The sequence below is a fragment of the Erigeron canadensis genome, chromosome 4, assembly GCF_010389155.1.
Source record: "Erigeron canadensis isolate Cc75 chromosome 4, C_canadensis_v1, whole genome shotgun sequence".
Taxonomy (NCBI): domain Eukaryota; kingdom Viridiplantae; phylum Streptophyta; class Magnoliopsida; order Asterales; family Asteraceae; genus Erigeron; species Erigeron canadensis.
The window spans coordinates 28531222-28603310 of NC_057764.1; the positions used below are offsets into that span (position 1 = coordinate 28531222).

The 72089-nt window shown below is 33.0% G+C and overlaps 4 protein-coding genes, 2 non-coding genes and 1 pseudogene across 8 annotated transcripts in view; 1 reads left to right on the forward strand and 6 right to left on the reverse strand.

The window, feature by feature from the left end:
• The first annotated feature begins 9782 nt into the window (after positions 1-9782).
• Positions 9783-11061, forward strand: LOC122597308 (annotated as a pseudogene).
• A 3421-nt stretch (positions 11062-14482) lies between these two features.
• On the reverse strand, positions 14483-18846 carry LOC122595728 (alpha,alpha-trehalose-phosphate synthase [UDP-forming] 6-like). 2 transcript variants are annotated; one of them, XM_043768157.1, is made up of 4 exons: positions 18701-18846; positions 16079-18093; positions 15141-15414; positions 14483-15027 (listed from the first exon to the last, which is right to left on the reverse strand). In XM_043768157.1, exons 2-4 carry the CDS (start codon positions 18085-18087, stop codon positions 14725-14727), a joined length of 2586 nt encoding a protein of 861 aa, XP_043624092.1. In that variant the 5' UTR covers positions 18088-18093; positions 18701-18846; the 3' UTR covers positions 14483-14724. The 2 variants fall into 2 exon arrangements, with proteins under 2 accessions (XP_043624092.1, XP_043624093.1); XM_043768158.1 differs by lacking the exon at positions 18701-18846 and having other exon boundaries at positions 16079-18105.
• A 5763-nt stretch (positions 18847-24609) lies between these two features.
• Positions 24610-26569, reverse strand: LOC122596615 (SNF1-related protein kinase regulatory subunit beta-3). Of its 2 annotated transcripts, none has more exons than XM_043769226.1 (3): positions 26396-26569; positions 25265-25299; positions 24610-25170 (listed from the first exon to the last, which is right to left on the reverse strand). In XM_043769226.1, the coding sequence occupies exon 3, from the start codon at positions 25121-25123 to the stop codon at positions 24791-24793; it is 333 nt and encodes a 110-aa protein (XP_043625161.1). In that variant the 5' UTR covers positions 25124-25170; positions 25265-25299; positions 26396-26569; the 3' UTR covers positions 24610-24790. The 2 variants fall into 2 exon arrangements, with proteins under 2 accessions (XP_043625161.1, XP_043625160.1); XM_043769225.1 differs by having other exon boundaries at positions 24610-25117; positions 25205-25299; positions 26396-26565.
• Positions 26570-48922: 22353 nt separating this feature from the next.
• Positions 48923-49010, reverse strand: LOC122598721. Its single transcript, XR_006323710.1, has one exon. It is a non-coding gene; the product is annotated as a small nucleolar RNA Z159/U59 (small nucleolar RNA).
• An 88-nt stretch (positions 49011-49098) lies between these two features.
• LOC122598722 lies at positions 49099-49189 on the reverse strand. The gene has a single exon (XR_006323711.1). It is a non-coding gene; the product is annotated as a small nucleolar RNA Z159/U59 (small nucleolar RNA).
• A 9629-nt stretch (positions 49190-58818) lies between these two features.
• Positions 58819-61903, reverse strand: LOC122596340 (vacuolar iron transporter 1). The gene is made up of 4 exons (XM_043768903.1): positions 61596-61903; positions 60769-60854; positions 60558-60672; positions 58819-59230 (listed from the first exon to the last, which is right to left on the reverse strand). The coding sequence occupies exons 1-4, from the start codon at positions 61823-61825 to the stop codon at positions 58930-58932; spliced, it is 732 nt and encodes a 243-aa protein (XP_043624838.1). The 5' UTR covers positions 61826-61903; the 3' UTR covers positions 58819-58929.
• Positions 61904-65439: 3536 nt separating this feature from the next.
• The window catches only part of LOC122595378 (vacuolar fusion protein CCZ1 homolog B-like), a 7045-nt gene continuing 395 nt past the window's right edge, over positions 65440-72089 (reverse strand). Inside the window, exons 2-10 of the mRNA XM_043767729.1 lie at positions 71512-71731; positions 71244-71337; positions 70208-70391; positions 69841-69950; positions 69622-69717; positions 68427-68861; positions 67786-67941; positions 66301-66530; positions 65440-65916 (exon numbers count right to left, since the gene is read on the reverse strand). Coding sequence (XP_043623664.1) covers positions 65886-65916; positions 66301-66530; positions 67786-67941; positions 68427-68861; positions 69622-69717; positions 69841-69950; positions 70208-70391; positions 71244-71337; positions 71512-71708 — 1533 coding nt within the window. The 5' untranslated portion in view covers positions 71709-71731 and the 3' untranslated portion in view covers positions 65440-65885. The remainder of the gene's footprint in view (positions 65917-66300; positions 66531-67785; positions 67942-68426; positions 68862-69621; positions 69718-69840; positions 69951-70207; positions 70392-71243; positions 71338-71511; positions 71732-72089) is intronic.

Below are 72089 nucleotides of genomic sequence, written 5' to 3' on the forward strand. Positions count from 1 at the left end.
GAAATACAAAACCGAAGATGCCGGAACTAAAAAGTTCATAGTTGCAAGGTTTTTAGAGTTTAAAATGGTTGACTCTAAAACTGTTATGGCACAGGTTGAAGAATTGCAAATTATAATCAGTGAAATCTTATCAGAAGGAATGGTTCTTGGTGAAACATTTCAAGTTGCTTCCATGATTGAAAAGTTGCCCCCAAGTTGGTTGGATTTTAAAAATTACCTTAAGCATAAGCGAAAGCAAATGACCGTTGAAGAGCTTGTTGTTCGTCTTCGAATTGAGGAAGACAATAGAGGTGCTCAAAATGGTGGTCATATTGAAGGTCTTGCTAAGGCCAACTTTGTTGAACATGGACAAAGTTCCAAAGGAAAAGGTAATTTCAAAGGTAAAGGGAAAGGTCCTATTAAGAAGAACAAGGGAAAAAGGATGGATTTGAGTCCAAAGAATGGTGGTGTGAAGAAGAAGGTTAGTTTGTTCAAAGGGAAGTGTTACAATTGTGGTGAATCTGGTCACCGAACTGATCAATACAAGAATCCAAGGAAGGAAAGGGCAAATATGATCGTAGATGACATGGCTCTTGTTGCTATGATTTCTGACCTCACGGCTAAGTTGGAAAAGGTCAATCTTACCACCGATGGAATCAAAGGATGGTGGGTTGATACGGGTGCAACCCGTCATGTGTGTCCGGATAAGACTATGTTCCATAACTTGAAAGAAATATCCGGTGAAGAAAAGTTGTATATGGGAAATGCCGCCACCGCCGATATCAAGGGTGAAGGCGATGTGATCCTCAAGTGGACTTCGGGGAGAGAGCTCAAGTTAACCAATGTGTTGTATGTTCCCGAATTGCGCAAGAGTCTTGTGTCGGGTTGGTTGCTTAACAAGAATGGGTTTCGTTTAGTGTTTGAAAGTGATAAGTTTGTGTTAACTAAACGTGGTTTGTATTTTGGTCAAGGTTATGCCCTTAATGGGATGTTTAAGCTCAATGTTGTACCTATTAAGCAAGTGAATGAAAATGCTTCTACTTCCGCTTATTTGATTGAGTCTTCTAATATTTGGCATAATCGTCTTGGACATGTGAATTTTAATTCAATGCGTCGTTTAATTAAGTTAAATTGTATACCATCTTTTAACATTGATTCTAATTCTAAATGTCCAACTTGTGTTGAAGCTAAACAAACCACGAAATCTTTCAAATCTATTGAACGAAACACCGAGCCACTTGATTTAATCCATACCGATGTATGTGATTTTAGATCGATTCCCACTCGAGGTGGTAACAAATATTTCATTACATTTATTGATGATTGTACAAGATATTGCTATGTATACTTACTAAAGAGCAAGAATGAAGCAATAGATAAGTTTATCTTGTACAAAAATGAAGTTGAGAATCAACTCAACAAAAAGATTAAAAGATTAAGGAGCGATAGAGGAGGTGAATATGTTTCTCCATTTGCTGAAATTTGTGCTCAAAATGGTATTATCCATGAGCAAACAGCTCCTTATACCCCACAACAAAATGGCATTGCTGAAAGGAAAAATCGAACTCTTAAAGAAATGATGAATGCCATGTTAATAAGCTCGGGCTTAGGACAAGATATGTGGGGAGATGCAATTTTATCGGCAAACTATCTTTTGAACAAGATACCTTTCAAGAAAAAGGATGTTACACCTTATGAGTTATGGTTTAATAGAAAACCATCCTATAAGTTCTTGAAAGTGTGGGGGTGTTTAGCAAAGGTAGTGGTTCCACCACCTAAAGTTCAAAAGATAGGACCAAAAACTGTTGATTGTGTATTCATAGGATATGCTAAGCATGGTAGCGATTGTAAATCCTCAAATCTTGCTGAACATAGTAGTGCATATCGGTTTCTAGTACATGAGTCTAAGAACCCGGAAATACACAAAAACAGTATACTTGAGTCAAGAAATGCTTCATTTTTTGAAAATGTGTTTCCTCGTTTGGATCGAGGAAAAGCTTCTACATCAACTCCGGTTGATAAGATTGTTCCAGATGATCATCAAGAACAATCAGAGGAAGAAGAAGTAGAACCGCGAAGAAGCAAAAGGCAAAAGATTGAAAAATCTTTCGGGCCTGATTTTGTTTCTTATATGGTTATGAGTGAACCTCAAACATATCATGAAGCGGTTACTTCACAAGAAGCGCCTCAATGGAAAGAAGCCATTAAGAGTGAAATTGATTCTATTTTGCAGAATCATACTTGGGAATTAGTTCGTCTTCCACCTGGTTGTAAACCACTTGAACATCGTTGGATATTCAAGAAAAAGATGAAATCTGATGGCTCTATTGATAAGTACAAGGCAAGACTTGTGGTCAAAGGATATAGACAAAAGAAAGATCTTGATTACTTTGACACATATGTGCCTGTAACTCGAGTAACTTCGATCAGATTGGTGCTTGCAATTGCAGCATTGAGAAATTTGGAAATACATCAAATGGATGTAAAAACCGCATTTCTCAATGGAGAGCTTGATGAAGAAATATATATGGAACAACCTGAGGGTTTTTCCGCTCCTGGCCAGGAGGACAAAGTTTGTAAACTTGTCAAGTCTTTGTACGGATTGAAACAAGCTCCAAAGCAATGGCACCAAAAGTTTGATCAAGTCATGCTCGACAATGGTTTCAGGATTAATGAGTGTGATAAATGTGTTTATGTCAAAGATATATCTAAGGGATATGTTATACTTTGTCTATATGTCGATGACATACTCATTGTGGGTAGTGATGATAGTATGATCAAATCTACCAAAGACATGTTGAAGGCGAGATTTGACATGAAGGATATGGGTTTAGCAGATGTCATTCTTGGAATGAAAATTACTCGAACCCAAGATGGTCTAGTGTTAAGTCAATCTCACTATGTGGACAAGATCCTTGAGAAATTCAGTCCCGAGGACTCAAGAGTCGCTCGATCTCCAATAGATACCACGCAACATCTATCGAAAAATAGAGGTGAAGGTGTTGCTCAATTGGAGTACTCAAGGGTAATTGGCAGCTTAATGTATCTCATGACAAGTACTAGGCCTGACTTAGCCTATGCTGTTAGTAGGCTAAGTAGATATACTAGTAATCCTAGTTTGGAACATTGGAAGGCTATGACTAGGTTACTAAGATACTTGAGATATACAAAGAATTATGGGCTGCATTTTGGTCGAGATCCAGCTGTATTGGAAGGATATAGTGATGCTAATTGGATATCCGATATAAAAGATTCCAAATCCACAAGTGGATATGTATTTACTCTTGGAGGAGCAGCTATAACTTGGAAATCGTCCAAGCAAACGCTAATTGCTAGATCCACAATGGAATCTGAATTTATAGCATTGGATAAAGCTGGAGAAGAAGCAGAATGGCTACGACATTTCTTGGAATATGTTCCAAGATGGCCAAAGCCATTAACGGCTATTTGTATACATTGTGATTGCCAATCGGCTATTGGTAGAGCTCAAAATACAATGTATAATGGCAAGTCAAGACATATTCGTCGTAGGCATAATAGTATACGACAACTGCTCACAACAGGGGTTATCACTGTTGACTATGTTAGGTCAAAGGATAACATTGCGGATCCGCTAACTAAAGGTTTAAGTAGTGAGGCAGTTTATAAGTCATCAAGAGGAATGGGACTAAAGCCCATTGAGTAAATTTGTACGAAGGAAAACCTAACCTAGATGTAAATGGAGATCCCATGATCTAGGTTCAATAGGACAACCTAATTGTACGAATAGAGGAGGTCATTGTGGGGAGTACCCCAAACATCAAAGGGAGTTTACAGTCACTGTGGGGGGAGAACCCACCACAATAAAGTGAGTTGCAAATTTTCCTAGTCCATTCCTATATCAAATCAATGATATCATAGAGGTTAAGCTTATAGCTTTTAATGATTGTGAGCAATCACCTATGTTAGAAAGAAGTGTGGTCGCTTCGAATGGAATTGTAGGGGCGCAATTCCTAGAGCTCTCGCAGAACCAGGATAGTGTTCCATGACCATAACGGACACGAAAGTGAGGGGTTAACCAGACTAGGGAAAGTATTGTGTGATGTGCAATAACGTCTACGTAAAAAGGAGTTAGTTCAAAGACATCAAGTTCTACTAACTGCTAGGAGACTAAGTGCACTCACAAAGGAAAGTTCAAAGGGTAACACCTACTTATTCTGCAATACTTGACTGTCGGAATTTATCTTTAATAACCATATCTATTAATGTGGGGGATTGTTGGAAATTTTATAGAATATCCAAGTTAATAGATATGTTAAAAGGAGTTGAAAGAATATTTAACTAATGTGAGTGTGTCCCACATTGGTAGAAGAATAAACATTAAGTATGTTTATAAGGAGGAGTGTTGGAGGAATTATAATTCCTTATAAGGGGCTACACCCCAAGTGAGCTAGGAGGGTGCGAAGCACCCGACGCGCCCGCGCCCGTGCCCGATCCCGAGACCGGGGGCGTGGGAGATGAGGCGTAATGTGGCGTTTTAGTGGCGCACTTTGCACTTAGCACGCTCGCATCGCCGCTATTGAGCCGTCTTTATTTTTGGCTAGTTCAGTGTGGCTCGGTTATGGCTTACATGGATCGATTATGGCTAAGTGTGATGGCTCAAGTGTTAGTGGTTGTGGCTTAAGTGGGATCCTTTGTTCCTGGTTTAACACCTGGAACAACACTTGCATTAGTTCAGCAAGTGACATCTGTTTTAATGTGTTGTTAACCTTCTTATGTTAACAGGTGTTTCCCACTTAACAAAATCTGATTTATATATGTTTTGTAACTGATCAGAATGATAATAACAAGAACACTAACACTTTCTCCATCCTGGATCATCTTCAATACTCTTTCTCTTTCACTCCACTTCAAGAAGTTCTTGAAGGTAAATTCTGGGTTGTGGTTGACTCCGGCAGTACTAACTGCTTTGGTTGTTGTACCCTGGGAAACTGTCGGGTTCACTTGGGTGGCCCGAAATCAGTTTTAAGGGACCTTGGTTTAACCATATCCTCAGCCCGTTTTTGCCTTTCTTTCTCTTTCTGTTTTATTCTTTATTTTGCTTTCTTGTAATGTTTTGTACTACTTCCTTTACTTGTAATTTTGTTGTTGTAATTCGAATGTATCTTCAATAAAATTGTTGTTTTCTTGAATGGTGTTCTAACAGGAACAAACATCATTATCATCCTCCAAGCATCATATCTCAATTTTAGCCACTCAAGTTCAAGAAATCTTCACACCTTAGGTCAAAATCGGGTTTGACTTTCTTGTGGAACTTTGGGTAAGCAAAACTAGCTCCATTTCATTATTTAACGTTATTGTTTGTGTATTTTAGTTAAACTAGACAAGTCTTGGTCGAATTTAAATTCAAGAACTCAAATTAGGTCAAGAACTAGGGTATTGGGTTTGTTAGTGAATTTTAGGGGTGTTTTGGGTGTGTTTGGCTTATGGATCTGCTGCTGTCGTTCTGTGGCCAGCTTGTGAAGGGTTGTTTCTGGATTGTTTTCGGCTTTTAAATGAACCTTTTCTCGACTCCTAAATTGTCACTGGGTTGTCCTTCAAGGTGGAGTGTCATTTTATAAACCATAAACTAAGCTCGACTATATAGCATACCAAGTTTATTGTTAGAGCTTGGACGTATAGCGATTACTTGGAGAATGTAACAACTGTAACTGAATCTTACCTTGATTCTTATAAAGTCGTAAACGAGATATAAAAGTTATCCAAGTCGTGGTTCACGTTTGAAAACACAAATTAAGTATTGACACGTAAATTAAGTTATATATATATATATATACAAAATTAATTAATGGCATGGGACAATTTCCAGATGACTTAAACTCGACCTAAACTATATCTTGACATTCTAATAACTATGTCGAGTCTCGAGAGACTTTTAAAGTCATAAATCACACTTTAACCCTAAGTAATTAATATTATTAATACATATATTATATGCAAGGATAGGTTGTGGACACGTGGCGGACGTTGAACGTTTATAACATCATTTTAACTCGATCTCAACTTCCTTTGCCGATCAAGGTGAGTTCCGTAGCTCCCTACTCGTTTGAGATTCGGGCCGGAAGGTGTACAACTACTTGTTTAGTCTTTTGATTGCTAATTGACTTATTTGACGGTTTACCCCTTTACTTGGTTGGTTTTGCGCATGTTTGTTATATTATGATTATTTAGGATAGTTGTGCCTACATGGAAGTAGGTTATGCTTTTCAAAGAGTTTTAGATATGGTGGAAAGGCTGTAGGTGACCTTATATATAAGCATCTAGAATTTGATGAAAGTAAAATCCTCTGAAGTGTAGGTAGGTACGTGTTGTGTAGTGGAATAGATGGATATTATATTGTGTTTGGAATGGACATAGACACATTGTTGTACATGATTTGAGCGCCTTATACAATGGTTTAAAAAAACGGTTTCGAGGCGCGCCTCGAGGCACTTTTTGAGGCGAAACGGACATGAATCGCTTATGAGGCGGCGCCTCAGGGTGGTCTTTTGGTACGTACACCGCTGGTAGATGAGGCGGTCCAGAAGCGCATGAGGCGGAGAAACGGTCCGAGGCGTTTTTTGTTGTTGTTTGTGATAGAGGTGAGCGAGAGAGATGATAAAGATAAGAGAAAAATACCTTTACTTCCGGTGTTTGTCGTTGTGATTGCCGGCCATGGTCTCCGGTGATGGTGGCACTGGATTGTATGTGTTTGGAGATTTGTAAATTATGTTTCAATTTTTAACTTGTGAAAGATGTCTGATATAACTTTAACTTTTTGCATTAATATAATATGGGTTTGATATATAAGGTAAATAAATGAGCCACGTGTAAGTTAATGTCAATGCCTATGTGCTGGATTCCAAAGTAGTGTTCAAACTGTCAATGTCTATCCTTTTACTGTATTATACAGTGATATTTTTTTTTACAACAATCAATATAAAGTAGGGGTATATTATATTAAAGTTTTTAGTTTTTTTTATGAATATTGAGTCATTTTGTTAGGATATTGTTACTATATATATTTTAAAAATAAATTTTTTTATAATTTAAGGTATCCGATATATTTTAAAAATAAATTTCTTGATTGGTTATAAACTTTATTTGATGTTTAGTATTTTCTTTTTTAATATAAGATATTAGATATATAATTTCTATATTTTTTTATTATCGTCTCGACCTTACGTCTCGGTTCGCCTCGAGGCTTACGCCTCTTGAAGCGAAGGGAAAACGCCTCGAGGCTCGTTTCCGTACATTTAAACCTTGCTTTACACGCAAGCATACTTATTTATGCGCTTTACGCGCAAGCATACTTATTTATGCACTTTACACACAATCTTACTTATTTACGCGCTTTACACGCAAACATACTTATCTACGCGCTTTACGCGCAAGCATACTTATTTACGCGCTTTACACGCAAACATACTTATTTATGCGCTTTACATGCCAACATACTTATAAATGCGAATTACACACATACAAACCCTTAATGTGACATGGTTAGCCTACATTTGATAATTCATCATGGCACTTGGATACATTCGATACGTGACTTGGATATTTACACCACTTGTGCTCATTTACTACACGTGCTTACTATTCATCTTATATTTTGTTGTGATTGATATGTGACGCTTAAAGGCTACTTGCAAGTTGAGATTCTCCTTTACTCTATACTTATCGTGATTATTAACGATGGTTCCTTGTGAACTATTACTACGAACTCACCAACCTAGTGTTGACTTTGTTTAGTACACTTTTCAGGTATTCGTGTGAAATTGGAGACTTGATGGCTAACTTATTGCTTCCGCTAGAGCTTGGACTGGGACTCTCATGGATCCGTGATCCGTTTGTCCATTTAGGGTTATGTTAGAACCTTATAAATTTAGTTGTATTGCCTTGTCTTGAATCTCTTTTATGACTTCTTGGTTACTTGCATTTTGTATCTTAAATGTTGGTTTGGTTCACCGAATCCTTTTATTTCATGTAGTTTATGTTCTACGATAATTTCACTGTGTGCTATATAATTTCAGTGACATTCCGAGCTCTAGTTCGGGGTGTTACAAGTTTTTTTTAGGTCTGTTTTTCTTACTTCGTTGTTTTTAAGTAGTCTAGTAAGTTTTAAAAAAAAAATGGCCCTTCCTGGCACAAAACTATGGCTTCGCTACTGTTTGAATCCTCACAGATTTCCTCAAGGTTTAAGACCTTACCAATGGACCACCAACCCATTGACAAAGTTGAATAAGTTCTATAAGCATAGTTTCGTTTCTTTCCTTTTGATTTTGGCTCATACAAGTTCGTCTATGTTTAAATTAGCAATAGTGCAATGGGTGTTTATAATCTACAAGTTTTATGTGAAATATTTCATTTTGCAACATGTTAATTAACAGATGTAGGGTCTTAAACCCCAAAATTAAAAGTTTGAGTGTTGCAATATTTCTTAGATAAAATCAAATAGATTACTATCTATAGGGGTGTAAACGAGTTGAGTCGAGCCCATACAGTATCAGGCTCGACCTCGATTTGACTTGGAAACTCGAAGTTCGAAACTCGACTCGAGCTCGATCAAGGTTTTATTTCCAAGCTCAAATTCGAGCTCGATCAAGTAAACGACACTATCGAGCTTGCTTGACTCGATTCAATGTCTACACCCATATATATATTATAGGGTAACACTCCGGTGAGAACACTTTTAAAATAAGAACGGTGAGAACACTTAAAAACATCATTTTGATGTTTTAAAAGTCCATAAAACTAACATAGTGCTTAACTAATTATCATTATTTAAGTGTTTAACAACACATTGATCCGTCAAAATCGAAAAAATCACGGTTTTTTTTGTGCATCCATCTTGGATGCATATTCATCAATATGATGCATCCAACAAAAAACGAGATTTTTTTGATTTTGACGGATCAATGTGTTGTTAAACACTTAAATAATGATAATTAGTTAAGCACTATGTTAGTTTTATAGACTTTTAATGCATCAAAATGTAATTTTTAAGTGTTCTCATTTTAATTTCATTCTCATTTGATTGTCACCATATATATATATATATAGGGGTTAGCTATTGTAAACAAATGTTAAAGTAAAACAAATAAGACAAAATCTTGACCCTTAGATCATGATAAGATTGATGCATGGAGATTCACATATATTATGATGCACGGTGAATTTAGTGAAGAAAAACCTATTGTTTTATTTGTTTTACTTTGATACTTGTTTTATATTACCTAGAACCTTATAGTAAAACAAATAATACAACATCTTGACCCTTAGATCATGGTTAGATTGATGCACGAAGATTCACAAAACAATTGACGTACGATGATTTTCATGATGCACGGTGATTATCACCGAAGAAAAACTTATTGTTTTATTTGTTTACTTTAATACTTGTTTTATTTTACCTAAAACCTGTATATATATATATATATATATTTTAAACATTGAGTTTCAACATTGAATTTTAAGTTTCAACATTTCATGAGAACCAAATTACATCAATAACATACACTACTCATCACCGTCACCACCAATCGCCACCGCTGCCATCGTCATCCGCCACCGCTATTACATCGCCCCACCGACGTCATCGCCGCTATCACCGCAGGCCACCACCACCGACACTATACAGGGCATTGTGTAGGTAGCGTTCTAGTTAACTAAAATAAAACTCCCGCATAGCGGTTCGAATATACTTTTTTAACCAGGAAATTAAGGTGCATCTATGTACATTTGTATGTTGAACCTGGTAAGTAAACAAATAGGGGGTTTCAATGGCAATTGCCATCGGTGCATTTCCAGTAAAAAGAATATCAAATCAACGTATATTCAATTCTTCTATTGGCTCTTCATATCATTAACATATAACATATACAAAAATATTCATATCATTAACATATAACATATACAAAAATATTCAGTAACATATAACAATGACATATAACAACTACGCTTATAATCATACAACCCAATAAAAATACATAAAAATTATTATTGTGAGTAACCTCCACAATTAACTTTAGAAAACAAATAATAAAAAACACATATACGAAATCTTAATACATGAACAAATATACATAAAAGAGTTTCAGTTTTTTTAATAGTAATAATAATTAAAAAAAAAAAGAAGAAGAAGAAGAAGCTCTTCTTATACAATATATGTATTACTGGCGTACGTGACCTTTCTTGTTTGGTTCACTTCATCGTTGTCTTTTTTATTATCGATTGAACAGTAATATATGGTAATATAATTAGCTTATGCGACTTTCTTTTATTGGCTTTCTTTTAGCGTCATATATTATTTTCGTTTAAATATATTTATTACCTTCGGTCAAATGACCAAGTATACTGCTAATATAGTATTAAACAAGTTTGATTTGTATCTATAAATACACAACAAATTATTTCATACAAAACATAGAACAAATGACACAAATAGTTTATAAAATACACTATAGTCTTTCTCCTTATCACTATTAATCCTTCACTCCCTTGCAACATTAGCTCACTCAAGAAAATACTACGATGAGAAGAAACCTTGCAAGAGAATCGTGGTCTACTACCATGACATCCTCTACAATGGCACAAATCTTGCCAATGCCACATCAGCCGCAGCCGCAAATAGTACCAACCTTGGGAATTATAACTTTGGGAAGCTTGTGGTCTTTGACGATCCCTTAACCAAAGACAACCATTTGTTATCTCCCCCGTGGCTCGAGCTCAAGGTTTTTACTTCTACGATATGAAGAACGAATTTAATGCTTGGTTTGCTTACACTTTGATCTTCAATTCGAGTGAACATAAAGGGACTATTAATGTTATGGGCGCGGATATGATAAGTGAAGAGACGAGGGATCTTTCTGTTGTTGGAGGCACCGGTGATTCCTTTATGGCACGAGGCATTGTTACTTTTCGTCCCGAAAGTATACAAGGTTTTGCGTACTTTAGGCTTCAAATGGACATCAAATTGTATGAGTGTTATTAATTTAATCAGATTTCAAGGTTGTAACCAGCGTTAGTAAACGCATGGTGATGTACTATTATCTATATATGTTCCACTTTTCTTAATAAATAAATGAATTGGCTTTATTTATATTTGTTGTTTCACAGAAAACTAATCGATATTTCTTTTGTGTTTGCACAACTAAAAACTCACTTTGATTGATAAAACTAAGGCCATATATATAGCCAGTACAATAAACAGAACTTACTAAAAATTAGCAACTAATAGATGACTACGTCTAGATAACTAGTCTTAGCTAATTAATCGGGAACCTCCTAAAGACTAGTACTTTATTAACAGTAACAAAGAAACATTCAAATTACTAAAATCAAACGTGCTAAATGTGTTGTGCTCAACAATATTGTATTCACATAAAATATTCAGCATCAATAATACCGTGAATTGTAATTTCAGACCACACCATTCTCGTTTTTCAAAAGAAAGTTGCAAATAGATCAATCCACTTTTTCCGTATCTTCTCGACAAATGGCGTTGCGGAAATCTCTACACTTCGGACTGCACTTAGAGTAGTTCCAATCTTGGGTTAATGTTAGGACCTACCATTTAGGTGTTCCCCTTTTCTTTGTTCAGATGCATTGCTCAGCTTGTTTCAAGGTATTTTCAGGAGATATATATATATATATATATATATGGGGATCATGTTGTCTCATGCGCATGTATTATTGGTATTAAACACCGGCATAACATGGTGCGTGACACCCTAGTTGACATCTGTTATCGATCGGTCTGAGATTTCAACTCGTAAAAAAGTTGATATTGCGCTTACTGGAGAAAGACACAACTCTTTATGTCCATTTGACATATTGTTTTACACATGGGATGGGGGCCAGACTTGATGTATAGAATCCATTTGAGAGGATCTTCGCCCTTGACACAAACTTGTATGGCTGACTTTGTGTCTGGCCATGCAATGACAGAGGTTGCCCAACGTAAACACATCAAGTATGAGACTAAGTGTGTAGGTATTAGATATGGGTTTTTTGCTTCTCATTTTTATCCTTTGCGAACTTGAAAAGGATGAAGTGACCGTTCTAAAACGGATTTGAAAGTTCTCCAATTACTCAAGACATTGGTGCGCGTGTTGCCCGCTTGTATATTTAGAAGAAATAGTTTTGCTGTAGCTAGAAGAGTGGTGCTCAAATAGTATCTCGGTTTTCCACTAATTTCTTGTAAATCCTACGAATTAGCTAAAAAGGAAATAGGTCGTACGGGTGAGTCAGGTTAAATGTAATGACCTCTTATTTCACTTTATTCAAATAACAAGATTACTATTGAAAAACAACAGGGTAAATCATAGTTGACACTTGACACCTAACTCTTCATAGAAGTTCAAGAATTAAAACAAGGCTTTTTAATGTAACTGATCCGACCCATTTTCATCTAATCCCATTTGACCCGTTACCCAACCTTACCTATGGTAGTCTGGTACGAATGAGAACAGAAGGTGCATGTACGTATTCTGTTGTGACCATGGGAGGCCTGGGGTGGGGTGGGGGGAACCGACCTCTAGACAGGGCACATGTTTAAAGGGACACAAAATCGTTAAAAAATTTCTATATATATTGCATATGTATAAGTATAATGTGTTGTATATATATATATATATATTTGATTCCAATAACTAGCTAATGACTGAATTATAAATATTATGATTTTATTACTGTTATAAAATCTCATTTGTCAAAAAATTGCTTGTATATTTGAATTCTCTAAGAACTATGGCATATTTTATCCCGTCTCGGCCTGAATACTCGAATCCTCAGGGCTGCCACTGGCGGTGACTAAAAGAGTTTTTGATTAAGGTGGTGATTTTAGTCCACATAACTTGTACCACATATATGCATTATTTACTTTTACAATCTGTTGTATAATTTGTACAGTGTAGTAAATTCATTAATATCAATTCTCTTTTAACAATCAGTAAACCATTCTACAAATTGGTTCGCTCTTTGCTCTCACAGGAAAAAACCATATTTCTTATCTCTGTGTAGGTGTTTAACATTTTTATTTTGCTGGAAGTTAGGCTTTTATTAAAGAGGAAATTCCTATATATATATTAAATCCCATGTGAGATTCGGATTGAGATTCCCTAAAGTTGTTTTCAACTAATTCTTTATTTTAATACTTTCATGGGGCCCACACATATGAGCTTCTTTTTCATTTTTTACTTTAGCTATATTTTACTTTAGCTATACTGTTGGTTTGGTTTTTTTCCGAACATAACATTTTTTATTTTAATTTTTTTGTGGGACTCACTTTGAAGTTTTGTTTTTTCTCTTTTATTTTTTAATAAGGATGTAATAATCATACTACATATTTTGATGTATTTATTATGGAAAATGATTAATCCTTTTAACAAAATAGCATAAAAACCCTCTTAACACTTTAACAAGATGACATGTGGTATCCAATAATTCTCTTTCCTAATCTTGCCCTTGATTTTTCCACATGTCATAATACAATAGTTAGGAAAATTTTAGGCTATTTCCTTAAGAGGGTTAATCATTTCCCATTTATAATACTGTAAATATTTTATAATATACTTTACAAGTATATAATGCACAACAATGATAAACTTATCAAATTTTGGTGGTACGAATGTTTTTATGGGCTCACTTTGAGGTTTTGTTTTTCGTCTTTTATTTTTTGATATTTTTAATAAGGAAAGTGATAATCATATCATATATTTTGATGCATTTACCATACTGTAAATATTTTATAACATACTTTACAAGTATATAATGCACAACAATGGTAAATATATATTAAAACCCGACCCCGTCATTTTCAAGCGTTTAGTAGCCGGCCCCATATTTTCGAATCTATCAGGCTTCACACTCATACTTTTTAGTTTTTACAAACCCATACAAGCTATAATTAACATTAGAAATTATATTGAAATAACACCGCCCTTTTTCAATCATCCCATTGTGACTAAACCCAACAAAAGTCATCTCATCGGGTTTTAACCCACTGTTAAGTGTTAACCATTCGAATAAAAAGAGATTCTGAAAAATGGGCCAGACCATGCATTACAGCTCGTGGTTTTCTTACCAGGCATTTCATCAAACATTTCCCATACATGTCAATAAGCGCGGAAACAACAAACTCGTTATCTTCACAACCAAACAACACAAGCAGGCAACACGTACATATAATTACTTAATTGTTGAAACATGTGTCTTGAGAATATGTGCGTGAAATTGTTGAATATGGTTAACTACTTGATTGTTGTGTCGTTTTTTTGGATTGTGGTGATGCAGAAATTAACAAGGAAAAGGAGTCTATTTTTACTCGGATATATGTAGCCTAACCGGATTATCCCATAACCGTTTACGAACCTTTCCCTGGCCCTGTCCATTTCCAAGATTGCACCAGCCGGTGACACTTGTAAAAAGGTCCAAGATGTTAACCCAATTGGCCATCTATAAAGCTACTAAAAGCAAACCCTTTAAACAAAATTAGAGTTAAAACGCCTTTAACATTCCTAATATGATTTCAACTCTTGTCGACAACTTCCAGTTCAATCGCTATTATCCCATTCGGGTTACAAGCCAAACAACAAAAGAAAGACATATGTACACTCTACTAAATTTTGAAAGTTTTAACGAATCACAGTTCTGCACCTTCCCTTTACTCGGAAATTTACAACTACAACACTAGAAAACATAGTAGGTTTTACGTGTAAACCGTCACGCAAAAACAAAGACATTATCAGACTGTTCAGAAACTGACGCCAGTCCTTGCATTAATCTAGCAATCTCGACAGTGTCATCAAGATAATATTTAGCCTTGCTCGGTTTATTCCCAACTGTGCAGGCGAAAACTTCTGCCTTCTGAGAAAATAATTCACCGGAAGCTACAGAACTGGTAATCACCTCAAACATGTCTTCATCTGATCGGTCATCTCCTATGCACAACACAAAATCTGGAATCATTCCTCTCTCTTGCATCGTGGTTAGTAGTCGTTTTGCCACCAGCCCCTTGCTTACCCCCTGCATACCATAAAATACACTATGAGTATTACTGTTATATACTAATTATCTTCATTCCAATAAGAATTCCAGTCCATTATATACCAAAATGCATGGACTGATCAGAATCATACCTGTGGTTTGACCTCAACACTACTCTGCCCTCTTTTCACTGTAACGGGCTCATTGGCGAGCACACTCTCAAGATGATCAAGAAGTTCTTTAGCTTGACAAGATCCAAAATCAGGGTCTGCATCTTCATAAGACCACACCAGGGCCGTTTCTTTATCTTCAATTGTTGACCCATCAGTCGTCTCGGTGTAAAGGGTCATAACTGGTCGAGCATTCTGCTTCCATCCACACTCTTCAACTTGTACACAAGTTTCCCATTCTTCATCACGCTTCAACCTGAACCACTCAACAAAATGAAATCAATATAAGATACTTATGAGTAGGGGTTGATTGAAGTTATGCTTTAGCAAAGGAAGTGTCATATGCTCATAGCAAAATAGTACAATTACATATCTAGAATTATAACAAAATTACACCTTCTAGACTCATCCTAAGACAAAGATACACTAAATCTTCAATATTTAAAACCTTCTGATTCAATAATAAGATTTTTACAGCATTAAAATCTAACTTCGAAAATCATATTTGGCACACTCTACTTATAGTAAGCTCAAAAACTTTGGACCAAAAATATGTCAGTCAACCCAACCCAGCCCAGGTCAGTCTGTTACTCAACCCGCCCATTTTGCCACTTCTAGTAGAAATGATAAAACAGCATGTGCATGTACCTAAGGAACACACCCGTGTTCTAGACTCATCCCAGGACAAAAATACTTGAACTATTCAACATATAAAACCTTCTAATTCAAGTAATAAAGATATTTACAGCATTGAAATCTAACTTCGAAAATTATCTTTGGCACACTTTACTTATTGTAAGCTCAAAAACTTTGGACCAAAAATATGTCAGTCAACCCAACTCAGCCCAGGTCAGTCTGTTACTCAACCCGCCCATTTTGCCACTTCTGGTAGAAATGATAAAAACAGCATGTGCATGTACCTAAGGAAACACCCATGTTCTGCTGCAAGACCGAGTTTTTCACAATCAGCAAACCATTCCACGAGTGTGGTTCGGCTCTTTGCACTCACAACAAAAACCATATTATTCTTATCTCTACATAAAGTGTTGAGCATTTCTATCGTGCTGGATGTAGGGCTTTTATCAATACTAGATTGAGGCATTAAAGTCCCATCATAGTCCAAAAGAATTGCTCTTGTTGTAGTTCGTTTATAGGCCGAAACTATATGTTCCATAGAAAGCTTCCGAAAGCTCAGATCTAAAGCAACCACTCTGAAACTCAACCCGAATCCGATCCCCCAACACCTTCGTCTCACATGATCTTTACATGTCCGTTCTAAATCCTGAAAAAAACTATGAGCCCAATACCCAACATCATGGCTACTAACATACTTATAATGCTTCTCATGTCTCATTTGCTTCTCGGGCTCACTTAGTTCCAAGGAATAATCCATTGCATCCGCCACAGCATCAATGTTCCATGGGTTAACACGAACGGCGCCACTTAAAGACGGAGAGCAGCCTATGAACTCAGAAACAACTAACATGCTTTTTTTTGGTGTAGATGGGTCCAAACCCAAAACCTTATCAAGCCGTTCATTTCCTTGACGGCTAATAACGTATTCATATGGTATAAGATTCATCCCATCTCTAACGGCCGTTACCAAGCAACATTCTGCAGCCACATAATAAGCAACCCGCTCGTAAAACTTCAGAGGCTCCTCGATTAAGATAACAGGCTCATAACCCGGTCTACCAAATGTCTCATTGATTCTTTTGACAGTAGAATAAGTCTCTGTTTTTACTTCTTTCACGTCTTTTCCTGTTCCTCTGGCAGGATTGGCTATTTGTACTAAAACAACTTTTCCTTGCCACTCAGGATGCTGAATTAAAAGCTGTTCCATTGCTAATAACTTCAAACTAATACCTTTGAAAATATCCAGATCATCAACCCCGAGCAGCATCGTCTTCCCCTGATTCTGAAACTGTTTCATGAGCTCACAAACTTTCGACTCAGTTTCAGGAAGGTTTAATACAGATTGAAGCTGATTCATATGAATTCCAACAGGAAGAATTTTGATAGTAACAGTTCGCCCGTAATATTCTAAACTTATATAACCCCGTTTCGATTCATAAGAAATTCCCAATAACCTACTACAACAAGAGAGAAAATGACGGGCATAATCAAAAGTATGGAACCCTATAAGATCTGAATTCAAAAGAGCTCTAAGAAGCTCTTCTCGGACAGGTAACGTTTTGTAAATCTCGGAAGATGGAAATGGGCTATGTAAGAAAAACCCAAGTTTAACCCGATTGAACCGTTTTCTTAGAAAGGTTGGTAAGACCATGAGATGATAATCATGGATCCAAACATAATCATCTTCAGGGTTTATCACTTCCATGATTTTATCCGCAAAAATCTTGTTAACTGAAACATAAGCTTGCCATAAAGATCGATTAAACCGCCCACCAAGATCAGGCGACAATGGCAACATGTAATGAAACAAAGGCCACAAATGTTGCTTACAAAACCCATGATAAAATCTTGTAAATAATTCAGGTGGTAAAAAAGTAGGCACACATTTAAAATTTTCTAAAAGTGTTTGCGAAACTTCATCTTGCTCATTCGGATGAATGTCTTCTTTTAAACAACCAACATAAATAACATCAATCTCGTCGTCTCCTAAACCATCTTTCAGCTGCAAAAGAAGCGAATTTTTATCCCAACTAAAAGTCCACCCTCTCGAACCATCAGTTTTCCGTTGAGCTTTAATGGGCAGCTGGTTAGCTACAATGATCAAACGGTCGTGTTGAACCGATGAAGATGATATATCAGAGCATACACTCTCTGACCGCTCATCATCTATGTCGGAAATTATGCCGGCTACGGTCATAATACGAGGGATTTGACGTGTCATTCGGGTGAAAGAAGACGACGGAAACTCTCCCGAGGCTAGATCTAACAAGTTTGAGTAAGATCTTGACACCATTTTCAACTACAAATAACACTATGAAACCAAATCAAAAAAAATAATAACACATAAAGTAAAGTCCTTATCAACTCAAACACATCAAGTAATCAAGATTTCCCACCTAATAACATTTATAAAATCATATACATATAAAAATGGCAAATTTATCAACTAACATAGACCCCCATTACAAAAATTAAACTACTTTATCAGCTAAAATCATCCACTTGAAAAATATACAATAAAAATGGCAAATTTATCAAGAAACAAGTAAATAAAAGCAAGAATCTTGCTAACAATAGTTAACACGTAATAAAGTATTGTACATGAAAGATAACCGCTTCTTAAAAGTAATTATCAACCCACACGTAAAAAAATACTACCTTACTGAAAGTTAACCTATATTTAGTAAAATCCATATTTTTTTTAAAAAGATGCAAAATTTCAGTATGATCTAGACACCCTTTTCAGCTAAATGAAAAACTAAGAGATAACATTTAGAAAAAAAAAAAACAAACAAACAAAAATGTATTAAATGTTCTTAGCAACTTTAATACATCAAAATAACAATATTCTGAGCTAAAAATGATAACAATTCATCAAGAAATTAAAATGGTATTCAAGAAATTACCTTTGGAAGCACATACACAGTGTCACAAAGTGAAAGAAAATTTGTTGACAGCTAATGAAAATGAAACCTGAAAAAGGGATTTTTTTTTAATATTTTGTTTGTTTTTCGGATCAAGAAAATATCAAACTAACCTACAGAATAGTATAGAAGTTATATCGTGTGTATGTATATATTGTTGGGAATATCATTAATTATTTAATTATTGGAGCAAATGAAAACAAAACCAAAATGAGGGATTTACAAGAAAATATGTTGAAGTTTACCAGGTTGGTTTTTTGTTCTTTATCTAATAAAAGTAACTGTTTTCAACTACAAGTGGAAAAGTGAAAAAAGAAAAAAGAAATCTTGAAAAATGAGAAGTGAAACTTGAAAAGACTAAAGTTTAGTGGCCCCTTTACAAGTGAGTTTAAGCTTTTGATTAGTGGAATTAAGAAAAGGATTCAATGTTTTAATTATGAGTTAAATACAAGTGATAAGGCAAATGGTCCTGAGATATTCAAGACCTACACTTTAGTCCTTTTAAGTTAAAATTTTACAATTATTATTTGTTAGGTAATGCGAATGTTAGTAAAAAAAAATTCTAATTCTCACATTAACATATAATATCATATTTTTCTCATCATCCCATTTGATAACATACTTTATTATTTTCTTAAACTGTTTTACAAGTTTGGACGTTTTTCACTGACCCGCGATATTCGTCTTCTCTTTTCTCCATCTTGATGATTCCCCCGACGAACCTTGAGGACGAGATGTTGCCAACTGTATCATCCAAGACGAGATAGTGACAAGATAAATATACGCTATTCAGATAAACCTTAATTGTTAGCTCTAAACTTTTTTGTCGTTGTGTATATATAATTATAAGTACATCATCATTTATTCATTCGATAACATATTACTGACAATGTTAAAATATTTCATTATCAAAACTCTCTTTGTTTATAATATGAGTTCTTTAGATGTTTAAACAATTAAGTTTAAATTGCAAAAACATTTCCAAATATTATCTTTTGCGATTGATATCAATTATTCCTTATCACATAATCGCAATTAAAATGCAACATCAAATATCCCAAGGTGAATATGGAAAAAGGAAACTCCCAATGTGGAGAGAAAAAAGATGTGTTTTCGAATCATGCTAACAAAATTTCCAACTATAGGAAGGCCAAACTCTACAATAGGTACACGTACACATACCAGTGACACAAACGGAATTTTGGTGCATATAACATGGATAAGACAATAAAAATTTCATTAAAAAGCCAAAAACACAAAATTGGAGGTTAGTTGACTATAATTGCAAGTTGCAACATATTTAACATACTGTACTATTCCTCAAAACAAGGCTGCATCAACATCAACATAAAATATATGATAACATTTCCAACATTTGCGTTGAAAAAGCTAAATAATAGTTTAATAATAGGACTTTAAAACTAAATTAAATATTATTAGACGTTAGAACAAGTTACATTTAAACATATAAAATCTTTTTGTCACTAAAATAGTTCATCCAACACATACTATATATCTAAAATGCCATTTTGTTTTGTTACAAGTTCTTACATTATGGCTGCTTACTCGACCAACATATTTACACACCTAGGTGACAAGACGTCCTTATTGTAAAAGGGGGGTAGATACTAGAATAAAACAAATCTTAATGTAATTCTTTTATTTGTTTGATGTGGCATTTTATCAAGGATCAAACCCCACTTTAGGTGCATTGTTGGCAACATGCGATTAGATGAAAAACCCATTGTTACTGATGTGGCTAATTTATATCCATTACCCAAATCGTTATTGGCTATTTTACTATATGTTTTAAGTCGTTTTTGTATGCATTTGATGCGTTTATGGTGTTTGTTAGTGTTTACAGGTTCTAAACAGGTTACGCGTCCAATTGGTACATTTTTGGATGATTATTGGCCTGGAAGTGCAATATGATGTTGAGAGTTGATTTGAGTGGAAGAAACGGCAAAGTTTGGCAAGTAATCGAGATCGAAAGTAGTTGGTTCTGTACAAGTCGTGACTGCGCCGCAGTAGGGATGCATGTAGTCCACTGCGCCGCAGCCAATATCCTTGGAAACAAATGAAGATTGCCCCACTGCGCCGCAGTGGGGGTCGTAAGTAAATGACTGCGCCGCAGTCAGGAAAGGAAGAAAGGAGGTCGTGGATTCATACTGCACCGCAGTGGTGATCACACGAACCACTGCACCGCAGTCACTTGAAGTCAAAGTCAAACTACACCTCACTGCGCCGCAGTGAGGGAAGGCTCAACCCCACTGCGCCGCAGTGGGTGCACGAGAGAATCAGACTTGCCTTGTTTTTGCATCAGATTTTGGAGGAGTATAAATAGAAAACCCTAGGTCGAAAATTGGGCATCAAAAATCTTTCTAGGAGCTGTTCTACAAGGGTTCTTCTTCCTCCAATCAAGATTATTCCTTAGGCGGATTCGTTGAAGATTCACAGGCACCCATCTAGATCGTATCTACTTATTGTCTTGCATTTTATTTTCTTCAAACGATTGGTACATCATGTTTCTCTTCTATTTTATTCATTATTGTGAATTGATCATGAGTGGCTAAACGTTTAATCATCCACCTTGATGAAACTAGACGGATAATGTGATTGCAATATTTTTAATTCAAAAAAGGGTTTATTTAATTATCGTTGTTATGTGATCTTGACGATGTTAACTCTTTTCATTAATTAATTTTGATATTGGTTGCATAGGATTCTTCGTTGGTGGTACCAGTTGAATGTGTATGTGATTTTAAAACGGTTACTTGTCTATAAGTAATTATCACTAGTTCATGGTATGATAGTGAATATCATTTTAAGAAAAGATTAATTTTGTCAACGTGATTGATATCGGTTGGTGGTACCACGCTATTGTCATATATGTTCAATTGATAATTTAATAGTCAATAAAACTGATTGATAGAAAAATTGTCTTAGTTTTGGTGGTACCGGCTTGGGTAATTCGACTAGCAGTTAGGTGATTCGATAATTTGTTCACGGTTGGTGGTACCACGTGAGTATCTTAATCTTATCACGGTTATCTTTAAACTCTAGAGAATTTGATCTTTATTAAATGCAATCACATTTGAAGTCGAAGGAAGTCAAGGTGGATGACTTTTAATTATATTGTCTGAAGTTTTCTTTTAAATTTATGCAATTATTTTGCAAACCCATTTACTTTATTTGTCAAAAGGATTTTCGAAGCAACACCCGTTTTCCAAACCATTTCATGAGCAACTAATCATTTCCCAATCCCTGAGAACGAACTCAGACTTACCTCTTAACTATATTACAAACGATCAGGTTCACTGCCCGTGAGTACGTAGTAATGAGTTTTTGGATAGTTTTAGTTTTATAAATTTAAAACTCGATTTTGCACATCAGTTACCATTTACATACGCTTGTGCCTTTTCGTATATAAAAACAAGCCACAAAAGATAGAAATGGTAAAACAGTGGGAGCAAATGGAGAATTTGTAGACATAAATTTTGATTGATGAGTCATCTTTGCATTTGATGATCACATGACATGTAACCTTGCAAAGACTTCAACCTATGAAATGTTTGAGTTATTTGTTTCTCATCCACTACACTACCTTTAGTATGTTCTTTCTAAATATGTTTGCCCATTTACATATTGTTTAGCTATGAATGGTAAATATATCATGATACATTGAATCTAGTTATAATGTGGCATTTTGTAAGTTAGATTAGGCCTAAGTCAAATAAAGATCTAAATAAAGAGAAATGAATATACATTTGTAACGATTACATGAAAATAAACACTAAAGATCTAATAAAATGATAAAACCAACTCCCGAGACCCACATAGTAGATTTAGAAGATACCCCTGATCAACCCACCTAAGTGGAGTTGGTTATTATGTATACTGATATACATGTAAATTTAGAAGTATAAGAAATATTTTAACGATTCATGATAATTTAAAATTAAAATTCTAAATAATAAGCCAAACATTTGTATAAGAAGTTAAAAAAGTATATACTAATTAATACAAGAATTGTTTTTTGAATAGTTTTTGGTTTTGGCTTTGAGAAAAGGGAACAAGAAAAGCAGGTGCCAGTGTGGCACAAGAACAGTATGGATAAGTCTTGCAAAAGTTTGTTCACGTGACCCCACGTGCTTATGCACGCAAGCCAAGCGTACACTGTTTGGTCTAACCTTTCCTCATCCTAGAGCAAAAAAAAATAATAAATAAACAACTGGTAGAAAAATACTGTACATCAGAGCTTATTGGATTAGTGGTTCATGTTTACATTATTTGACTTCTATCCATAATTTACATTGAACAAGATAATAATGTATGATAAAGAAAATTATATCTTATGTATAGATGCACTCATCATATTAAACCAATGATTTATAATAACGATTAACTCTAACAATGCAAACAAGAATATTAAAAACTTAACATTTAACTCTAAGAAAGCAGCATGGTTGGATCAGTGGTAAACACTCTTGCCTCTGGAGATAGAGGTCATGGATTCGATCCTCATCCCATAGGTTGGAGGGCATTTTCTATCATTTAGGTAGAAACTGGAAGCAGCCTCTCTACTTAGGTAGAGGTAAGGTCTGCCTACATCTTAACCTCCCCTATACACCGTCGAAGTATTGGGGCTCAAAACCCGCAGAAGGCGGCACTGAGCAGTTACTTACTTAACATTTAACTCTAACAAATTTTATCTTTATAAATATAAGAAACTAGTTTATAAACCAAATAATTAAAAAGAAATGATACTAAGAAATGATACTAATTTGTAAACCAAATAAACCAAATTTTATCCTAGTAAAAGGTTCAGAAATGATAATAAGATGATGCTAACATGCATGACAATAAAAATAACATGTGAAAAAAGTGTAATTTAATAACATCTAAGACTATTACTAAGGGAGATCATAGAGTGAGCTCTTTAGAATGTCAAACTTCCTTTGCATCCATCTTACACTTTCATTGCTTGTTTGGACAGGCTGCTTGATAATCTTTCACCTTTTATTAATACATTATTGTTCGGTAAACTAAATTGTACTTCATCTAATTTTATTCTGGGTAAAAGGTTATCCGATGGATATACTTCATCCAATCTCTTATGTCATATCGTTCGATATAATGATTTACCTGATGAGATGGTATCACGAAATACTCGTCGGGAAAAACTGAAAAGGCATTATCTATTTGGCATTTTACTTAAACGCAAAATGGAAAAAGTTCCCGGGAGTGGCATCATTGGAAGTGATCGCAATAGGAATGATTCAAAGTGATCTCCATAACACTATCGTGTTACATTCTACAAAAGGATACGACATTATATATTTAAGACTTATCTTACTCGTTTATCCATTTTATTCCTCCGAAATCATAAACATTATTAAGACACTTGTTAGAATCAAACAAACAGTATTAACAAGAAGAAATAACTATTTTAAACTTGTCATAATATTGGTTAGAACCAATTAACATGTTCCAAAAAAAAATTAAAGAACCCATTAACAAGACATTGCATCATTCCTCGTTGAGTGTTATATAGACATATAAATCTTTATGTAAGTCAGCGTTATCTATTATGAATATCCTTTTTCCTTTTTTTCAAACGCAAGGGCTTCAACATCCAGTGTCAAATCATTGCTTACACATATAAAATAGTTGAATTTGACTGTTAAAAGAGAATGGAGGAAAAAAGAAAAGGAAAAAAAATAAAAATAAATAACAAATGCAAGAAACACACAAAGGTTTGAAGCTTAAGCATTGTAGTACACTAGCACCCTTCGAGTTAGCCTCAGGTAACTAAGCTTACAAAGAACCGACATTTTTCATAACACTTAACAATTTGTACTAATAAATACGGAGTATATCATATAAGATAGTTTGAAACATGAAATTTAAGAAACCTTCGATTTACAGAAGTACAAATCGTCAACATAAATGTGTAGAACCTTTAAAAAAAAAATATGAACATCAGTTAACAATGCCAGTCCACACAAACTGAAACCACCTGAACGAACCACTTTGGTCCTGGATCCAATCACACAAAAAGATATAAATTAATCAAGTGCTGCTGCTACCCCTTCTTTGAACCGGTTTATAGAGTACAACATTCACGTATTTGGCCCGAAAACGATGAGAAAACCCAAGTGCTACTACTGACCGTGGAGCCTCTCGGTTTTCAATGTAAAGATGGTTAAGGACAACATGTTGTGGGTCGGGTAATGGGGCGGCTGGTACACCATTATTGGGGTAGCTCAGTACAGTGTGTTGTAAATGTTGAGGAACAACAGGTGGGTCCCGGCCATCATCTTCACTTGCAGCATAGATGTTGTTGTAACTTGCATCGGGTGATTTAGGGACTTCAAAGCCAGCAACAACAGGTGTTTCCTGCATAATGATTATATAGTGTTGCAAACAGCTTTTAGTTATCGTTAATATACCTATGTTAAAAAAAAAAGTTGTTCAGAGACTCACTTGATCTTGACCACGAGAATTGTTCATACTGAATAAGAAATGTAGATTAAAGTGCAATACCAAATCATCAAACAGGTCCTGCTAAATCGTCCAACCTGAAAGCACACACAATAGACTGATTTCAAGGGGGGGAAAAACAGAAATTCTACGGCTTGAAGTTTTGGCCCAAACAATCAAGTGCTACTAAAAATGAAAGGTGAGAGACATACTGCTAAAGAAAACTGTATGAAGCCTGCCTCATAATTTGGCAAAACATGGGTGGCCTAACTATAGTATACAATATACCTATCATACAGATAGACAGATAGTAGTCAAACTTTCTAAATGTCAACACTTGCACAGATGGTGAAGTTGTGCAGATCCCGATTCCTATAACTGGCATGAAACTAAGAAGCCTAACAACGAAACTATACATCTAATGATCTAAAGCCTACATCGGAATAAGATGTCATTGCTCTGATTGGAATTCAACTAGATACACTTAGATAGATTCGTCATTTATTCACCACAACTATGCAACGGATAAGGCGGGCAACCTGCAACGACTATAAAAGGGTCGCTACTACAAAGTTCGTAAACTGTAGTTCATTAGTTTCTACATTTGTCCACCTAAGAAACATATATCAATTTACTCTCGTATGCAGAAACTGCGGACAATATATAAGCTTAGGCAAACACGCATATAATCTTACACGAATAACTACTTCAATCTAATTCATTAAGAATCGTGTATGGCAGACTAGCAATTCACTAAAGCTCGGAAATCCATTAAACCGTAAAACCTCTAGACATACAATGAGCTACAACTGCAGACATGTAACCTAACTAATCTATCGTACTAACCGTACATTCGACGGTCAAACTCGCTTCAAAACTATTTACTGTGGCTTTTTTCAGCATCAAAAAATGAAAATATTTTAATTTAATTAGTAAAAATCACATATTCACCACACTCACAATATGTCCTCATCAAATATCTCAGATTTCATATATTATTATACAGAAGATAATCTACATAATATACGTATTTATTCTAGCTATATCTATACATGATTTTAAATTATAAAACAAAGATAAATCGCATTTGAAAAAATTAAAGTATAACAACAACAACATCCAACAACAACAACAACAACAACAACAACAACAATAATAATAATAATAATGAGAAGGAGAAATTGATGAACGTACCTGATGCAGTGAATTAACGTTTGATAAATTTATATATCTATATATATAGACTGTAATTTATAGATATATCAGATTTCTACCAAGTGTTACAATTTGTAGAATAAAAGAAAATTTATTTATTATGGAACCCTAGAAATGTAACAAAGGGGGCAAAAAAAGCGTAGGTACAGAGAGGGGAGCGAATAGTGGGACAGGCTTTTTTAAAAGACCATGAATTAGCCCGGGTTTTTAATGGGCCATCGTTATAGAGGCCTATGTTTTATAACCCATCCATTCATTTCTCGTATCATTTCACCTTTGTCACTTACATTTTTCTCTGTTAACATTGTCTTCTCATTATTTTTATCATTTATTTTCCTTTTCTAATTATTCACCTTCAAGTTTAATACTTATTATATCGTTAAAAACCCTACACCGTACCAAATCAAAATAAAATAAATAACATAAAAAAAAAAATAAAAGCAAAAAAGGACACACGTTCTCTCATCTAGAATAAGTGAATTGCTTCGCCATCTCTTCTCATCTTGATCTTTCACCTACCTTCACAACTAGTCACCTTTATCACATGGCATTTGACCTTAGGGTTTCACTCAGCCCTTACTAATGATTTCACCAATAAGACCATCCACAACAAGGATGTCCATAGAAAATTTGTGGTGACATGGAGAATGTCCATCCATGGTTGTTTGTAGAGAAGGATTGTGAAAGATGAAGAGAGATAAAGGTAAAAGACAAAAGTTACTTTGGAATTTATATGGTTGTTTGTAAGAAGGATAAATATATTATTGTTGTGGGTAAAAAGTGTTTGTGGGAAGGATGGATGAAAGCATGTTGATTAGGATGTTTGTTAGAAGAATATCCTGAACTGATGCGGATAGTTTAAGATACAAAGTCTAAATTTAATTTAAGCTTCATTAACATTAGCTGGGTTGTAGAGATAAATTGGGTTAATTTGTTTAATTCATGATTATTTCTTTTTCTTTTCTTTTCTTTTTTTTTTTTTACAGTTTTTGTTGTTTTAAAATTATGTTTTAACTTGATTCTTTATATTACTCATGATACTCTTGTGGACTGTAGAATTGCTCGGAAAGTTTGGAGGGATATAAACAAATGGCTTAACATTGATATCCCTACGAACTTAGACCAATTGGATATCCTTGGGTTTGTGGACAGTAAGTTTGCTGATCCCCACGCAATCAAATTGATTAAATCCATTGTTTTTGTTGTATGGTGGGAATTGTGGCGTTTTCGAAACGACGTGGCGTTTAATACCATCAAGAAACGAGACATTGTACTTGCAGATTCTATAGTTATTATTCTTTTTTGTGGTTTAAGAAGAGATATAAGAAAAAAAAATCTCTTCGGAAGATTGGATCAAAAACCCGCTTCTGCCTTCGAAGGATCAAGCTACAAGGGTTGAGTGTAGGGATGGCAACGGGGTGGGTATTGTCGGATATCTTGATCCCCATCCCCGTCCCCAGTTTCCACTTGTAATCCCCATCCCTGTCGGGGATATAAATTACATCCCCATACCTGTCCCCGTCGGGTATCGGATATATCCATTTTGTGCTTACATAAATTTATTGTAGCATAATATAAGTAGTAGTTCGACATTTTTTTATATATATAAACTAATATCTATGTTAACTAAATGATAAATGAAATATAACACATAAAAGTATTAAATAAAAACTCTAAATTTAATATAATTCTAGATTAAACTTAAATTAGTTCTAATAAATATATAGTAATTTCGGGGTCGGGTATGGGGATCGGGAATTTACGGTTTCCCATCCCCGTCCCCATCTCCATCGGGGAATAGAATTAAATCCCCATACCCGTCCCCATCCCCGGTCATATCGGGGATTCCTCAGTCAAATCGGGTTCGGGTATCGGATTCCCCATCGGGTATAGGTAATTTTGCCATCTCTAGTTGAGTGATGTCTTTTCGTGTTTGCTTCTACCATGCCCGGTACTGGTATGCTTTGATCCTACTTGCACAGAGTATCAAACAAATTGGAATGTATTGGACTTTTGGTTCTAGTAAAGAAGATATGCATTATTGGATATTATGCTGCTACTTTTGGATCGGTTGCAATGGGCCATTATTGGGATGCCGCATGTTTTTGTCATTTGTTTAGTGTTGGTATGTACTCTTGTCACAAATCGGATTTCTATCCATTTCGTTTTGAGAAGTGATATTCGTATCGTTATATTTGATGGATCTACCACATCGTATAAGTTGTACATCTAACCGTACAAGTCAGTATTGCACAATTATGGTAGATCTATCAAAATAAGTTGCACGAATATCACTTCTCTTTCGTTTATTGTTGTAACATCCCAAACTTTTTATGTTTGACTTGACGTGTCCGTTAGTTAACGTTAGGTTTCATTAAGTTATGTGCTTTAAACGAGATTATGTGATTAAACGCTTATGTGTTTAATGTGTTATGATAAATGTGAGTAAACCTAAAGTAGTTAAAAGTAAAGTTATAAAATTCAAATACTTGTTAGGTTGTTAAGTGTCCCGGTTAGTAAGTTAAGCTTTGAATGCGATGTTTTAGAAGTTGGGGGACTTAAGATGACTAAAGGAAAGTGATGGCTAGGGGTTTAAGAGTTAATTAGGTTTCCCAAATTTTCAAAAATCTATATCTTACGTGTGTGTGAGCCCCAAGCCGCCCTTCCCTCTCCTCCAAAGAAAATTCCCTTCAAAACCCTACGTTTCTTGGTGTTTGATTGAAGTTTGATCAAGATCTTTCATCCTTGTGATTGTATACAGGCAATATAGATGATGTAAGTGCAACCTAGAGGGGGGGTGAATAGGTTGTACCCGATTTTTAACTTGGTTTACAAAACTTTTTGATTAACAATCAATCTTAACTTACTAGTTACAAAACTTGCATGATTTGAACAACAAAGAAGTTAACCCTTGCAGCTATAACAACCAATTGAATCCTTGTGAAGCAAATATGATAACAAGATAATGAACAATAATAAGAAGATAAGGGTAAGAAAGTATATCACCACATGAACACCACGATATATAGTGGTTGGGGTCGGATGTTAACTAATCCGCCTTAATCCACTCCTCGATACACAATCGAGATTTTGTAGCACTATCTTTCTCCAAAACCGATGGAGAGTCCGCAATACAATCTTGACACTTCAAGATGAGCCAACAATTCCTAACCACTAGGAATTTACCAAGTCTTGACACTTCAAGACACACCAATGATTCCTAACCACTAGGAAATCTTCAATTCTTGACACTTCAAGAATTTTCCCAACTCTAACCACTAGAGTTTATTTTACACCCAAATAATCTTGACACTTCAAGATATAAAGTTTCCTAACCACTAGGAAACACAAACTCTTGACACTTCAAGAGAATACACAACAATCACACTCACTAGTGTAATTCAATACACAATTTGTAGGCTCTCAATTATTTCACTAAATAATCTCCTCACTACAAATTTGACACTCTTGCTAATAATCAATGATATAAGATTTGTATGATAAGAATGTATGTTTTCAGGAGTTGTAGATGCAAGAGGTGAGTTCCCAAAGTCACCAAGTCTTCAATTTATAGCTCAAAAGTGTTTTATGACCGTTTGACCCAGACGGCTCTTAACTGAGGTCGTCCTCCATGGCACAAGAGTCGTGCTTCAAACAAGACCCGTGCCTTACCTGGAACTTCACAAAAGGCCTTGTATATCTCCAATATTGTCTCCACCACAAGAAAGAATCATCCATTTACAAGTTTAACTAAAAGGAGAATAGAAGAAAGAGAACTAAATGTTTACCAAGTATGGATGTTTGGGGAATGGGTAAGTCACATGATATGATATGGAAATGAATCTACACCCCACTCAAATTTCATATATAAATCAGATCTCATCCATATGTTGAACAATTTTGACCATTTAATTAACATTGACTTTTGTTGACCTTCAATACTTAGAAAAATTCTAGCCTCCAATTTTTGTGAGAATTCAAAGTATTTAGATTTAGATTTTAACAATTGCAAACATCTTAGAATGGTAATGTAAGACTTAGGAGCAAGTTTCGGGTAATGAACATATGTAACGAGTGCTCGGTAAATCTCATCAATTTGGACAGAACAGGGACGACCTTTGTTCCTACAAGAGCCGTCCACTGGAGCCGTCCCCTGAACAAGAGCCGTGCTCTTTTATACTTAGAAAATTTTCGACTTTCAGATTTGGCGAAAAACGAAAGTTGTTGTTTTTAAAATCTTTCAATTGTAAACATCTTAGAACATCAATATAAGCTTATGGAGCAAGTTTGGGTTCACGGAAATGTGTAACGATGGCCCGGTGAAAAACTAGTGAATTGGACAGAAGGAGCACGACCTTTACAGGACATGAGGCCGTCCTCTGGAGCCGTGCTCTGAACTGAGGCTGTGCCTGGGTTTTTCGACAACTTGCTACATTTAACTCAAACTTGACGTTTTCATCATTTTTGGTTCCGAATTAGCGTATGTATGCCCAAATCATTATTTGTAACAATCGTCTCATAATGTTCTAAAATAAGTTCTTTGAAACGCACTTTCGCCACTAGAACGGCTAGACAGTTCAAATTATCTAAGTTCTCGACGTACTTTAGACCTAAATTATGTGCTTATATGAAGGTCAATTTGATCTTAAATCTTGATTTATATGACGAGTTCATGACTAAATACAATGAAATATTAAAGTTCGGTTCATAAACGTTCATGTTCATAAAAGTTCTAGACCAAAATGTTCGCAAATGGTCCTTGCATTAATTGAGTTCATTTAATATGGGAAAGGTATATAAAGAAAAGTTTGAGAAACCTAGAGAGAGGAACAACCATATTTCATCTCCTTTTTCTTTCTCACTCTAGAAACACATAGTGCAGCCACATTTTCACACACAAAATTCATCTTTAGATTTTGGATTGTTGAACCAAAATCATTTGTACTTTTAGCATCCTTGTGATAATCAAAACATATTTCCGGAATCAAATCTCAGGTAACAACAACAAATTATGAGTTTTTGATCAAATTAAAAGTGTACTTTTTCAAGTTCATGTTCTTGATGATTTGGTCCAAATTTTGATATGAAATCGTGTTAATGATTAATGGGTTTGTGTCTAAATGTGTTTAATAACATTTATGTGAACAAATTTGGGTCATAACATGCTTTAATCTACAAAACCCATTTTTGAAAGTGAAAGAAAACTTGTTCTTGATGTGCCACACCTTGTTCATGTTATAGATGGTCTTGAAATCGTTAAAAGTGTTAATGGTTAATGTAACTGTGCATATATGTACAAGTTCTATGTTCTAACAAGTCCCGGAATCGATCTAGATCTTCGTACTATGTTCTGTTCTTGTTCAGCTCGTCCTGGTTGATGGGACGGTCTTGGTGGGACGATCTTGGTCCCCAAGATCGTCCTAGGCAGCTCCTTGGTGCTTGGTTCTTGTTCGTTCGATCTTGTGTGGTGTTGTGATGTTGTTGGTACGTTTAATGGGTAACTAATCCTTTGGATTGGTTTAGCTCAAACACTTGTTCTTGAAACGATCATGTGCCTTGTTATTGTTCTTGTTCTTGTCATTGTTCTGACATAGATCTTATTTGACGTACTTGAGCTTTATGAGCATATTATCACATTACAGTTCAGTTCTGGCCAATCGGTTTAGCAGTGACAACTTATAACTAAAGTTCATTATATGTTCTTGTTCTGTTCATTCTATTATAAAGTACTTATGTTCAAAGTGCAGATCTTGACCTAGTTCTTATTATTATAAAGTACTTATGTTCAAAGTGCAGATCTTGATCTAGCTCTTGTTACTACAAAGTACATTGGTTCAACGTACAAAACTTATGATCTGGTTCTTACAATACATATATACTTATATGTAAACTAAAAGTACATTATGTGAATCTCACCAACTACTTTTGTAGTTGACCTTTTGAACTTACATGCTTTTCAGGCTAGGTTAAGTAGATCTTGTTAGCATAGAAGTCTTCCTTTCTAAGCTCATCCTTTTGGCGAGTGTTCGAGCGTACAAGGTCAGGAGCAGTGAAGACCTTCCTTGCTATTTCAGTTCAAGTTCTGTTCTTAAAAGACAATTGTTCTGTCTTATGATTATTGACTATTTGAGTACATCTTATGTTCTATAATAAATATCGTACTTCTGTTCTTTGTTAATGTTAATGGCTATGTTGGAACTTGTACTGTGTGCAATTGTGCTTATCTGTGCATCCTGTATATTCCGCTTTAGCGGGGTGTTACATTATTAATACCATCTTACACATTCTATAAATTGTTATGGCACACCACACATTGATCGACGCTATAGATAGTGCTACTTTGCGTCTTTATAAAACGTTTTTTAGAAGGATGTTGAAGCATGTAAGAATATACGTATGATCAATTATATTTAACACTTACCTTCATGTGGTATGTTCTTAATCATCATCAAAACTAACGAGTGCCTTAATAATGTTATAACTTTATTAAACCATGTATGCACCAACAATCTCCCCCTTTTTGATGATGACAACAATATAACACATGTAGGTAAATGTTCTATATAATTGGTCATGTTAACTACATAACATACCTACATGCTTCTCCCCCTTTGTCGAATCAAAAAGAAGGGAAATAGGTATTAGAGCCTAGGTTTTGATCCGTGGGACATGTGGGTACCTAACGATAGCTCCCCCTTGAAAGTTACCTACCGACAAGAACCATAAGCACATACAAGTATGAAAGTGATATAGGCACAATACACATATTTAATTAATGCCACCGATGTGCACATAAGTCATAAATCATGAAACATGAATCAAGATATTATACTAACACAACACATTTAGAGGCAAGTGAGTATGCATAGAAGTATACATGCAATAATATTTTACCTCCCCCTAGATTGTAGCTCCCCCTCAAATTATACATCAATGTCAATCTTCACATTTCACTTAATATACTTTGGTGAACAAGACTCAAATAAGGAACATGAAAATGATTTTGATCATACGTTTTAGGTCATCATATGCCAAGGTCCCACTACATTTGCTTCTCATATTATGTTTTCCTCAAAGTGACATATTATCGCATCAAATTACGAATGGTTTATATAAGTACATGAAAAAACCAATACGTTTTCAGTTATGAGCACCATGCATGAATTATGATATTAACTAGGTCCCATTACCACAATTATTTCTCTATAGTCATTCAAGGTTCAAGTATGATATGACCATATTGGTATGTCATACTATAATTCAATATGCTCACAACACTTCTCAATATATTTTTCAAGCATGTACATGATCAACAATGTATGCACCAAGATAGATTTTACATATAAGACACGTGGCAATTACATCATGCTTGAATGTTCATTTTTCTTGATTGTTAACTAATTTTTCATGAAGTATTCAATCAATAGAGTATGAGCAAACACATTCTTTAAATTTCATCGAGTCGTGAATATATGCACCACATATAGTTTTGACACATAAGCATAGGGCATATACATTTGTTCATGTATAAGAGTATGTTCTAGACATAGCTACATGAATATTTATCATTTAAGCACACTAATACACCTAGTCATATAGTGGCAATCATTGTATTAGGTCTACACTTATTATCTTGATCTTCATAATAGTTCATCATATTCAAGCACAAGATAATATTGACTCACTTCCAATCGATTTAGCATGTTAATTCATGTACACTTAGTTCAAGAGTTTCTAGACATGAAATTAACACACATTTTGCAATTAAGGCATGTAGTTGCTATGAATATTGTAGATACCAAATATAATTTGTCTTAAAGAAAACTTCGATGTGTAAGTCTATTAATCAATCTTATTTGTACTCAATTCTCTTACACATGCTAAGACTCTTCATGCATTTACTTTGTTCACATTGTAATCGCAAACGATTAAGCATGCAACCTAAACATAATATTTTAATACAAGAAGGTGTATAAAGTCACATTCATACACGGATGGTTAGCATGTATCACAACTCATTCATGTTGATTATCAATCTTTATTGGCAAAAAGATATTATTCACAATTCAATTTACGTTAATAAGGTCTTTCGGTCTATTTCTTAATTCACCAATTAATTATTGTTAAGAACCTCATGTTTAGATTTCTATGAACTTTCAATATAGACACGAAAGCATTTTACCACTTTTTATCGCTAAACCTTTTTAACACATGAGTTATAATTCTACCATTTCCCAGAGTATTCATATCGTCCCAAAAACTAAATTAGAAGCATTATTTATCATGTATTGTCATCATGTAAATCACAACATCAAATCACATATAAGGAAGATATTTCATTTGAGCTTGGTACATATGTGATGTAAACAATTTACGCACGAGATCATGCATGTGATTCAAATTATCATTATCCATCATGTATCATGATTATAGTATACTTGGTGTAACTAGATGTGTCCATAAATTTTGACTTATACACGACCAATGAGCACATAACCATGTTACATGTGATCATGCTATTAATTCAAGTTTCATATAATATGACATGTTACATCTTGGACTTGATCATCAATTTTAGAAAGTATTTACCAAATTTGGATTCAAAAACATATCCTCAAGCAAACTTTAACTTTTGAAATAACAAAAGGAAAGAATTAAAGTTGAGTGTATATAACATACCTTGATTGAGGATGGAGAATTGATAAGAAGAATGAATTTGGCGCAATAGATAGAAACCCTAGGTTTTTGATTTGGAAGATTTTTGGCCAAGAGAGGACGAGGATCGGTTTTGATATGAGACAAGTAAGAATAACAAGAAGAGTTACTCTAGAGATAAGATTATGAGGATAGAAATAGATTTCCTAGGGATAACATTTATTTCACACTAGCAAGTAAAAGACAGATGGCGCACGGCTCCAGTTAGAGGCCGTCCATGTCTCAGGGACGGCTCTTGTTCAAGAAACGGCCGTACAGACACAAGGGACGGCTGCAGTTAAATTAAAGGTCGTCCAGACGAAAAGTACGGCTTCAGTAAGCAGCCGTGCACAACAGAATTGCACTAAAATGAATTTCTACTTAAATGACAAGTTCCATCATGCCTAATCTCAATCTAAGTGTGTTACATGTATCCTTTGCCTTTATGAAAATATTCGTTACATTTTCGGTTGTATCAACTTTCTCAATTATGATGGTACCTTTTTGCACATTATCTCTAAGAAAGTGATGTCTAATCTCAATATGTTTGGTTGTATAATGTACCACGAGATTTTTTACCGAGTCTAAGGCACTTTTATTATCACACATAATGGATATTTCATTTAGGTGTTCATAATATTTTAAAAACATTTATTTCATCCAAAGTGCTTGATCACAAGTATGACATGTTGCTAAGAATTCGGCTTCAGTGGTTGAGAGCACAACAAAATTTTGTTTCTTATAAAACCGAGATGTAGTGCCTATACTCACATAAGCACAAACGCCACTAGTAATTTTTCTATCATCAAGGAACTACCTAAGTCAGAATTCACATAACACATAATATTAACGTCATTAGGTTTAGGATACCATAATCTTAGATGCATAGTACCTAAATATTCGTTTAACCGCTTCATGTGACAATTTAGGGTTTTCATGAAATATAGCACATATGCACACACTATACATATTATCCGGTCTACAAGCGGTAAGATACATCAGCAAACTACCAATCATGTCATGCAATCCATAGATTCACCTTTTTCACCATTTAGTCATTTAGTTAATTCTTTAACTAATCAATTCTTGCAATGATCATTATTCCTCCAAATCAAGCATGTTCAATCATTTTAGAAAACATTTTGGATACATGCAGGGATTATGAGATTAGCATGGATGTAACACATATAGACACACACATTCACATAATGTCCTAACATAAAGTAATTTTCATGACATGTGCGTTTTATTGATTTTCTTCATAACTAATCATGCATATCTTCAAAATTTTCAAAATATCACACATTCAAGCTATTGGTGAAGTAAATATGTTCACCAATTATCAACTTTAAGGCAATGTGTGTTTTGTAACATTTTAGTTCTTAATCAATTCTCAAGTCTTGTCAACTTAACACACTTGTGTCGAAATAACTTCCAACCCAAATATTACCACTTAAGGTGACTAGTCAAGAACATCAATGATATTACTTTTCACTTAGTTTACATGGAACCCTAAAACAAGTATGCCTATGGTAGATGATCACTTTAAACATGAAAATATTAGGCCGTTTTATTTTCTTTTCAAGCTTCACTTTTCTTGATTGAATATGCATTTGGAAGTGTGATCATGAGTATAGCTTAACGAGACCAATAGAACACAAAAAAAATATCGAGATAGGAAATTCTCAATCAATCTTGGGGGATGATACGTCAATGGTCAATGTTTTTAGCATCTCTAATAAATACTTTCTCCATACCCACTTTTATGATCGTTTACGACCATTTTAGAAATGTCAAATATTTAAACATCAAATCCATTTTTAAAGCCTATTCTTCTTATTTTCTAATCAAACCTTTGGTTTTCCATAGTGCATAATCAATTGAACTTTATGTGTCCATAAAGTAGTCCCGAAAGTCAGTTTGTACACTTTTAAGCTAAATGCTTATAATTCATCTTAGTGATTTAAAACTCAAACTCAAGACACCAGATCTTGTCTACTTCATAAGCATATTATAACTAACACAATTTCCTTTTTTTTATGTATATATTGACTCAAACTTCAACACCTATGCATGCAATTCACACACGTATTAAAGATAATGCAACCCTAAACATACATACCACACAAAATTATTTATTTCAACATGAATGCACACAAACATATCGGTCAACACAAATGTCACAAACTAAAAATTAATTGAGTCAAGGAGGACTTAGCTTGCTTAGCTCGATGTTAATCATTAGGCTCGTTCTTCACATATTGTCACTTGTGATTTTTTTTCGCCACACTTCATCTTCATGTGAGCAACCATCATTGATTTTTTATTCATCCCTTTTGAGTATGGATTGATACATATACCTATATTTGAAGAACAAACAAGCTATCCATTTGGTACCCATCTTTTCATGGGTCTGAGATTGTTAGCATCAAAGACTCCTACCTTTAGCCATTTTTGTACGACCCGTTTGTTGTGAAAACTTTTACTTGATCTTTTTGTGTAAATATGATTTTCTTCACAATAGTTGTAAAAGCTCATATGGTTTTCATTACTATAATATCTATGATAAAACTTACGTGTCTGAGCTCTTTTCTTCTTTGACGACCATGGTCTTTTGTTCGACAACATCTTTTGACTATTTGTGAAAACACCAAATTTCAATGAAGTTTTATATAGGTTGTTTGGTGTTTGGGATTTTTCAACAATATTAGATGGGTTAGATATAGTCCTAGATTTAAATGGGATCTTATGCAACTTACGTGAAATTTCATGTTTGACAAGCATAAAGTGATTTTTCTTGTTAGTTAATGCTTGATTTGCAAACTCAATTCCACCCTTATTATTAACCAAATTTTGCTCCCTAATCTTAATATTCAACCCACCATCTCTTTTATCAAGTTTCTCACATGTTAAACATGATTGCATTTTTTCTTTTCTAAGCTCACTATTTTCTTTCATCAACATAGCAATCAAATGTTTTTGATCTGCAATCTTATCTTTGAGTGATTTATTTTCTAATTTTAAGAGTCCATTTTTATCACTAACTTTAGCACTCAAAGAAATAAATTTGATATATTCATTTTCTAAATTTTCATAAGAGTGAGTAGTTTCGGAAAATACCTCATCATCATCATCATCATCATCATCATCATCATCATCATCATTGTGACAAGAATTCAAACACACAAGGCATGTAGCTTCTTTGTTCGTCATCATGAGATGAGTTTCCGTCACTTTGAACTTTACTTGCCTTCATTCCTTCCATCTCTTCCAAATCATGCCGTAACTTCTTTGCACAAGTATAAAGCATCAAATTCTTTAATTTGCTTCCGACCAAAGATTCTTGGATGATCGTTAAAGCTTTGTTGTTCAAAGATTTAATTTCTATATTATGTTCATCAAACTCATTTTCTTCTAAAATACATCCCATATCATAATCAATAGATTTCAAGTAAGTAATCATAAAATTTTTCCAATGCAAGAAATTAAGATCTAGGAACATGGGAGGATTTTTCATTGAAAAACCAAATTTAAAATCTTCCATTTTACTCTAAAAACGATTTTTGAAACAACATCAATAGTTTCAAAAAAATCGATTTGTAGAGCCCCGCTATGATACCAATTGTAAGTGCAACCTAGAGGGAGAGTAAATAGGTTGTACCCGATTTTTAACTTGGTTTACAAAACTTTTTGATTAACAATCAATCTTAACTTACTAGTTACAAAACTTGCATGATTTGAACAACAAAGAAGTTAACCCTTGCAGCTATAACAACCAATTGAATCCTTGTGAAGCAAATATGATAACAAGATAATGAACAATAATAAGAAGATAAGGGTAAGAAAGTATATCACCACATGAACACCACGATATATAGTGGTTGGGGTCAGATGTTAACTAATCCGCCTTAATCCACTCCTCGATACACAATCGAGATTTTGTAGCACTGTCTTTCACCAAAACCGGTGGAGAGTCCGCAATACAATCTTGACACTTCAAGATGAGCCAACAATTCCTAACCACTAGGAATTTACCAAGTCTTGACACTTCAAGACATACCAATGATTCCTAACCACTAGGAAATCTTCAATTCTTGACACTTCAAGAATTTTCCCAACTCTAACCACTAGAGTTTATTTTACACCCAAATAATCTTGACACTTCAAGATATAAAGTTTCCTAACCACTAGGAAACACAAGCTCTTGACACTTCAAGAGAATACACAACAATCACACTCACTAGTGTAATTCAATACACAATTTGTAAGCTCTCAATTATTTCACTACATAATCTCCTCACTACAAATTTGACACTCTTGCTAATAATCAATGATATAAGAATGTATGTTTTCAAGAGTTGTAGATGCAAGAGGTGAGTTCCCAAAGTCACCAAGTCTTCAATTTATAGCTCAAAAGTGTTTTATGATCGTTTGACCCGGACGACTCTTAACTGAGGTCGTCCTCAATGGCACATGAGCCGTGCTTCAAACAAGAGCCGTGCCTTACCTGGAACTTCACAAAAGGCCTTGTATATCTCCAATATTGTCTCCACCACAAGAAAGAATCATCCATTTACAAGTTTAACTAAAAGGAGAATAGAAGAAAGAGAACTAGATGTTTACCAAGTATGGATGTTTGGGGAATGGGTAAGTCACATGATATGATATGGAAATGAATCTACACCCCACTTAAACTTCATATATAAATCAGATCTCATCCATATATTGACCAATTTTGACCATTTAATTAACATTGACTTTTGTTGACCTCTAATACTTAGAAAAATTCTAGCCTCCAATTTTTGTGAGAATTCAAAGTGTTTAGATTTAGATTTTAACAATTGCAAACATCTTAGAATGGTAATGTAAGACTTAGGAGCAAGTTTCGGGTCATGAACATATGTAACGAGTGCTCGGTAAATCTCATCAATTGTAAACATCTAGTAAACATCTTAGAACATCAATATAAGCTTATGGAGCAAGTTTGGGTTCACGGAAATGTGTAACGATGGCCCGGTGAAAAACTAGTGAATTGGACAGAAGGAGCACGACCTTTACAGGACATGAGGCCGTCCTCTGGAGCCGTGCTCTGAACTGAGGCTGTGCCTGGGTTTTTCGACAACTTGCTACATTTAACTCAAACTTGACGTTTTCATCATTTTTGGTTCCGAATTAGCGTATGTATGCCCAAATCATTATTAATACCATCTTACACATTCTATAAATTGTTATGGCACATCACACATTGATCGACGCTATAGATAGTGCTACTTTGCGTCTTTATAAAACGTTTTTTAGAATGATGTTGAAGCATGTAAGAATATACGTATGATCAATTATATTTAACACTTACCTTCATGTGGTATGTTCTTAATCATCATCAAAACTAAGGAGTGCCTTATAAATGTTATAACTTTATTAAACCATGTATGCACCAACAGATGATTTCCCTTTAACTTTTGATGATATGATATGAAAATACTATACGTTGTAAGTATATGTTGATATGTTATGATGATACGTTTGCGTTGCAAGTATATGTTGATATGATATGATGATACGTTTGCATTGCAAGTATATGTTAATATGATGCAAAGTGTGGTGGGATGTGGGAAAAAGGTAAGGATGGGTTGATCTTAAGATGTTTGTGGATGATATGTAATGTGACCATGTTTTGATATCTAAAATGTGACGAAGTTTTATGAAAGTAAAACGAAGAACGTTTTATTAAATGTGTGTATCTTACTTAGCTAATTTAATTAGCTAAAACTTGTTTTTATGAAAATGTTTTGTCCTTCAGGATAAGCAGGTTTGAGCTAAGAAAGGATTAGCTCGGTGAGATGGGTAGATGCAATAAAGAAGACTAGCATAGATTGTTGAATGCTTAGACTTCCCTTAGCCTATGTTTTGGCTACTTTGTTTACATTTACGATATATGTCTCTTGAAGTGTTGATGACATTTATGTTTATGCCATAACTTGGATTTTACTTTGACTATTATGATGATGCTATTAGTAACACCAAATTTTAATGAAAGGTACCATCTGTTACGGATGAAACATTTTTTAAGTGATCATTTTCCGCTACGTTTAACGTTGTTTTACAATTGTCTTACTCATTTGGTTGTTAAGTTATAGTGTCTAGAGTAGGAATTATTGTAAAATTTTAGAATTGTACTTTGTACTATTTAACAACTAGCGTCTAGCGTTACATTCTATTAATATAATATACTTTTGCATTTCAAAATAATAATAATAATTATTATTATTATTATTATTATTATTATTATAGATGGTAGTTTCATGAGTTGTCATGTTCATAAAAATATGTATTTTCTATAATCTATATCTATAATTTATAATACCTTATAAAGCAAAAGAACCTTTTTTTTCTATTTAAACATTCAACCTTTGAAATACCAATTTTATCTTTAAAATTATAGTTATTTATATTAAATGAGTATTGTTATTATTATAAACACCACAATAAATTTTTCTTTCACTTTGTAAAGGAATATCATAGCTTAATATTGAATTTTCTAAAATATCAAATCCTAGACCTATTCCCCCCCCCCCCTCCTCTCTCTCCTCGTGCTCACCACCAACTAGGCCGCTAATCACCACCTTTCGTCGTTGTCGCATCATGCGGGTATCCGTTTACTTTTCACAAAATTCAAAAGGTATACTTTTTATATGGAAAAGACCTATTATTAGATTAATTAAATTGATTAGATATATATGATATTTAGGGGTGTAATTGAGCCAACACAATTCCAAGCTCGAGCTTGACTCGATTGTAAAACTCGAAGCTCGAAACTCTACTCGAGCTCGACCGAACCTTTATTTTCAAGCTCGAGCTCGCCTTACGTGTTGACACTTTATATCTCGACTCGGCTCGACTCGATTAAGAATTAAAATTAAGTTTTAAATCAAACTAGTTTTGTAGGCTACATTTTATCTTCAGTGACCAACACAATATTTTACCTGTAAAAATGTGTTTTCCTCGTTTCAAAAAACATAGAATCATTCTTGCTAAAAGATCCGCATGACGCTACTAGATTCAAAAATGCATAACAAGAGTTCTACTCCATATTTTTACCCCATTCCAGTGGCCACGTCAAGCTAACACATAAGCCTACATTTAATTTTCAGTGATCAACAAGTGAATAATCTAGTATAGGAATGTTTTACACGTTGCAAAATCAAAGACATAATCTATCCAATTTTGTTTTCACTAACACTCATCAAAATATTCATGCACCCAACTAGAAACCCCTAAATTGATTAGATTTCAAGAATCCTAACTTGTATTAAAGTAATTAACTCAATATAAAGAAAACCCCCAATTTCTCAAATTCAAGAACCCTAATTTCAAATGATAATTTAGTAAGAATCAAAATTAAGTTAAAGTAATTTTACCTTCAAAGAAATAAACTAAAATTGAGATTAAAATTACACTTTTCTTCTCCTTTTTTTCTTCTTGAAAATCAACCCACATACCACCACCACACACACACTCTATTTCTCCCAAAATTAGATGCTCAAACCTTAAAGTGTGATTTATTATCATAATTTAGGAGTTTCCTTTGGTTGAATTAAAAATGGAATTGCTTGAATGAAAGTTTATTAGAAAAAAAGATTAAAAAGAAGATAGGTGGAAACATGAGTAAGAAAGTTAGGTTCTGCCTTCTCTTCATGATGCCACACATCAAATGAAAATTAAGTAGGTAAAATACATGTTATCTGCTAAAGTTTTCAACTAAATTAAACCTATATTTAAAAATAAATTACTAGAAAATTATTTTAATGTCAAAACTATAGTAAAGATTAATTTTCATTGGCCTAAAGTTTTAGGATGTTTCAATATACCTTGTATAAATAATTTTGGTTATATTTTATCTCTAAATATATATAAAAGAAAAATTTTTATTCATAATTGGAAAAGTTTAGACCGTTTGATAAAACTTTCAATTAGAGCCATTAGATGATAATATCATAAACCTTATTTAACTTTTTAAAATTTTATTTTATTTTAATAAATTTAAGTTATTATTTTCTTATGTAAGGTTATAGACATTAATAATTAATGTTTTAATGATATAATTATTAAAACTAATATTTTTATAATTTACATGATTGTATATCTTTAAAATTAATTTTTAATGTTTTTACAAGTTTTTATTTTTTAATGTAATACGTTTTTATAAACTAAATTATTATCCCACGTAATACGCGAGAAAAATATATAATCAATGTGAAGTTATCATTTTATAAAATCATAAATTGAAATATAAATAAAAGATGATGTTGAAAAATTATGATTATAAATAAAAATTATCTCATGAAGTTCTTAAAACTTAGACCAGATCATAACGTTATTAAGTCTATTCTTTATAACTATATTAAAATTAAATTTTAGAGCAATTAGGAGTTAAAGGGTTTTAGAGTTACATTAAATAAAATGTTTAGAGTTTTAGAATATTTCTATCATTTTATCTTACTAATAAGTTTTAACTCTCTAAATATTAAATAGATAGAAACCTTAATATTTATTTGATGTTGCTTCATGTATAAAAACAGTTCAGTAATTTACAATTTAATATTGGAAACAACTTAAATGTTATATTTGTAAGAAGATACATCATTTCGTTTAATTTATTAAAGTATAAAGATTAATTTTATTTTTTTCAACAATAAATTAGAAATAACATTATCATGTTAATCTAAGGGTTATGATTAATTACTCTAATGGTTCTTGTATCTCCATAAAATAATTTTAGCAACACATGTTAGATTAAGCAATATAAAGAAATATTGTATACAAAAAAAATATTACAATAGATAAAATACAATATATGCATTCAATGTTTCAAAATTATATTCCTTTAATTTGATTTTACCAATATTTTTTACATTTAAATTTACATATTAAAGTATTCGTCTTATTTTAAACATGTCATAACCAACTTGTGTACTTGACATAGACATAGGAAAAAGTGAAGGTGATGTTTTTAAGCACCTAAATTGTGTGAAATATCTCTCACATGCTAATTTTTTAATATTTAATGTACAATACAAAAACAAGTGGCCCCCGTATTTTTTTATGGATTAAAAAATTAACATGTGAGGAAGATTTCACCCAACTTAAGTGTCTAACAGCATCACCTTCACTTTTTTCAATTTAAGTTATTAAACATGTGACTAAGTTATGTTATTTAACATAATTACAACTAAATAACTTTAATTATTAATTATAGTAATAGTTATAGTAAAAGTGTGTTAAACATATTATTATAGAAATAGTTTTTCTCATATTCATTTACAGTTTTTTTGTTTTTCATATTTAATCTATACTTTTATGTTTTCCTTATAAATTTACACTTTTTATCTCTTATATTTATTTTAAAAGAGATATATTTTATCTAAAGTTGAAGAACTAATATTGTGTTTACTACATAATAAATTTGATAATAATACGGTTATTTTGATACAAAGGCTGTAACTAAAATTTTGAATTTATCTAGCGATACTTGCTTTTATATAAAAGAATTTAAGATTCTGTCATATATTGTAGATTATATATAAATATATCAAGTGAAATGATATATCATTCTAAAAGATGTTTTTAATTATATAATTCTCAAAAAGACATTATCTTCATATTTTATAAAAAAAAATCAAATATCAAATTACTAACTTAAACTATAATATATATCTATTCAATAAATCAACATATTATTACAATAACCAAACTACACCAAAGTCATTAAATATTATCCCGACTAATTTAAAATAAATTTTCATAATAAAAATTAGACACAATTATACAAATATATAATCACAGTATATATTATTAATTGATAGTTTTATCATTAAGTTTTAAAGTGAGTTTTAAAATATATTTATTTGGAAAAAGTATAAGTGTCATTATAGTTTAACAAAATGGACATGCGGATATATGGTTAATAATGGAGCACTAAGGCGTTGTTAAGGTTCGAACCTAACATGAGCGTAACAAAACTGAAGGTGTTAATCATTTATCTAATCTGCTTTTCAAAAAAAAAAAAAACTTAAATAAATTAAAATGAAAATGGAACGATAACTTTGGGATGCATAGACTTATGTATTTTTTTTTAACTAAGAACAATAATATGTTTTTATTAGTTATGCTTAGTATTAAAAATGTTGTGTATATCCATTATAAAGGCTTAAAGTTAGTCAATGTATAAATACTTTTTAAATGTTTGTTTTATAATCATATAATTGTATATTATTCAACTGAGTCTGGATATTTTTGGTTTTTAAAATCTCATGATAATTATGTATAAACTTAGGTGAATTTCAATAAAATTCACTTGCTAACTTGAAGTTCATAAAAGAAATATAATGATACGAAATACCCTTTTAAATCACAATTAGCAAAAGATGAAATGCTCAATAGTCCGTCAAACATCACGATAACTAAATAGATGTAAAATCTTTGCTTTTTTAAGTTTGAACCAAGGTCCGTGTAGGCCAAACCTTCACCTACTACTGGGGTATTGCCACAATGATATTTTTTTATGTTTATTTTTTGCGAAAAAATCTATAATTTTTTCACTAACATTACATTTCAAAATATATAAATAATGTAGGTAATTACTCTAGACTCTCACAATTTTATGAGTGATTTAGTTGGTACCAAGATAGATGTTCATTGTATGTGGCTCCAATTATGAAAGTCACAGTGGCCTCTGGGAAAACATGAAATTATTTAACTAATGTGATTTTAGATATACCCTAGTTGAAGGTTTACAACTCGTCACACTTATAATGGTTTATTTGTTAGATAGTTAATATAATTAACGTGATTTAAGGGTATAGTATATTGATTGAAATATATCCCGTAATCTTTATAATTTTAAGGATAATTTTAAACATATATATATATATATTATATAGACAATCAAATAAAAACACGGTGAGAACACTTAAAAATTATATTCTGATGCATTAAAAGTTCATAAAACTAACATAATGCATAACTAATTATCATTATTTAAATGTTTAACAACACATTGATCCGTCAAAATCGAAAAAATCATGTTTTTTTTTTATGCATCATTTTGATGAATATGCATCCAAGATGGATGCACAAAACAAAAAATGTGATTTTTTCGATTTTAATGTATCAATTTGTTGTTAAACACTTAAATAATTATAATTAGTTATGCACTATGTTAGTTTTATAGACGTTTAATGCATTAAAGTGATATATTTAAGTATTCTCACCAAAATATTACCCTATATAGATATATATGTATATATATATATATTTTAGCATTCAGTATACGATATTAGAAAACTGTTGCTATATATTTGTTAGTGTTGGATATTATGTAATTGATTGAATAGATTGTTAAGCTTTCATAAAATCTCAGTAAAAAATGATGGAAACTTGGATGGTGAACATGTAAATGTATTAAAAAAATCATAAATTGTAAAAACCATAAACCGTAAATATTCAAAACCATAAATTGGAACGTACGTACACAAGTTTTCTTTTAAACAATCATTTTTGTTGATAAAATATTTCTAAATTTATAGATAACTAAAATAATATATTTTAACTTTATTAAATACATATTGTTATATTTGACAAATTACATAAAGTAAATGGACTAATGTTGTGCTAACTTAATAATAAATTTGATAATGATCTAATTATATTGATCTAAAAGTTCTAACTAAAAGTTTAAACTCATCTAATGATTTTTGTTTCATCATAAAAAAATTTAAGACCTTGTTATATATATATTGGTAGAATCTCATAAAAATAAATATAGTTTTCTTTGTATTCTATACTTTCATTTAACATAATTATATATGATAAAAATATCTCTATATTATCTTTTAAACGTAGGCCAATTTCTTTGCTGCTCTACAACAAAAAATGTTCACATGAAAAACACAACGGCAAAAATAATCATCTATCACCATTTAATTTACTAAAAAACAGTTGCTATAATAACTTATTCACCAATCACGGTTCTCAATTTTTTAAAGGACTTTTATTTTCAAAATTGACTTTAACTTACATTTTTTTAGGTTTCTATCACAAATTTACATTTTTAACCAATAATTCTAACATAATAAATAAAAGTAATATATATCTTTGATAGAATAATAGATAATATATATCTTAATAGTATGTTCTATTATATAAATTGAACGTTATTTAAAAAAATATTTGAATATAAAACTCAAATTTAATATATATACATATCAATTTTTTAGTAGAAAAAATAATAAAATAGATTTTATTACATAATAAATTAAGATCTAATATTAATAACATCGTAATAAAAAAAAAAAAGTCTTTATGTAATGATACAGGTAGTCATGAGAATCAAGAGTTGACACACTGATGGAGACAGGAAAATAAATTGGTTTCCTAAACGGGCAAAACAAAAACCAAGTGTGATCATAACCGGTTCGATTATTGGCTAAACAGCCAGTCATTAACCGGTCTGACAATCCTACATTTTGAATCGGTTATAGACCAAAAATTCAAAATTTTCGACGTAATTCAACTTGAGAAAACTTAATAGTCAAATTCAAAAATTAACAAGCTTTTAACTAGTTAAATTTTGCATTTAATTACCAAATTTTTTCACAATTCAATTATGTCGTAAATATTGAATTAACAGTTTATCACCGATTCAATCACAAAATTATTGAACCGGTTACTGGCCAACAGTTAGACAAATAGCTAGAACAGTTATGTTCAAACCTGGTTTTAAATGGTTAAATAACCATTTTTCCTAACTGTAGTTCTTTTTTCACCTTCGGCTATGAGGTCTTCATTGTCAAGACTACCTATTATTGTCCATTACAAAAACTTTTTTGTTTTGGTTTTTGCAATATAAATTTGACTTCTATTAAAAATTTATTACAAGTTAAGACTAGCTCATAACTTAAAAATAAGTAAAACATATGCTTTAAAAACCCAAAGAGTACCTCATCATTAACAACAAAAACACAGAATTATTTCTAAAATACAAACACATTCTTAACAACATATACAGAAAAGAAGAAAACATGCTTTAAAGTTTGAACTACAATTTAGTTAAATGTGGCCTTCAGATTCAAGTAGTCAAGACTAACCGGGAAAAAAACAAAGTATAATATAATTAAATGTGGCCTTTAGATTCAAGTACTCAAACATGAAAACAAAGGTTTTACAAAACACACTTACAGATTAAAAGTATAATATATTTTTTAAATTATTAACATTTATTGCCCTTCAAAAACTTATTTATGCCCAGAATTAATGGAACAATAATGAAGAAAAAACTCATTAATTTTGTGGTTTTTTTAATTTTAGAATTTTTTGTATATATTTTCTTTAAACAAAAATACTCAGTATGCTTTTTGTTGTAAAAGGGTCATATGGGTGGGCGACGCCATTCTCCATTCTAAAAGGAGAATATGAGGGGAAGCATGTTTCTTCCTACTACTAGAAGTATATTGGTTTTTCTTTAATAATAAATATATGTTCTTCTCATGGCCAGTCCCAAATGGTAATTGCAGAAATTCTGCTACCCAAGGCGATAGGATATGACAAGTCCCTTTTCTAATTTTTCTCCATGGGAATCAATAAAGGCTCAACCATTACGAAAAACCAAAGGGATCTCTTTTCGACTATTTATTTATTTTGAGTTTTACGAATACTATATATAAATTCGCCCCAATCTAATTTAAACAGTCGATAAAACAAAAAAATTGTACCTAAAAAAATGAAAACTATTTATATAAAAAAAAAACACAATAAGCTTCTTCAGTTCAGGTCTCCAATAATTGTTTCCGCATGAATAATCTCGGAAGAACGAAAGTTATTATTTTGAATCATCATCAGAAGCTTTTTATCCTATAATATCATAATAGATATAAAGAATTGAAAATATATAAATATATATACTATATACATATGAAAATAAATATATAAGAATCTCTTCAGTTCAGGTCTCCAAAATATTTTCAACATGCTTATTAAATCAGAAGAACGAAAGTTATTATTTGTTGATTCATCATCAGAGACCATATATAAATTCGAGTAAACAAAAATTGAAATAATAGATAAATAAAAATTGTTAACCTGTTAGACGGTGGATTTATGAGAATATTGAATTATGTGTGTTTTGGGAAGGAGGGTAAGGAATTTATAAGGTAAAACCCTAATTTGGTGTATGAGTGTAGGGTTTTTAGGATTGTAGTGTGGGCTTGTTTTTAGGCTGGGATGGGCTGGGCTGGGTTAGTATGTGATGATTGTGGATTGGGTTTTAATCAGAATATATAAAAACTAACATGTATTCCTTTTTATATTAGCATTTTTCTTTGTTTTATATTTTTTCATTATCTAACCAACCTTTTTGCTAATGTTATATATACATTTTAGCCTAAAATATAATCAACGAACGTGTATAATAAGAAGGAGCATGTTGGAGAAAACACGAAAAACTAACATCCAGACATTATATTGACACCATCTAAAGTTGATTTCTAACTTCATCGGTAAAGTTGAAGGAATTTTACCCTTAAATTAAAATCAATGGTCAAGATTCAAAAATCAATTTTGAATTTTAACCATTAACTTTAATCCAAAGACCAAAATCATTCAACTTTACCTATAAAGTTAAAATCAACTTTAGAAGATCTCTGTCTAATAATTTTCATTTTCTATTATTACTTGGTACCCATTTTAAATAAAAGCACACGATTGTTATTGTAACATTCCAATTTGATATCTATATGTGGTTGACTCACGGTTTGAAAAACTTATTTAAGTTCTCTCATTTCATAAATGAAGTAAATGATGTCCTTAAGTCTTCTGAAAGAGCTAAAGAAGATTTATGCCTTCCAACCAGGTGTATTAATTGGATCGGATGTATGGACTAAATTTGTAGGAGTTGCAAAGCCTGATGGCGAAAACAAAGTTGCTTTACCCATAAGGTATTATCTTGTTTCAGGTCAATTATTAATAAAACGTGTGTGCAACAATAAAGACTTAAAAGGTAAAGAAGAGAAGTCAAAGACTTTAGGACCTAAAACTTTCAGAGGCTCATAATTTTGTAATATGATAAACATACTTTTGATAAACATATCTAATAAGATTTTTAAAAACTGAGTTCTTACCTAGTTAGAGTTAATAATATGATAACATTCTTTAATAGATATGTTTATCAAAAATATGTTTATCTATTAAGGTTATAAAACGAGTTTCTATCTAATTAGAGGTAATAATATGATAAACATACTTATGTATCTTTATATATTGATTTGAATTTAATTTTTGGTATGAATAATTTTAAAAGGTGACTAATGGTTCTTACTTTCCTCAACATTTTTGTAACTGTTGTTTATAACATATATCTTATGGTTATGAGCCTCTGAAAGTTTTTGGTACTAAAGACTTTGAATTCTTTTCTTTATCCTTAAGTCATTATTCTCTTACACATGTTTTATTAAAAGTTGACCTGGAACAAGATAATACCTCACTGGTAGAGCAACTTAATTTTCGCCACCGGTCTTTGAAACTCCCACATATTTTTAGTCCCTACATCCAATCCAACTAATACACGTGGTTTGACGGCATGAACCTTTTTTAGTTCTTTTAGAAGACTTTAGGGCATCATATGCTTCATCTATGAAACATGCGAATCTAAATAAGTTATTCAAATCGTGAGTCAACTACATGAAGACATCAAATTGGAATGTTAAAATAACAATCATGCTTTTATTAAAAATGGGTACCAAGTAATAATAAAAAGTGGAAATTATTAGAATTTTTTTTTGTAAAGTTAGTTTCGATTCAGACGTGTTGGAAACAATTTTAACCAACAAATCGCTAGACCTCCAACCCCCTCCTCATAGAAAATATCTTGAGATGAGAAAATAGTAGTATGAAATCAGTACAGAAAACATAACTCACACTTTTAACATTAATTAATCTCGAGGCTACTTCCAAAGTTGGATATAAGGTGTAAGCTTTCACTTAACAAAACTTAAGATTATATTATACTCCGTAATACTTATGAAAATAAACAATGATAGCATCTAAATTTACTCTCACTAGAAAAATTCATGAAATAGACACATAGTTAAAAAATTTTCCATGATCAACCTCAACGAAAACATAGATGTTACCACCAATATAGATAACAAATCAGAATCGAATTGACCTCTAATCTAAACACTACAAAGTGATCATTTTGCTTTCAGATAATCTAATAGTCATTCAAACTAAACACCGTAACATGATTTCTCTACATTTTAAGAGCACAAATGAAATAAGAGTTTTTAAAAGCAATGTCAAACACACTCAAATAAATAAATAAAAACATACTATGATTAAACATAATTGGGGATGGTCTTCACTCTTCATAATTAAACTTTATGTTTTATACCAATAAAAGTTAGACATTTGTCATCTATGAAATTGAGACTATACATGACCACTTAACATCCCTACGAATAAGCTAGATTTTTGTCATGTGTTTTGAGCCAACTGGTCAACCGACTACCTACGACTACGTACCACCCTTACCAAGACCGTATATGACTACTAAATGTGTGTTCAGCCAACAACTACCACGAACCACCCCACCCACCCGCAACCATCTACGACTATCCATGATAAGTTAAATTGAGTCGATTATTATTAAATCAAGGTATCGGGCTAGGATTCTCCCATTACCATTTTTATGCATTTAATCAATATTTTTTATGTCTACGTTTGAGTGTTTCAAATTATACTTAGTAAGTATAGTGGGCCATTCACAAATAAAAGTGTCTAACATTTATCCAAAATCATCTTGGTAAACAAGTATACAAATGAGATTTTTCATGTTCGGGTTAACCGGGGATGACAAGTCATTTTTTTGGCTCAGATGTATTAACCGGATTTCCCTAGTCACCCTCAAAATATTTGCCTAGGATGAAAGTGTACCTTGAAACCTCTTACGAAGAAACAAGACTCTTTTGACACTAGACAAGTTGGTGATGGGTAAATGAATATCTTGTTGATTGGAGTAGAATTAAAGGGTTTTTACACATATTGTAGATAAGATGGCGATGCAATTTACTCTTATATTGTTCACCTGAATGTAAAAACAACTCTCTCATGACCAACATAATTGCAAGCTCACTTTCATGTTTATCATCTTAAGACATACCAATATGGTACAAAACATTAAATCAGTGTTTGAGTAGCAAAAATCATGAAAGTAAAAAAGAGAAAAAATGATAATACTATGAAATGCTAATGAAAAGAGGTAAAGGAAAATTAGAGGTCTAAGCTTTTGATGGATAAAATGTATAAAATTGGAATTTTTTTATCTTCACTCTTCATTTTACACTTAAATTATAAAGAAGATATGATAGACTTATCGACGTCGATGAAGGTGAGTGAAGGTAGAAAATATGCCACATCTATCAAAAATTTAAAGGAATGGGGAGTTTGAATGTACTTTGAAATGACATGTTCTTATTGGTGGTTGGATGTGGGTAGTGAAGGTACTTGAGACACCGCTCCGACCATTCCACCAACCAAAATTTTAAATTAAACTAGCTTTTGTACCTGGACGTTGTCAGGATAAACATAGCGGTACCTAAAATTTGCAATGTATATAAGATCGATGACATATATAAAGATAAACATTACAAAAATGCATCATAAAGGTAAAACAAGTACTTCTTAAAAAAATAAAAAAATTGTGCAAAAAGACTATTTAATAAATAACTTTCTTGTTAGCTGTAGATAACAAATATTAAATTTGTCGGCATTAATGTGCCACATCCACTAAAATTTTAAAAAGAATAGTGAGTTTAAAGGTACTTTAAAATAACATGTTTTTATTGGTAGGTGGGTGAAGGTAGTGAATGTACTTGAAGAACCAACCTAAGTTATATACTTAAATATTTTTATTGCATATTTTGAGTCCTAATATATTGTAATGATTTTGTAAAGATTTGGTGATGACAAATCTAACAAGAAACACTTATGACATCTTTTATGTTCTTATAATCTAATATTAGTAAACAAGTATACGAATGAGATTTTCCAAGTTCGGGGTAACCGGGGGTGACAAGTTTTTTTTTTTCTTTTTTGCTCGGATGTGGTTAATCGGATTTCCCAGTTACCCCCAAAATATTTGATTAGGATAGAATTCGAACTTGAAACCTCTTACGAGGAAACAAGACTCCTTGACACTATACAAGTTGTCATTGTTGCACAACTCCCTCGTTTAAGCTGAGCACTCCCCGAGTAATCGCTACAAGCTAGAGCGCCAGGTCAGGGATTTACTCCGAGTACTCCCCCTCTTGGCCGCTTTGACCCCCTGAGTACGCCCAACTCCGCAATCGACCGACTTAGGATCAACTAGCAACTTATACAACCTTGCTAAGTTGGTCATGGTTAAATGAATATCTTTTTGAACCGAGTAAGATTAGAGTTTTTTACACATATTGTAAAAGTTGATGGTGGTAATTTACTCCCATTTTGTTTACCTGAATGTTCGAAAACTCTTTCATGATAAAAAAAAAACAACACACACACACGCATACTTACAAGCTTACTAGCATGTTTATCATCTTAAGACATACTATTGTGATACAAGACATCAAATCAAACTTTGAGTAGTAAAAAACATGAAAGTAAAAAAAGAGAACAAGTGATAATACCATGAAAATGTGAATAACAAGAGGTCGAAGAAAAGGAGTGGTCTAAGCTTTTGATGAATGAAATGTATAAAAATGAAGTTTTTTTTTTTTTAATCTTCTTTCTTCTTTCTTACACTGAATTTATAAAAAAGATGTGATAGGCCTATTGACATTAATGAAAGTAGGTGTAGGTGATAAATATATCACACCTATCAAAAATTTAAACAAATGGAGAGCTTGAAGATAATTTGAAATGACATGTTCCTATTGGTGGGTGGATGAAAGTAGTATAGGTTGAAATACCATATCCTAGCCTAACTTATATATCAAATGTGGTTGATATGCATCAACCCGTAAAGATTAATATATATATATATATATATATATATATATATATAAACGATACCCACAAGGAGTTGACCTAGTGGTAAGAGAAACACTTGTGACCTTGAGGTCCCAAGTTCGATTCTCGCTTAGAAAAAGAACAATTTTTTTAAGGTACCAATTACCAATGAAGCCTGGACCTACATGTGAAGTTCTAAAGACGCGGGTTCGATCTTTCGGGATGCCTAGATCATGTGAGGATTATGATGGAGGTATTTACCGATATCATATGACTTATACAGGATGAGTCGATAGTTATCCAATTGTCATACCGGGGCTAGGGTTCTCCTCATTACCTACATTTAAAAAAAGTTAAACGATCTAAAATAAGACTTTTAAAATTCAATCCATTACTATACTTTATAGCAAGTATTAATTATCACAAAAATATTTGTAGTCAAAGTTGAGAAAAAAAAATCTCCAAAAATCAAACTAGAACATTAAAATTGAGACGGAAAAAACACTATTGAATATGGATACACAATTCCAATAATACCACGAACACATCTTTTGTGTTCTTTTTAATTTCTTTTGCAAGTAATGTATGTCTTAGTTATGGTTAAAAAACAACATTCTTACAATATTATTATCTAAATTTATGTATAAGATGTTGTAGGATCGATCTAGGTTGTGTCCATTAAACCTCATATATATACTTAGCTTGTTACAAATTGACAAAAATGTTCAAAGGGAAATAAAAAAATCACATGAGCATGAGAATCCAAAGATCATTAGGTTCAAGGAGGTAATCAAGTTTCAGCTTCTTCTTATATTTTTCGACATGTTTGTTTTGACAGAACAAAATATTGGCAACGGTTTGCATGTACATAATAGAAAGATAGGTCAATTCGGATGGATTTGTCACAGTTCGTTTGGCCTAACGGATGGTATGATGTTTAAAAAGTTTATGCCTTTTTATTCTCTAAAGACAGTTGCAAATTAAACTTCATTGCTCCTTTACTAGTTCCCTGTGTAACTCTGTATAGTTTATGGCATGCATACGACATACGAGACCAATTTTGAAAGAAATAACTTCTGAGGTCTTATTAACTCCAACACAACTAGCTATAATGATGATGGAATTTTCAGTTGGCTGGTGATCACTCTTTGTCAAGATTTACAGTGCTGAATTCTGTGGAGATGAGGTCCAAACTTCATCACCTTCTTTTACGTACACTTAAAACTGTGAACGAGTTACAGTTGGCGGTGATCTTTCTGAAATGCAGGCTCAGTTTTTCTTCCAATATTAGCTTATACCTCAGCTACTATCATTCGACTCAACTTTTTTTTTTCTTCATATCATGTGTCATCGATTCAAACATTTTAAGATTTCGGTCCATGTCCCCTGTGTTGCTAGTTTGGGAGCCAATCAAGTATCACACAAGCAAAATGTACAATTAAGTTTAAATAGCAAAAATTTTACCTAATTTGAATTTGAAGACATTTCTTTAATCTTATAATGTTAATTTGAAAGAAAATGTTAACTTCCAAATACCATGTGCATTTCAGTCGTTTTGAGCCCCCAATCAACATCTATTGTGGTCACTTTATTTTCATCATTTAATACATTTCCTCACAAAGGAAATAACCAACCAAACATTGTGTTACTCTCCACCATTTAATATGGCGTATGGTATCCCGACCATATTTTTGATAACCCGACCAGACTATTAATGATAGGGGTCCGTTTTTACTCTATCAGATTTGCCATTACAGACAAGGGGGCCCACATTATTTTGAAGCGATATGATCGAGATACCAAAAATTTTGGTTGGGATACACCATCCGTTTAATATCCATCTACTCACTAAAGAAATAACCAAAGTATCAAAAGTTGTGTTTACTTTACTCTCTATTACATAATACCCACCTAACTATAAAGAAAAGAACTGAAGTACCTGACACTATGCTCATTTTACCCTCCACTATTTAATATCCACCTACTCACAAAAAAAATAACCGAAGTATTAAACATTGTGTCACATACTTTATCATTTAATATCCACTTACTCACAAAGGAAATAACCAAAGTACCAAACACAATGTTTAGTACTTCAGTTATTTTTTTTCTGAATAACTTGATATTAAATAGTGAAAAGTAAGTAAATAAAGTGTTTCGTATTTTGATTATTTATTTTTATAAGTTTAGGTGATTATTAAATGATTAAGAGTAAAGTTAACACCTTGTATGATTAGTTATTTTCTTTGTGAGTAGATGGTTATTAAATGGTGTAGATCAAAATGAACACAATATTTGGTTGGTTTATTATGTCCTTTATGAATGGGTAGATTTATATTGTGTTTAACTCATGCTTCTATGGTTTTTATTTTTCTCAACATTTTGTAAATATTGTTTTTAACATATCTTATAAATTTTTTTAACTTGAATTTTATGACTTTACTAATAGATGCAGTGACCTTTTAGTATACTAGAAGGGTGTTCACACGTGTGTGAGATGCCATAATGGTAATACAAGTTGTTTAGGTGTGTGTATACGAGAGATAGAGAAAGAGAGGGATATATACAAACGACCGTGAAATATTATTTATTAGGGTTGTTTATGGATAGTTTGGAAATATTGAAAAAGTTCTGAATTTTTTAAAATAGCAAAACCAATTTGTTTTATAAAGGATTATAGATAGACTGTCTTTTGGACCGGTCAAAAGTCTTCTCAAGTCTTTTGTATAAAATCATTTCAGTTTATCTAAATAAAATAAGATTAATTTATGATTTATTTACTCATATTTAAATTCAACTAAATAAACTGGACAAAAGTGTTTTGGGTCAAGATAACATGCCTTGACCAGCATGAAATACTAGCCACTTTGGTCTATTTAAGGCGCTTTTAGTTCATAGAGTGTTTTTGTAAGGAATGAAATTTGTCAAAGAAATTAGATTTGGAAGGAATAAAATTTGATGAAATGTTTTTTGTTTTCTTAAAATTCAAGAGAAAAAGGAATGACATTCCATCCAATAGCACTCAACGAAATAGCTTTACAAGCGGCATTGCCCTTCTTCACTCACGCGATATTGTTGGATCGGGATTTCGCCCCTTGTCCAAAATTCCCGACTGCTGCCCCCCACGGGATTCGGGCTGTGTCTCAGTCCCAGTGTGGCTGATCATCCGAAAAGTAACCCCGAGAAATGGATATTCCATCAAATGATGAAATTCCATCTCATCTTTTGACAACCAAATGTACTAAGGAATGAAATTCAATTCCAATTCTATCAGATTTCATTAGAATCTGTGAACCATACGCGCCCTTAGTGTTTTCTAAATCCTTAGATACTTGATGTTAAAGGAGATGCAGGTTCAGTAGATGATGATAGCAGTGTCTTTTGTGAATCAGAGACTAAGAATGAGTTTTTATACAAGTTGATGGTATTCCAAGAAGTTGACCAGTTTATATATTCATCGAACAGGTCAGGACACTACTTACCTCGTTACATATATTGAGCAAGGCTTTGGTGTTTGATGTAATTGAATGATGCTTTTGGAAACACGTCCACTACCACCAACTGTAGATTACTTTTAAGTATTCGGCAAACTTACATTCCCAAATCCGTAACCTCGTCTTGACTTCAAGACATAAACGAGGTTTTTCCAGCCCAAGCTTTGTGCCGGATCAATTGAACAATAACTTTGTAAAGCTTAAGATTTGAAATGAAAACGTATATAAAGATGTTTAAGGGTACTAGAAATGTGGGGTGAAGATAGGATAAACCAACAAGGTTTGAAACTATAATAAAGCAATGGAAGTTAATTCATTGAGACATTGAATTTTATAAGAATCCTATCATCTGTTGAGAGTAATCCAAAACAACGAAACTCTAAGGTGATACAGTGGTAAAGTTTCCCGAAGATCTTAAATGAGACGCGAGTTCAATACCTCTTTGAGAAAACATTTTGGAATGGCTAGGAAAGAGTCGGAAAACAACCACAGAAATACCACTATACCAGTTAGGCTGGACTCTCATTAAACAATGATGCATCTTCGGTCTTCCTATAAGTAATCCTATATATATATATTTTATATAATCCTAATACTCGTGACAGGTTGCTTCACTCGGTCACTCTGCCTTTGATAATTGCTTATGAGTTTCAAATAGTCCAAATTCCAAATCACTGAAACAAGATAAAAGGCAAGTTCCACTTTACACTCACTCACACTGCTCAGGCCCACAAGAATCAGCACCCATATCTTGATGGTCAAAAGCAGGCAGCCCACATACATCAGTTCGTTCAATTTAATTTGGTCTGCTCGGTTTTGATAATCAATTATTAGTTATAGTGGAGTAGTATAATAAAATGATAGACAATCATGAGACCAATATCAGGACTTTAACTCAAAAAGACTTTTGAAATAACCAGAGTTTTCCATCTACGTTAGTTGTCTTCACATTTGTTAGATATTTGACAATGTCAATATATCAATCTTTGATGTTAAAACCTATTTCGAAATTCCGCATGAAGGAAATATGAGGTAACAAAAAGTCAAACCAAACCATCAATTATGTGATTAATCAGCAAATCTGATTTGATTAGTTAAGTTATGTCTTGGTTAGATAAGTAGTTGGTTCGTCCTTAGTTGCAAGTTTGTTACTATATATGTTAGTATGGCATATTCGCAAAAACAAATACTTGATATTAAGTCTTTCAAATCAAATTTCGGCAACAGATACAAGGAATGCAATTTCAAATCAAAATGAAACATAGACAATAACAAACTCACCACTCACAATCCTTGCACAGCCTTGGCCATGCCATAGGCGGCTGCAGATGCTATGGCTCCAATCAGTGCTGTTTGCAGGGCGCTCCAAACTGGTTTATTACCAGTAAAGTAACCTTTTGCAAACCCAAAGATCAGCAAGGCTAATATGGTCAAGATAACAGAGGCCACCACCGCTTTTCCAGCAACTGGGATAAACATGTAAGGGAAAAGGGGGACCAACCCACCCAATACATAAGCGATTGCTATCGTTAGTGCGCTTTGAAGTGCTCTTCTTGGATCTGGCTTATCAAGTCCAAGTTCAAATCTGGAAAACAAGTAAAGGGACTGTCATAACGATTGGGAACCACAAACACAATATCTACAAGCTCATATTTTGAGCATCCTAATTTTAGTGCAAATTAATTATCTTGTTGCGAAAAGAACATTACAATTCTAAAGGGAAAAAGGTCTCAATTCTAGAATTAATTTTTTTATTACTCGTATAACATCTACTCAAACCACGCCGGTTATGATTAGCTATAATGTGTACATATTTTTCTTGAAAAAGGAATGTTTATTGAAAAATGCAATTACCTATTTTTCCATTAATCTCAAAATGATATACTGCATAGTTAAAATTTAGAATAAGTATCACACATACATTTAGCAGCAATTATTACATATATATCACTAAGAACGTTTGTGATTTATGATTATAATTAGAAGTTGGCAAAACAGAAGGATTGAATAGCTGAGCAGAACGAGTTCAAGTCGGAACATATAACCTTCCTTAAAGGTCCTACACTCCCTAACCATAATGTCCATAGCTTTCTACTAATTAGCATATCATATACCTAAAAAACATTGTTACAAAGATGACCTATGCTTTATGAATCAAAAATAAACTTTGGGTTGTTTTTTTTGAAAGGTCGTCATTCCTCTTGGGCGTAGCCAAACGCACTAGAAAGTGCCGTATGTGAAAGGCGGTAGTAACTTAGGGTACTTATCAACCCTTTTATTGAAGGTAGGATTTTACTTGACCCATTAAATTTGCATCATAATCTAAATCGATGCATTCTAACAGGTGAAAATTGGTACCTATACGGTCTCCACCCACAACAGATTATTACTCGTAAAAGCCAAAACATTGAGGATCTACTTTTGGAAGTTAGTGCGGTCACCTCATTCAAAGCCAAAAAATTTACTAATTAAAGTAATAAAGCAACATGGATAGAAGCCTTAGATCTGCTTTTGCAATATCCCAATATTCCCTATTATAAATTGATAATAACTTTTTTTGTCTCGAATACACGTGATCTATTATTGAATTCCTAATGTGTCAAAATTTCATATAGAAGAAACCAACTTTTGATCAATATTAAACACCAAGGACATTAAACAACTTAGCTAATCAAGTATCGTTTATAAATATTTTAATTGAATGGCAGGTTGGTCTATTTTGAAAGATGCCACCCGCATAAATTTTTTCTTTAAAAAATAGAGACAAAACATTCTTCGAAAAGACATATAAAAAGACAAAGTTTAGCATTTGGATATCTAATTTACACCGATTACTTTAGAAAACTAAGTCATATTAAGATTCCATTTGTCTTAAATAAGAAATTACCGAGGTTAAAGGCAGTAAAACTTACTTCATCATGAAATCAAGCCATGCTTTTGGGTTCTTCCTTAGAGCATTTACTACAGGGCCATACTCATGTGGCTCCACACCGTACTCTGCCAGTATCTCGGCTACTTCAGCCGCCTCTGCATTTTGTACGTCGAATGAAACCGCCAACAATCAATATCTCTCTATCACATATACATCTAAATTCTAAATGTAATTATAACTTATAAATTAACCTGTATCAGGTATTGTATCGATTTCTTCTTGCTCTCTTCTTAACTCCCTATAATAATGATCAGACTCACTTTTAGCTGCCAAATACCTGTGAAACACATCTAATTCAGCAATCGAGGATAACCAAACTGAAAAAAAAAAGAGTACACACACTTGACCTTTAAGTCGAACATGATGCTTTCGGATTCCAAAATACGTATACATTTTTATGGTAACTGATCAAAGCTAGATAACTTAATTACACCAAAACACGAGAACTTCAAACGAAAATGTCAAGTGCTAATATCATCATCACACATACATTGATACATATCAAATATTCAGAATCAAAAACAGTAATTTTGAACCTAAAATTCAAATCACATAACCTTAAAGAGTTGAGTCCTAACAAGCAACAAGTACAATGAACCAACTTTTTTTGAAAATGAACGTTGACTTCAAGTCAAACTAGCTGTGTCTTAAACTCAAAATTATCCACATATTTGAACTACGAAATTACAACTAAATAATCACAACTAAATAATGTAAAATGTAATAGTTTCATTAAAAGTCCATATAGAAAACAGAATGTCAAACACTATAAGTTTGACCTAAAAAGTCAAATTCCGTAACACTCTCATTCTACTACTACAATTCTTTCAATTTGAATTCTAACTAACAGAACCTTAAGAGTTAAAACTATAGATTACAAATTATAATCACTATTTCAGTAGCTTTGACCTAAAAAAAGTCAAAAATATATACAATTAATGACTATAAATATATTACGAGTATTAACTAAACCTAAAAAATAATTAATCAAATATAAGGTTTATATATATATATATACCCGCCGAGTCCCATGGAAATAGCGCCAGCGGCAACTTCGGCAATACCGGCGGTAAGGATAATGGAAGAAGAAGCATTAGCACCGGAAAGACCGGCAGCGAGAGCGAAGGGAACGGTGAGGCCGTCGGAAACGCCGATGATGATGTCACGAACGATTTCGCCGGCGGTGAAGTGGTGCTCTTTGTGACGGTTAAGTAGATATTTTTCTGATTCGCCAACACTGACCGCCATTATTGAATTTCTGAAAAGAATTTTTTGAAAAAGATAGATACAGTATTTGCATGTATGTATGTATGTGTGTGTTATGAATTTGTGATGTGTGAGTGTATGAGTCACGGGGAATATAAATGTTTAGTGCGGTTTGTGGGCGGGTGACGTGGCAATTTGAAGCTAAATAAGTTAAAAGATTATAACTTTTTTTTTCTTTTTCTGAAAGTGGAGGTCCATGGAAATCGGAAAGCTTTTGCACGGGGTTATTTCACTTTTACCGCCTTCTGCTTTAAAAAGTAGCTGTACCAGTCCTTTACAATTTGAAAGATTTAAATGTTTCTTACTTCAACGTCCTTTACAATAATTCACAAACTTTGAACACGAAATGATTACACAAATGGGAAAAAATATAGTCATATCACAAACATATGATATATATCATTACGTCTTGTACGGTGCTAAATAGTGCTCTTACTCAATTTCTATCGTATTTTAACTTTATTCAAAGAGAAAATGGAATACGTAGCTATTAGACACCTAAATTTGGGTGTAGAACCCTTCACATACTAATTTTTTAATATGTCTATAAATGTTTGGCTCCCCATGCTTTTTATGGATTAAAAAACAAAATGTGAGGGATTCTACACCCAAACTTAGGTGTCTAACAGCCACATAAACTCTAACCTCTTATTCAAATTACTTATACTATTACCAATTACTAATTGGGTGAAAACCCGGTGGTATCATCAACATGTGACCACATGTACTCACAGATGAAGGATAAAGATCACATATTCGATATTTGTTAAAGGCAAACGGATAAATTATATCATGTGTGAAGATGGTAACTTATCAGACATGAATTTTATGCGGTGTGTACTTTGGATATTAAGACAGTACATGAGACCATAGGTTTCCACCAATTTATCCTTTTTAATACTATTACAAATTGTTTTTTTGATAAATTGGATCATCTTTTTGAAAGAGTTAACTAGTTAAGTGGTAAACAAAAAATAAAAATCATAAAAACATAATTATAATCCAATATTGCATTATGATGGCGAATAACCTATAAAGAGAAAAATGAGTATTGGGCTGTTATACACTTAATTTGGGTAAAAAATTCTTTACATACCAATATTTTAATATTTTGAATAAATGTTTGGTCCCCATGAATTTTATGGTTTAAATAAAGATATGTGAAAGATTTTTTACCCAACTTAAATGCCTAACAGCTTCATATTCCCTTTCCTCATATGTAAAAGTCATACATTAGTAACGTATTTTATATTTTTCATTTTGTCAAACTTTTTACATATTTAAACCACAACTAAGACCGGTCTTGAAAATTGAAATGCATAAATAAGTCAGAAAAAAGGCAATAGCCTAACAAATTTAAATATATAACTTTTTATAATATGATGACTAATGTTATTAAAATAAAGTGCCTCCTAAGAATCTGGACAGGAACAAGGGTCGGGTTTGTCACTCCTCAAGGTCGCCCCTAACAACAACGATAACAATGATATCCAAAAAAACGTCAAATGTGAAGTATTAAAAATAAGGTATAAGACTATAAGCGGTCATGGTTTTATACTATGATTATAAAAAATGCTTTCAAAGAACTTTCAACATTTTATATGTTTAGAAATTTATTTATTAGATGAACTAATGCTCAACGATAAACATGGGCGTGACACGGTAACTTGGCTATGAGGTGAGGGTTCATACTGTTAAAATTGGACAAAAATTTGATTAGTGGCAAAAGTTTACATCATGAAAGGTAGATTTTAGACATGTGGCAAAGGAAAATATGTCAAGTGAACATCACTATGCATTGGCGATAGAAGGACAAAAACAAAAAGAAGACATAATAACAGTATAACACAATCATATTTGTCTAGCGAACATCACAAACCATTGGCAATAGAGCCCTGGTATATCTGAATGTGACAGAAGCAATAAATGATGTAAATTGGTTAAATTAGTTTACAGATATCCTGCTAATCAATTACCGAATACGAGATGTTCAAAAAAAAAAAAAAATACCGAATACGAGTATTATATAACTTTTCTTATAAATTTTCTTTGAAAAAATTATACTGTATTAACCTGTTACAAATATAAAAAGGTTTATTATATATTTATCTTTACTTTTATCTTAACTCCTATATATAGAGGAGTCCTTTATTTAAATCTCAAATTACAACTTTGAATTATCTAAATTACCTATCTTCTTTATTCATTAATTTAAACATTTCTTCTTAATATACCTATAATACCATTAAAATCTCAACCACTCATTTTTCTCTCACTCCTCAAATCTCAACCACTCATTTTTTTTCTCACTTATCTATAAACCATTTATTCCTCTAATTCATTCAAAATCTTATATCTTAAAAACTGCATATCGATAAATTATAAAAATTATATAGGTGTTCTTAAAATTTCATTAGAAATGTCATTCGATATACTTTCAACGAATTTTTAAATCCGAGTGCGGAGCCCGTACAGCTATGGCGTTTGGCTATCACACTTTGTGTCTTATCACCTCCACCATCTTACCGCCGCAACGCTTAGGTATTTCTCTCGTATTACAAAAACTAGAATGTGAATTACCATGTCTCAAATTGCTCAACTACTGATAGATGGTCTTGGTTTATAGAGATTTTGGTTTGTAGGAACAAACTTTTACATTCGAAAAGCAGTTTTCTTTCAAGAGATTGAAACTAATAATTGAACTTTTGTATATAGGTTCTTCCCCAACATGTTCAAAGCCGTCAAATTGAGCAGGTATCTATCTAGTGTGTGTACATACACACACATATATAGTTAGATTATGATATATTAATACACATCAATTCTACATATGATTATCTACTCTATACTACCTATATAAACAAACTACCCCTCCCCCATTTAACTCTTTACCTTTGAATTACCTAATATATCATATACATTTAAACTATTTCCATACACCTTATCTCTGAAATTCCGAAATTACCCTTAATAAAAAAAATCCACAATTACCTAAAACCCCTATTATTATAAAATCTCCATTAGCTCTAAAATTATTATTTTTACGGATAAGAAAAAACATCTTAATTGTCATAAATTATATTACAAAATGTTTAAACAATAATTGCTTTTTTTATAACTCACGAAATTACGAACCAATTATGTCCTTTGTATAAATTTTAATCTTTGAATATTTATTTTTTTAATTGTCTTAATCTCCTCCTCTACAATTGTAAGTGTTTATTTTTCATTATTAGTGTTTGCATTTCATTATTTTTTCCACCTAATACGCGACTTATTTATAGAATGATATATATGGTTAGATCCTGCATTGACGCATCTCATGAAAGTAAACTGAACGCTATAAACTGTTACGGTGTCTAAATCGTTATAGACCGTCGACGCTGCAACGCGCGGGTACCACTCTAGTATGAACAATGAATTGTCTTTCACTCTTTTGGGGTAAAAAAGGAAATGTTTTAACCCAATTTAACCCATACATAAACATTTACCCAAACAAAAACCAATCAAAATAAATATCAGGACTTCAAATTTATCTAAACATACCAATTAAGGTAAATATCAACACAACTTAAACGGTTAAACCAATAATAATGCAGCCAAAACGTTGATGCACTAATCTCATTTGTCAAAACGCATGCCACGTACTGCTCAAGCAAACAACATCGCATCAACTCATCAGTACAAAACAAAATGTCATTAGACCTCTTTTCCAGCCAAGAATCTAAAGCTTATTAACAATTAAACATACTGTATTTTCTAGGTTCATCAGAACACAATTCATGCTCACCTAGAGATACATTACAAGTTCCATGAACTCCGGGCTAACTTACCTGTCTATTTTTACAGTATACATATTGTCTACCATTCCTCGATTCTATGACAATACAACTTCCTAACTAGCCGTGTCTTTCAGTCTTGATGCACCATTAGATGGATATGTGCATATCTCGTTTATCAAAATGTACTATCGAGTATAAACTCGTGGAGCCGGTATAGGAGGAACTTTAACTGTAAGGTTTCATAGTAGCTCCTGGGATTCCTAATCCAACGAAAATGATCCATTGCAGTATCTACATGACATGGGAGAAAAGGAACAAAATTAACAAACCGAATGGGATTTTGTTAGGTTAGATCTTCTAAGTGACAGTCCAGTAATTATAAAAACTAAAAGAACAACTCAATCCTACTAAAAAATATTCCTGTCTGGCTGTCCAACATTAAAATAATTTGTTTTTCATCTTCTTTGGCTCAATTACTTTGGTGTTCATTGAGCACAAATTATACAACAGAACAACTTATTTAACTTTCGTTGTCATTCCCCATAAGACTGAATAAAGGAACAATGAAAACTAACTAGAAAAGTAACGCTATCAACCTAATATGCAATAATGTTAACTTTACATACATATAATCAAATCATAAATATATTACACTATAAATCAAATGAGCTATACCTGTCGCTAAATTTCTCAACAGCTTCCGAGGCATAGAGAAGAGTTTCATTGGCCTTTTCAAGAACTATGTACAGTTCTTTCCCTCTTGTGGCGCGAGCAATTACCCATGCATTGTTCTTTGCTCTAATGCATATTTCTAGATCCTTTTCATGATCCACGTCATCTCCTTTTGCTCTGCTTTTCACCAAATCAATATCTTCTCGAACCTTATTCAAGGCCAGCAAAGATTCCTGAAAGGATATATGAAAATAGTAGAAGTTAGGAAGATGCCGACAATAGCAGTAGGTTGTATGTCTGCATTTAAAGGGGGCAAACCAGGGTGGACGAGAGGTTTGGGTAACAAGTATAAAATAATGAGTTGGAAACAGGGTAGCTTTTCACGCGAATTGGGCTGAGTTGGCTTGACCTGCAAGCAACATTTTGTACAACATTTTTTCTTTAACTATATATATAATTAGGGGCTGCTTGGTTCATACTAGGGAATGCCAAGGGGAAAGGGATAGATCAAGAGAATGCTATGGGGTATTAAGGGCCATTATCATTGCATTGATTATGCTAGTTTAACACTAGGACATGGATGGATCTCAACGACACTAGAGTACAATGAACAAAACAGAAGTACAATATCGTATATATGATCCGAGCAGTGCAGTTGCTGTAAGGAGACTTAAAACACAAAAAGAACTTTATATGGGAATTTATGTAAGTTCAAACACAGCATATAAACTATTGAACCCTTAACACATATGACATATATATAACAAGCCACTTACTGTAAGGCTGTTGCAACTATGTACCCTTGTTGCAAAAATAGAGATAAATAACTAAAGATGATAACAAGGATCAAGCAAACTCCAGATACCATAAGCAAACCAGAACCCAAAATTCTGTATCCTAATTTGGATCCTTATGAAATGTTGAAAAGGAACCCAGAAAAAAAAAGAATAATGATCATTGAATGACAAGATGCAATCTGTTAAATAGTTCTTCTAGATAGAGTTGAGAGAAATAGTGAGGAAGTTAGGGGGCGAGAGAAGGATGTGGTGAGTAAATAGACATGCAGGGAAATTAGAGCGCAACAAAAATCGATTCCCTAAATTACGAACATTACGCACTTTTACATAAAGGGTAATTGCATTATAGCACACCTAACACTTCTATTCATTATCAGATTATCTATAGCATTCCCCATAGTGCAATACCTTTAATCAGACACTAAGGCACACCCTCAACATGTTAAATATAACAAACTATACTAATACAACATCAATATATTTTTTAACAAAGTGACTTAAGATGTTGTAAGCAGTTAATGATTTTTTCACGTTTTTGACCTATTCCGCAGTAAACCAAGTTTTAAAATATTGCACCTGTTAGATATAACTATAGCCCAAATCAACAACCCAAAAGTAAATGGGTTGATATTGGCACCTATAGTCTGTTTGATTAAAAAAAATTATATTAATGCAATAAAAAGCTTGTTACCTTTGTTAGGGTTGTTACTTTTCCAGGCGGCGAAGCCCGAGAGATATTCCTGTCACCGTCAACTAGTAGATAGCGATATCCCTTGACATGATAAGCATTCTCACCACCCCATCCCTTTGCAAGCTTCTCCTCAACCTTAAAGATCTTAGCAGATGCCTGGCAAATGCAAAATTACAATCCATTTACAAAAATTAAAAACAGAAGGAAGAACGTATGAGAAAAATACTAACAACTGAGTGTGACATTTGTGTTTCTATAATCAACACAAAGCTCAAACATAAAGTTTTTCCAATATACATCACAAAGACACAAACGTCATATATTTCAGGTTTCATGTTAGGTTACTTTCATGATCTGACATAATTACATTAAAAAAAACTAGAATTAGTATATCTGCTTTAGCAGAAAAAAGTTCAATAGACAACATGGGATGTCTTGGGTGTAAATCTCTTAAGTGGTAGCCCCAACTACAGAATTCAAAAAAAAAAAAAAACAAACAAGATCCTAAGATTTGATTAGAAAAGGCATGTATTCTAACTATGGTCAAATTCTTATCGATAATCAAGATACATTAGGTTTATGCAAGTGTACAGGGGCAAAGTAATATTAGTATATAATCACATAGAGATAGAAAAACTGACATTTTCAAGAAGTTGTTGCTTCAACATGGAGATACCTTCCTCCCCGTTAAGCATGGAGGTTACAGGTATAAGAAGAATTATGGTAAGGCTTTTATGCTGATAAGCACAAAGGTACATCTTATGCTCTGTTTGCTGAAGCCATATTGTCGGTGTGGTAGGAACCAAGTTACCAACTTCTACACCCCAGATATCCGTAGCAAGAAAGCCATCCTTCCCTTTGGACCACTTGCCAATCTGTAAAGGCCTCACAACACGATAATTGCCGCTTCCTACAGAAGAGGCATCCTGCAACCTGTGTAATCGGTCCAAAGCTGACTCAGCATGTGAAGAAACGCTTCCTTTCCGCAGATAAGACCAGGTACTTCCTCCGGAAGATGATAGAACACGTGGGGTCAACCTTAAGACACCGTACGAAAACAGATTAACAGTGTCATCCTGAAAGACATTAAAAAAAAACAATCAACCCGCACAGCCGACTATGATAACTTCCAGCATCAAATGGTAAGGCCTGAATACATGTATTCCACTCCCAAAAACAGTAAGGATCAGGGACATTTCTACTTTGGTGGTAATTTAATATGCTTATTTTAGGTAAATATGTCATAATGAATAATCACAGTCTGATAATTAGTTGTAATAGAAGGACTATAGAAAAAGTGTTCGGAAGTGCTTTTGCAATTTAAAGGTATCAAGAATTCATGATCAGATGTTTGAGTATTCAGCAAATTCTAATTGCTTTAGGAATTAATAGGTAAAATGACTAATATAATAATTCAAAAAAAAAGAGATATTTTTGTGAAAGGATATTTTATGTCTTACATATAAGATGTTCCTATTTAAAGTTGTAACGATAAGACATTTAGATGTTTCGAGTGTTAAAAAAAATCTACTTATCTAGTAATTAATAAAAAATATGAAAAAAAAAAAAGTAAACAGAGAGACATTTTGTAAAATCGGAATAGAAATCTATTATTTACGTCAACAGCAGGGGAAGTAAGTAATTTTATTTGGCCACCCTTGAATAAGATAATCATGTATTTTTCCATCCAAACACCCTCAAGATACTCCACGCGGATAATAAATGGTGCTTGTCTACTTGACACAAGATAGAAAGATTAATTATAAAAATGCATAAAGCTGTGTGTGTGTGTGTGTTGGGGGGGGGGGGGGGGGGGGTATCAAAGACAGAACATACAGGAGGTAGTGTTGTAGAGACCAGCAAGTCCTGGAATAATATAACTGAGTAGCCTGATGTGTTCCCCATGCATGAATCTAATACTCCAACAAGAGACTGCAAAATAGAGTAGTAAACTAAGCAAATTACATAAAATATCTTCAATAATTATGTGCTAGTTAGAAATTAAAACTACAAGGCAGCCAAAATACTAAGGAATACGCATGATGCCGATCTGACCTGTACTTCAATCGCAGCCTCCCGACCAACAGTCAACATCTGTACAGTCCCACGCTCCTTCAAAGAGTCACGAAAATTAGGTAACAGGAATTTAGTGCCCATGAGAAAATCTGCTTCAAAGACAAAATGTAGTTATAAGCGAGAAGTATAGGCGTACAGCAACTTCAGCATTGCCACAATAGCACTAATCCATTTAGAAAGCATTTGAAATAGAAACTTCAGCTTTACCGCAGCACCAATACTCCAATGGAGTCCGTTTTTGATATGCTGACAATAAGCGATCTCCAATAGATATATTAAAAAGATGCTGGAAACAGACTCTATATAATCCATGTAGGATAAATGCATGATATAGAAAAGGACTTACCACTAAGGTAATCCATGATGAAAGTATACAAATGACTACGAAGCAATCCTCCACCAGGTTCTTTATCAAGCAACACCCTTATCGAACCATGAAACATAATGAATAGAGAGTGTATTTCCTTGAGAACACTGCGTAGTGCCTCAATCCTCCATACAGCTTCCGTTTCTTTGCTTTTTGCAACCACCTACAACAAGGTATAGCCTGATCAAATATATGCATTTGATGATTTAAATAAACATAATATTTACCTATATTAAGGTTGCAAAATGACTTTCAGCATATGTAAAAGTAAAATTGCAAAATGACTTTCAGCATATGTAAAAGTAAAACATTACACAACCAAGATATTCCTACAAATTATCATCTATTTATCGTAAATATAATTTGGAAAAAGATTCCATATTCCTGATACTAACATGACAATAATAACAACACACCCTAGATATGCAGGCAAGCACGCACATAGTGATAGAAAAGGCATGAAATGGGGATAAATAGAGCCGTTAGGTTGTTCCTGCACCACAATGTTGCAAAACATTTTAAACACAATAATGTGTGTGTTTGAGAACTTCATCCCGGAAATATAAATCAAGTAAGGGGGAAGACAAAAAGCTGAATTTGGTCAACTAAAAACTGAAGAGTTATTTTAAAAATAAAAATAGAACAAACGGTATAAATGTTAAAAAAAAAAAAAAATAGGAATCATTAAGGGTTGAGGAAATCAAGAACTCCATTATCAATATGAGTGAAAGCATAACAAATAGCATATTAAATAAGTGTTGGATGGTTATAGCAATATGCGACAAGAATATATTGTGCATGGACTTGTACATGTATTATCATCCAAATGCGTTTGATGTGTTTACTGTTTAGGCCCTTTTAAAGTATGAGAATATATATGGACTGTGTGAATAAATCATATGAAACCTTCTGATATAATGAATAACAAACAATCATTCATACTATACATATACTCGACAACTCGTACATGTGCATCTTTAAGTTAGGGAACAGATCTGAATAAACATACACTTACCATTACCATCCAAATATCAGGCTCTGCCTCAAAGAACACATGGGAATGCATTTCCGCTTCTATTACCTCACAAGCTGCTTCCGGAGAAAAAATTCTGCAAAAACACGTTCATAAGTCAACTAACAAATCAAAAGGGCATATGTCAGGAAAGACTGACAAACCAAAAACCACATTTACATGTTCCTGTCAAGAATCAATTATATTTTGTTACAAATCATAACCCAACATCACCATAGATGCACACAAAGTCTATTACACAAGTGCTGACCTTGTGAAATTGATGAGTCCTTCGCTAAGCCCAATTACAGAAAGTTGAGCCGGAAACGGCAAATCAGCCGGAAAGAAAAACAAGATCTTTTCAAGTTCCTCTCCTTCATGTTGCCCCCTTCGCAAATCAAATACGCAAAACTTCAGGGCTTCACTAAGAGTAGTACCAGTAGTAGTAGCAGCAGATGACAAACCCATTCTATATTCCCCTTATCATTCACCTTACAAATCAAACACAATAAACGCCGTCACACAACTAATAACATATATCTTACGAAAACACATAATTATGCAAAACATGAAACAGATCACCGAAATTTAAACAATCAACTATACTTATATCACATGAACCCTAGCAAGAAACTGCTGGATAACAGATTGGCGATATATTCAACTTTTAGTTCAAACTCTATCGTATGTATCCAACTTTTACACATTTACCATTGTATGTATCTTACGGTACTTTCGTTAACGTGGCTTCCGTTTATGTTGCCAACACGACAACCGTATAAGTTGTGACGTCAGCAAAATATACTATCAGATACATACAATATCAAATATTTAAAAAATGGATGCATA

Coding starts and splice junctions, on each gene's coding strand:
- LOC122595728 (XM_043768157.1), bottom strand. CDS start 18,087: ATGGTGTCAAGATCTTACTCAAACTTGTTAGATCTAGCCTCGGGAGAG. Junction 15,415..16,078: donor GAACATGGGTGTTTCCTTAG/GTACATGCACAT, acceptor TGAGTGGTTCAG/GTTGAAGCGTGATGAAGAAT. Junction 15,028..15,140: donor GTGTTGAGGTCAAACCACAG/GTATGATTCTGA, acceptor TATGGTATGCAG/GGGGTAAGCAAGGGGCTGGT.
- LOC122596340 (XM_043768903.1), bottom strand. CDS start 61,825: ATGGCGGTCAGTGTTGGCGAATCAGAAAAATATCTACTTAACCGTCAC. Junction 60,673..60,768: donor CGATACAATACCTGATACAG/GTTAATTTATAA, acceptor TACAAAATGCAG/AGGCGGCTGAAGTAGCCGAG. Junction 59,231..60,557: donor TGGCTTGATTTCATGATGAA/GTAAGTTTTACT, acceptor CTTGTTTTCCAG/ATTTGAACTTGGACTTGATA.
- LOC122596615 (XM_043769225.1), bottom strand. CDS start 25,231: ATGAACAATTCTCGTGGTCAAGATCAA. Junction 25,118..25,204: donor ATTCTCGTGGTCAAGATCAA/GTGAGTCTCTGA, acceptor ATCATTATGCAG/GAAACACCTGTTGTTGCTGG.